This window comes from Tursiops truncatus, chromosome 6, assembly GCF_011762595.2.
Source record: "Tursiops truncatus isolate mTurTru1 chromosome 6, mTurTru1.mat.Y, whole genome shotgun sequence".
NCBI classification, from domain to species: domain Eukaryota; kingdom Metazoa; phylum Chordata; class Mammalia; order Artiodactyla; family Delphinidae; genus Tursiops; species Tursiops truncatus.
The window spans coordinates 23,415,754-23,476,701 of NC_047039.1; the positions used below are offsets into that span (position 1 = coordinate 23,415,754).

At 44.9% G+C, this 60,948-nt stretch overlaps 1 protein-coding gene and 2 long non-coding RNA genes across 3 annotated transcripts in view; 1 reads left to right on the forward strand and 2 right to left on the reverse strand.

The window, feature by feature from the left end:
• Window positions 1-10,238, reverse strand: part of LOC141278861 (uncharacterized) — a 19,125-nt gene extending 8,887 nt beyond the window's left edge. Inside the window, exons 1-2 of the long non-coding RNA XR_012332255.1 lie at window positions 10,084-10,238; window positions 9,080-9,198 (exon numbers count right to left, since the gene is read on the reverse strand). This is a non-coding gene — a long non-coding RNA (uncharacterized lncRNA). The remainder of the gene's footprint in view (window positions 1-9,079; window positions 9,199-10,083) is intronic.
• A 21,278-nt stretch (window positions 10,239-31,516) lies between these two features.
• On the reverse strand, window positions 31,517-38,590 carry NXNL2 (nucleoredoxin like 2). Its single transcript, XM_033857750.1, is given in 3 exon segments — window positions 31,517-32,020; window positions 32,022-32,075; window positions 38,077-38,590. Coding segments are annotated over 3 exon segments (765 nt in total). The 5' UTR covers window positions 38,379-38,590; the 3' UTR covers window positions 31,517-31,611.
• On the forward strand, window positions 38,346-56,223 carry LOC117312564 (uncharacterized). The gene is made up of 2 exons (XR_004526912.1): window positions 38,346-38,433; window positions 55,345-56,223. It is a non-coding gene; the product is annotated as an uncharacterized lncRNA (long non-coding RNA).
• Window positions 56,224-60,948: the final 4,725 nt, after the last annotated feature.

Here is a 60,948-nt window from a genome sequence, read left to right on the forward strand (position 1 = left end):
GGAAACAAGGCATTTGCAAATAAATGGATTAATAGGAGAGTTACCTCATTTAAAATCACCCGCACTCAATATCAAGTAAAAAAAAAAAAAAGAGTGGTACTATTTGCTTTGATTGTCCTTAACCGCACCTGCCCCCCATTTTGGAGCTCATTGATTAGGAACTGAAGACAAGCCCCATCCTGCACAGGCCTCCTCACTTCCGTGCTGTTCCAGTTGATCTGCCCTTCCCTGCAGGGCCTGAAGACAGAAGGTCCTCCAGAAGGGATGGGCAATGGCGGGCCTGGAAGACTAAACTGTCAGATGGTGGAAATCAGTGCATTCAAAGCCCATTGTTGAGAGAGAGGGGGAAGATGGCGGAAGAGTAAGACACGGAGATCACCTTCCTCCCCACAGATACACCAGAAATACATCTACACGTGGAACAACTACAGAACACCTACTGAACGCTGGCAGAAGACCTCAGACCTCCCAAAAGGCAAGAAACTCCCCACGCACCTGGATAGGGGAAAAGAAAAAAGAATAAACAGAGACAAAAGAATAGGGATGGGACCTGCACCAGGGGGAGGGAGCTGTGAAGGAGGAAAGGTTTCCACACATTAGGAAGCCCCTTCGCGGGCAGAGACTGTGGGTGGAGGAGCGGGAAAGCTTCGGCGCCACGGAGGAAAGCACAACAGGGGTGCGAAGGGCAAAGCAGAGAGATTCCCGCACAGAAGATCGGTGCCGACCAGCACTCACCAGCCCGAGAGGCTTGTCTGCTCACCCGCCAGGACAGGTGGGGGCTGGGAGCTGAGGCTTGGGCTTAGGTCGGAGCGAAGGGAGAGGACTGGGGTTGGCGGCGTGAACACAGCCTGCAGGGGGTTAGTGCACCACGGCTAGCCGGAAGGGCGTCCGGAGAAAAGTCTGGACCTGCCGAAGAGGCAAGAGACTTTTTCTTCCCTCTTTGTTTCCTGGTGCGCGAGGAGAGGGGATTAAAAGCGCTGCTTATTGAGTTACAGAGACGGGCGCGAGCCGAGGCTATCAGCGCAGACCCCAGAGATGGGCATGAGACGCTAAGGCTGCTGCTGCCGCCACCAAGAAACCTGTGTGCGAGCACAGTTCACTATCCACACCTCCCTTCCAGGGAGCCTGTGCAGCCCGCCACTGCCAGGGTCCCGGGATCCAGGGACAACTTCTCCGGGAGAACGCACGGCGCGCCTCAGGCTAGTGCAACGTCACGCTGGCCTCTGCTGCCGCAGGCTGGCCCCACATCCGCACCCCTACCTCCCCACGGCCTGAGTGAGCCAGAGGCCCCAAGTCAGCTGCTCCTTTAACCCCGTCCTGTCTGAGCGAAGAACAGACGCCCTCCAGCGACCTACATGCAGAGGCGGGGCCAATCCAAAGCTGAGCCCTGGGAGCTGTGCAACAAAGAAGAGAAAGGGAAATCTCTCCCAGCAGCCTCAGGAGCAGCAGATTAAAGCTCCACAATCAACTTGATGTACCCTGCATCTGTGGAATACCTGAATAGACAACGAATCAACCCAAATTGAGGAGGTGGACTTTGAGAGCAAGATTTATTATTTTTTCCCCTTTTCCTCTTTTTGTGAGTGTGTATGTGTATGCTTCTGTGTGAGATTTTGTCTGTATAGCTTTGCTTTCACCATTTCTCCTAGGGTTCTATCTGTCCATTTTTGCTGTTTTTTTTTTTCTTTCTTTTAACACATTTTTTTTCTTAATAATTATTTTTTATTTTAATAACGTTATTTTATTTTATCTTACTTTATTTTATTTTATCCTCTTTCTTTCTTCCTTCCTTTCTTTCTACTTTTTCTCCCTTTTAATTCTGAGCCATGTGGATGAAAGGCTCTTGGTGCTGCAGCCAGGAGTCAGTGCTGTGCCACTGACGTGGGAGAGCCAACTTCAGGACAATGGTCCACAAGACACCTCCCAGCTTCACATAATATCAAACAGTGAAAATCTCCCAGAGATTTCCATCTCAACACCAGCACCCAGCTTCACTCAATGACCAGCAAGCGACAGTGCTGGACACCCTGTGCCAAACAACTAGCAAGACAGGAACACAACCACACCCATTAGCAGAGAGGCTGTCTAAAATCATAATAAGTCCACAGACACCCCGAAACATCACCAGACATGGACCTGCCCACCAAAAAGACAAGATCCAGCCTCATCCACCAGAACACAGGCACTAGTCCCCTCAACCAGGAAGCCTACACAATCCACTGAACCAACTTTAGCCACTGGGGACTGACACCAAAAAAACAGGAACTACGAACCTGCAGCCTGCAAAAAGGAGACTCCAAACACAGTAAGATAAGCAAAATGAGAAGACAGAAAAACACACAGCAGGTGAAGGAGCAAGATAAAAACCCACCAGACCTAACAAAAGAGGAAATAGGCAGTCCACCTGAAAAAGAATTCAGAAAAATGATAGTAATGTTGATCCAAAATCTTGGAAATAGAACACAGAAAATGCAAGAAACATTTAACAAGGACCAAGAAGAACTAAAGATGAAACAAGCAACAATGAACAACACAATAAATGAAATTAAAAATACTCTAGATGGGGTCAATAGCAGAATAACTGAGGCAGGAGAACGGATAAGTGACCTGGAAGATAAAATAGTGGAAATAACTATTGCAGAGCAGAGTAAAGAAAAAAGAATGAACAGAACTGAGGACAGTCTCAGAGACCTCTGGGACAACATTAAACGCACCAACATTTGAATTATAGGGGTTCCAGAAGAAGAAGAGAAAAAGAAAGAGACTGAGAAAATATTTAAAGAGATTATAGTTGAAAACTTCCCTAATATGGGAAAGGAAATAGTTAATCAAGGCCAGGAAGCACAGAGAGTCCCATACAGGATAAATCCAAGGAGAAATACGCCAAGACACATATTAATCAAACTGTCAAAAATTAAATACAAAGAAAGCATATTAAAAGCAGCAAGGGAAAAACAATAAATAACACACAAGGGAATCCCCATAAAGTTAACAGCTGATCTTTCAGCAGAAACTCTGCAAGCCAGAAGGGACTGGCAGGGCATATTTAAAGTGATGAAGGAGGAAAACCTACAACCAAGATTACTCTACCCAGCAAGGATCTCATTCAGATATGATGGAGAAATTAAGACCTTTACAGACAAGCAAAAGCTGATAGAGTTCAGCACCACCAAACCAGCTTTACAACAAATGGTAAAGGAACTTCTCTAGGCAAGAAACACAAGAAAAGGAAAAGACCTACAATAACAAACCCAAAACAATTAAGAAAACGGGAATAGGAACATACATATTGATAATTACCTTAAATGTAAATGGCTTAAATGCTCCCACCAAAAGACACAGACTGGCTGAATGGATACAAAAACAAGACCCATATATATGCTGTCTACAAGAGACCCACTTCAGACCTAGAGACACATACAGACTGAAAGTAAGGGGATGGAAAAAGATATTCCATGCAAATGGAAACCAAAAGAAAGCTGGAGTAGCAATTCTCATATCAGACAAAATAGACTTTAAAATAAAGATTATTACAAGAGACAAAGAAGGACACTCCATAATGATCAAGGGATCGATCCAAGAAGATATAACAATTGTAAATATTTATGCACCCAACATAGGAGCATCTCAATACATAAGGCAAATACTAACAGCCATAAAAGGGGAAATTGACAGTAACATATTCATAGTAGGGGGCTTTAACGCCCCACTTTCACCAATGGACAGATCATCCAAAATGAAAATAAATAAGGAAACACAAGCTTTAAATGATACATTGAACAGGATGGACTTAATTGATATTTATAGGACATTCCACCCAAAAACAACAGAATACACATTTTTCTCAAGTGCTCATAGAACATTCTCCAGGATAGATCATATCTTGGGTCATAAATCAAGCCTTGGTAAATTTAAGAAAATTGAAATGGTATCAACTATCTTCTCCGACCACAATGCTATGAGAATAGATATCAATTACAGGAAAAGATCTGTAAAAAATACAAACACATGGAGGCTAAACAATACACTACTTAATAACGAAGTGATCACTGAAGAAATGAAAGAGGAAATCAGAAAGTACCGAGAAACAAATGACAATGGAAACACGACGACTCAAACCTATGGGATGCAGCAAAAGCAGTTCTAAGAGGGAAGTTTATAGCAATACAATCCTACCTTAAGAAACAGGAAACATCTCGAATAAACAACCTAACCTTCCACCTAAAGCAAGTAGAGAGAGAAGGACAAAAGCCCCAAAGTTAGCAGAAGGAAAGAAATCATAAAAATCAGATCAGAAATAAATGAAAAAGAAATGAAGGAAATGATAGCAAAGATCAATAAAACTAAAAGCTTGTTCTTTGAGAAGATAAACAAAATTGATAAACCATTAGCCAGACTCATCAAGAAAAAAAGGGAGAAGACTCAAATCAATAGAATTAGAAATGAAAAAGGAGAAGTAACAACTGACACTGCAGAAATACAAAAGATCATGAGAGATTACTACAAGCAACTCTATGCCAATAAAATGGACAACCTGGAAGAAACGGACAAATTCTCAGAAATGCAAAACCTGCAAAGACTGAATCAGGAAGAAATAGAAAACATGTACAGACCAATCACAAGCACTGAAATTGAAACTGTCATTAAAAATCTTCCGACAAACAAAAGCCCAGGACCACTTGGCTTCAGAGGAGAATTCTATCAAACATTTAGAGAAGAGCTAACGCCTATCCTTTGCAAACTCTTCCAAAATATAGCAGAGGAAGGAACACTCCCAAACTCATTCTACGAGGCCACCATCACTCTGACACCAAAACCAGACAAGGATGTCACAAAGAAAGAAAACTCCAGGCCAATATCACTGATGAACATGGATGCAAAAATCCTCAACAAAATGCTAGCAAACAGAATCCAACAGCACATTAAAAGGATAATACACCATGATCAAGTGAGGTTTATTCCAGGAATGCAAGGGTTCTTCAATATACGCAAATCAGTCAACGTGATACACCATATTAACAAATTGAAGGAGAAAAACCATATGATCATCTCAATAGATACAGAGAAAGCTTTTGACAAAATTCAACACCCATTTATGATAAAAACCCTGCAGAAAGTAGGCATAAAGGGAACTTTCCTCAACATAAAAATGGCCATATATGACAGACCCACAGCCAACATCGTCCTCAATGGTGAAAGGACGATGTTTCAATGGTGAAAGCATTTCCACTAAGATCAGGAACAAGACAAGGTTGCCCACTCTCACCACTCTTATTCAATATAGTTTTGGAAGTTTTAGCCAGAGCAATCAGAGAAGAAAAGGAAATAAAAGGAATCCAAACTGGAAAAGAAGAAGTAAAGCTGTCACTGTTTGCAGATTACATGATACTATACATAGAGAATCCTGAAGCTGCTACCAGAAAACTACTAGAGCTAATCAATGAATTTGGTAAAGTAGCAGGATAGAAAATTAATGCACAGAAATCTCTGGCATTCCTATACACTAATGATGAAAATTCTGAAAGTGAAATCAAGAAAACACTCCCATTTACCATTGCAACAAAAAGAATAAAATATCTAGGAATAAACCTACCTAAGGAGACAAACGACCTGTATGCAGAAAATTATAAGACACTGATGAAAGAAATTAAAGATGATACAAGTAGATGGAGAGATATACCATGTTCTTGGATTGGAAGAATCAACGTTGTGAAAATGACCCAAAGCAATCTACAGATTCAATGCAATCCCTATCAAACTACCACTGGCATTTTTCACAGAACTAGAACAAAAATTTTCACAATTTGTATGGAAACACAAAAGACCCCGAATACCCAAAGCAATCTTGAGAAAGAAAAACAGAGCTGGAGGGATCAGGCTCCCTGACTTCAGACTATACTACAAAGCTACAGTAATCAAGACAATCTGCTACTGGCACAAAAACAGAAAGATAGATCAATGGAACAAGATAGAAAGCCCAGAGATAAACCCACGCACATATGGACACCTTATCTTTGATAAAGGTGGCAGGAATGTACAGTGGAGAAAGGACAGCCTCTTCAATAAGTGGTGCTGGGAAAACTGGACAGGTACATGTAAAAGTATGAGATTAGATCACTCCCTAACACCATACACAAAAATAATCTCAAAATGGATTAAAAACCTAAATGTAAGGCCAGAAACTATCAAACTCTTAGAGGAAAACATAGGCAGAACACTCTATTACATAAATCACAGCGAGATCCTTTTTGACTCACCCCTTAGAGAAATGGAAATAAAAACAAAAATAAACAAATGGGACCTAATGAAACTTCAAAGCTTTTGCACAGCAAAGGAAACCATAAACAAGACCAAAAGACAACCCTCAGAATAGGAGAAAATAGTTGCAAATGAAACAACTGACAAAGGATTAATTTCAAAAATTTACAAGCAGCCCATGCAGCTCAATAACAAAAAAAAAACAACCCAATCCAAAAAAAGGCAGAAGACCTAAATAGACATTTCTCCAAAGAAGATATACAGACTGCCAACAAACATATGAACGAATGCTCAACATCATTAATCATTAGAGAAATGCAAATCTAAACTACAATGAGATATCATCTCACACCAGTCAGAATGGACATCATCAAAAAATCTAGAAATAATAAATGCTGGAGAGGGTGTGGAGAAAAGGGAACACTCTTGCACTGCTGGTGGGAATGTGAATTGGTACAGCCACTATGGAGAACAGTATGGAGGTTCCTTCAAAAATTACAAATAGAACTACCATATGACCCAGCAATCCCACTACTGGGCATATACCCTGAGAAAACCAAAATTCAAAAAGAGTCATGTACCAAAATGTTCATTGCAGCTCTATGTACAATAGCCCGGAGATGGAAACAACCTAAGTGCCCATGATCGGATGAATGGATATAGAAGATGTGGCACATATATACAATGGAATATTACTCAGCCATAAAAAGAAATGAAATTGAGCTATTTGTAATGAGGTGGATAGACCTAGAGTCTGTCATACAGAGTGAAGTAAGTCAGAAAGAGAAAGACAAATACCATATGCTAACACATATATATGGAATTTAAGGAGAAAAAATGTCATGAAGAACCTATGGGTAAGACAGGAATAAAGACACAGACCTACTAGAGAATGGACTTGAGGATATGGGGAGGGGGAAGGGTGAGCTGTGACAGGGCAAGAGAGAGGCATGGACATATATACACTAACAAACATAAGGTAGATAGCTAGTGGGAAGCAGCCGCATGGCACAGGGATATCGGCTCGGTGCTTTGTGACTGCCTGGAGGGGTGGGATAGGGAGGGAGGGAGGGAGGGAGACACAAGAGGGAAGAGATATGGGAACATACGTATATGTGTAACTGATTCACTTTGTTATAAAGCAGAAACTAACACACCATTGTAAAGCAATTATACCCCAATAAAGATGTTAAAAAAAAAAAAGACATTATGGTACTGGCACAAAAACAGAAATATAGATCAATGGAACAGGATAGAAAGCCCAGAGATAAACCCACGCACATATGTTCACCTTATCTGTGATAAAGGAGGCAGGAATGTACAGTGGGGAAAGAACAGCCTCTTCAATAAGTGGTGCTGGGAAAACTGGACAGGTACATGTAAAAGTATGAGATTAGAACACTCCCTAACACCATACACAAAAATAAGCTCAAAATGCATTAAAGATCTAAATGTAAGGCCAGAAACTATCAAACTCTTAGAGGAAAACATAGGCAGAACACTCTATGACATAAACCACAGCAAGATCCTTTTTGACCCACCTCCTAGAGAAATGGAAATAAAAAAAAAATAAACAAATGGGACCTAATGAAACTTCAAAGCTTTTGCACAGCAAAGGAAACCATAAACAAGACCAAAAGACAACCCTCAGAATAGGAGAAAATATTTGCAAATGAAGCAACTGACAAAGGATTAATCTCCAAAATTTATAAGCAGCTCATGCAGCTCAATAACAAAAGAAACAAACAACCCAATCCAAAAATGAGCAGAAGACCTAAACAGACATTTCTCCAAAGAAGATATACAGATTGCCAACAAACACATGAAAGAATGCTCAACATCATTAATCATTAGAGAAATGCAAATCTAAACTACAATGAGATATCATCTCACACCAGTCAGAATGGCCATCATCAAAAAATCTAGAAACAATAAATGCTGGAGAGAGTGTGGAGAAAAGGGAACACTCTTGCACTGCTGGTGGGAATGTGAATTGGTACAGCCACTATGGAGAACTGTATGGAGGTTCCTTAAAAAACTACAAATAGAACTACCATATGACCCAGCAATCCCACTATGGGGCATATACCCTGAGAAAACCATAATTCAAAAAGAATCATGTACCAAAATGTTCATTGCAGCTCTATTTACAATAGCCAGGAGATGGAAACAACCTAAGTGCCCATCATCGGATGAATGGATAAAGAAGATGTGGCACATATATACAATGGACTATTACTCAGCCATAAAAAGAAACGAAATCGAGTTATTTTAGTGAGGTGGATGGACCTAGAGTCTATCATACAGAGTGAAGTAAGTCAGAAAGAGAAAGACAAATACCATATGCTAACACATATATATGGAATTTAAGGAGAAAAAATGTCATGAAGAACCTATGGGTAAGACAGGAATAAAGACACAGACCTACTAGAGAATGGACTTGAGGATATGGGGAGGGTGAAGGGTGAGCTGTGACAAAGTGAGAGAGTGGCATGCACATATATACACTATCAAACATAAAATAAATAGCTAGTGGGAAGCAGCCGCATAGCACAGGGAGATCAGCTTGGTGCTTTGTGACCACCTGGATGGGTGGCAAAGGGAGGGTGGGAGGGAGGGAGATGCAAGAGGGAGGAGATATGGGAACATATGTATATGTATAACTGATTCACTTTGTTATAAAGTAGAAACTAACACACCATTGTAAAGCAATTATACTCCAATAAAGATGTTAAAAAAAAAAAAAAAAGGCCAGTGTTGAGACTCGTACTAATTACAAAGGGGAAGATCACCTCCCTGAGGAGAAACCTGGCAGACCCACCTGAACAGGTGATCCAAGTCGGCACCACCAGTGATGGGACACTGACGTCATGGGGCTCATAATACGATGCACTGAAGGGGATACTGTCGCATATTGTATTCTCGCCAGAAAGACATGACCTAAATTGAATTGTGAGAAAATATCAGGCAAGCCCAAATTGAGCGACATGTGACAAACTCTGGCCGTTACTCTTCAAAAGTCTGAAGGTCGTGAAAGACAATGAAAGGCAGAGGAATATTCCGGACTAAAAAAGATCAAGGACACTTGACAACTAAATGTAACATGTGAGACTGGGCTGGGTCCTGGCCCAGAAAAAGACACCAGCAGAGCCATGGATGAAATTTGAATGAGGTTGATGGACTTGTTCACAGTGCTGCCTCGAGGCAAAGTCCCTGGTTTGACCATCATCACATAACTATGCAAGATGCTAACACTAGGGGAACAGATGGGAAGTCTCTGTGCTATTTTTGCAACTTTAAGTGTCCAAAGTCATTTCAAAATAAAAAGTTTTTAAATTTTTAAAATAAAATCTCTTCAAAATTTAACAAGAAGAAAAAAGAAGAGAGGAGAAGAGGAGGTGGGGAGTAAGAGGGGGAGGAGGGGAGCCATGTTTAGCTGCATTTTATCTACTGAAGAAAAGCGAAGAAAGGCCAGCTGACACCCCAAGGCATCGGAGTGCTGGGCTATGGAAAGGCAGCATCAGTGGGGTGGTAATAGGAAGGGACAGAGACCACCTGTGTGTATCCCCCAGCTTTGCCTTCTGACAGGGACAAATGTGTCACATTTGCCAATATGCCCAAACCTTGATGTTCTAAAAGCACCCCCCACACACACACATACATAGCAAGAAATTCAGTCTTTCGTCCCCACCACGAAATGACTGTCGGGATGACATGGACTTGGATTGCCCACCCACCACCTGCAGGGCCTGGCTCTGTGTAGGCGGGCCCTCTGCCCCGTCTACCACTGTCCTCTGCTGCCCCGACAAGCTGGATGCAACTCACCTCTCTGGAGCTCCTTGAGGAGGTCCCCTTAAAGCCCTGGACTCTAGGCTCCCTCCATGCATTCCAGGTTCTGAGGCTGACCCTCTGGGCTGGCTCCTGGCACTGAAGAAGTCAGGAGATGCACTCTGTGTGTGCCACTCTGACGGTGGAGATGGCTGCCAGCGCAGGGACCGCAAGGGGGCAGTGTGGACACGTCACAGGCCAGCCCTGCAGCATCCTTGGGTCTGCCTCCAGACTTCCACACCTGGAAGCCAGGAGAAAGGAACCGCACTGATGTGCTGGCCAGTGGTGGGACGGCAGGTTATTTTTATTCTCTTTCTGTCCTTTTATATATATATATATACAAATTTATTTATTTACTTTTGGCTGCTTTGGTTCTTTGTTGCTGTGCGCGGCTTTCTCTAGTTGCGGCGGGCAGGGGCTACTCTTCATTGCGGTGCCTGGGCTTCTCATTGTTGCATGCGGGCTTCAGTAGTTGTGGCATACAGGCTTAGTTGTTCTGCGGCATGTGGGATCTCGAACACATGATCCCTGCATTGACAGGTGAATTCTTAACCACTGCACCACCAGGGAAGCCCTCTGTCCTTTTTTGTATCTTCCAAATTTCCTATAATAAATAAATAACTTTCATGACCAAATCATGGTCAATAGAGGTCCATTTCTCTTTTTGCATCATGTGTACCCACATTTTTCAAATTCACACCTTCCTCCTACAAAGACCCTAGGCAGGGCCATGGGCACTCCAGCCACCACCACCCCCAACCCCCCAGCAAGGGGAGCCACACACCGGAGGCGTGCTGTGCCAGGCTCTCCTGGTCCACCGGGGTCTGGGACCCCCTCCCTTAGCCAAGGCGGCTCCGTACCCTGTGTCCAGTTACTTTCATTGTAACTGAATCCATTTCCCCTTATAAATTGAAAACATCTGCCCTTTGCATTCTCAGGACTTTTCTAGGGACTATTCCACCCCTAACTTTCCTTCGGAGCGATCAGTTCCCAAATTCTTAGTTGTTTTAAGTGATGCCTTACAAATCTCCCACCTTCCACCTCAGTTGTGAAGACAAGGCTGAACTCAGAGCCCCATGGGGACTGGATCGGCAGTGGCGGCCATACTGGGGACAGCCCAAGGCTCTGACAGCAGCCACCTATGCAGCAGCCAGCCCTGTACTCAGGGTCACCAGGGTCCCCTCAGGCCCCGCGTTCTCCTCGAGGCCTCACACAAAGAGACTTTCCCAATGTCCTAGTAGAGTGTCTGTGCCCCTGCCTAGGGAAGCACCACAAACACTCCCACACCAGCTGGTGTTGTGGGCTCTCGGGGGTGGGAAGGAGCAAAAGGTTCATCCACCCCACGATGCCCCCCCGGGCTCGCCTGCACACCCCATCCTCGTGCAGGAGATGACAGCTTCACCGCAGGACACAAGGTATGGCCTCAGACCCACGTGGCGCTGAGCAGGCAGCCAGCCCTCTTCCTTATACGCAGGTAGCAGCTGGGTCCCCTGCACTTTCAGAGCCAAAACCACCACATTTCTCCTCAGAAACAACACAGTATTGTCACAGGGACTGTGTTCAGGCTGACTCTTACTTTAAACTATAACTCAGACCTCGAGGATGCAGTAAGCTGTGGAAGTGTAAGGAAAAGCCATTAATAGCAGAAATAAGCATAAAGGAAAAGAACTGGAGAGTCAATTCTTCATCCTAATGCCAAGAATTGTTCAGAAATCCATGCAGTTCAGTCTCTCAGTTTGTCCAGGACTCTGACAGGTACTCCCCCTCGTGGTGCAACATTTATGTGTTTCAACATGTTTCTGCACAATTATCTCCTTCCACTCCTCTCCCCGCCCTCCTCCATCCTCCCCGCCTCCCACCCCCTCCCCCATTTGCTCTCCCTCACCCTCCCTCTGAGACCATCCTTCTCTCCTACTTCCCTCTGTGCCCCCCACCCCAGGTCTCGGGCCCCCAGGCTCCTGCCTGCCTTCCCGCCTTCCTACCCCCCTGCCCCCCACAGCATCTCAGCTGCCCCTGGACTATCAAATGAGGATCACGAGGCCCCTACCTCAGCCTCTGCCCAGGAGGTCTCCACCACAAGCCTGGATGCAGGACACATTTCAGGTGGGAAGATGGGAGACCCCACCTACCGCTAGGTGGAGGGACGGCTGACCCCTCTTTGCTGGAAGTCCTTCCACATGGCCAGGTCAAGAGGAAGCCATTCATGGAGACATTCTGGCAGAGGCATGGCAGGGCAGGGTCCCGAGGAGGCCCACGGCCTCAGGTGCCTGCACCTACACAGCCCCAGAGAGAGCAGAGACCACCTTGCCTCCTGCTGCCCAGGACCTCCAAGCTGCCCGCAGTCCCACAAAGCGCAGAGCTCTGCCTTGTCTCCCATTTCTGGGGGGACCCCTCCCTCGCAAGAAGGTGTGAGTTGAATAGAATCCTTCCAGGGCACCTGGGACTATTCCACGCACTTCAGCCAGGAGCCGCCAAAATGAGAAAGGAGGAGCCAGATGCTGAAGCAGGTGTGAAAGTCGAGAGACCCAGGTTCATCCCAGTCCCACCTGTGGTTCCCACTCAGGAGGGCCCAGTAGGTGGCAACGACATCCCAGGCCAGGGGGCACAGGTGTCGGGTGGTGGTGGCGGGTGGGAGGGCTCACACTTCAACACAGCATCCTCCCTCCCTCACCTGAATCACAAGAATCAAAGGGGAGCTTAACACCAAATCTTTTGGTTATCTTTTTAAGCTTCAAAATGTGGTTTACTTTTTTTTTTAACATCTTTATTAGAGTATAATTGCTTTACAATGGTGCGTTAGTTTCTGCTTTATAACAAAGTGAATCAGTTATACATATGTTCCCATATCTCTTCCCTCTTGCTTCTCCCTCCCTCCCACCCTCCCTATCCCACCCCTCTAGGTGGTCACAAAGCACCGAGCTGATCTCCCTGTGCTATGCGACTGCTTCCCACTAGCTATCTACCTTACATTTGGTAGTGTATATATGTCCATGCCACTCTCTCGCTCTGTCACAGCTTACCCTTCCCCCTCCCCATATCCTCAAGTCTGTTCTCCAGTAGGTCTGTGTCTTTATTCCTGTCTTACCCCTAGGTTCTTCATGACATTTTTTTTTTCTTAAATTCCATATATATGAGTTAGCAAAATGCGGTTTAAAAACCAGTTAAGGAATTCTCCAAGAAAAATATGGTTTAAAATAAGTCATCTGACATGCATCACCCAGAAAGACAATGAAATCTCTGTCCTCAGGCTCTTGCCCTCAGGTGAAGACACCCGTGCTCAAACCACCCAGCCCCTGCCAGGACCTCCACCCAAGTTTGCAGAACACATGGAGCTCCTCCTCCAGCCTTTGCAGGAACTCTTTCAAGTCCAGAAAACACTCCCACCAGTCTGCAACCTCCCTCCATCCAGATCAGCTGAAAACTCTTCTTCTCAGGGCCCTCCCAATGAATAACCATTTAAGGAAGCCAACTCCCCTCAAACCTACCACTCACATTCTATTTCCTTTATTACACTCAACACGGTGGGCAAATGGTGGGCTTACTTATTGCTTATTCTTGTACAATCACTGCCTCTCCCATGAGCTATCAAGTCCTGTAAATTGAGAGCTGTCTCTCTCCCCTCAGATCTCCAGCAGACCAAATGCATGATAATGATTTCTTCTTTTTTTTTAGTTTAGTTTTATTTTTAAAAGCTTTATTAAGATATAATTCACCTACCATGATTCACCCATTTAAGTATACAGATCAATGGTTTTCAGTATATTCACACAGACGTAATTTTAGAAAATTCTGTAACCCCAGAAAGAAACCTTGTATCCAATAGCAGTCACATCCCATCTCCCCACATTCCTTTCCCCTATCCCTGTCTTAATAAACCACCTTATTTCTGTCACTACGGATGTCAAATGTCTGAACATTTTCATATAAATGAAATCAAACAATACATAATCTTTCTGACTGGCTACTTTCACTGAGCATAATGTTTTTAAGGTTCATCCATGTTGTATCATGTGTCAGTACTGCAATAATTTTTATTGTTGAATAATAATCCGATGTACACATATACCACATTTAACTATCCGATCATCAATTAATGGGCATTTGGTTTGCTTCCACTGTCTGGCTCTTTTGAATAATGCTGCTATGAACATTTGTGCACAAGTTTTTCCGTGGACATATGTTTTCACTTCTCATGGGTATATACATACAAGTGGAATTGCTGGACCATATGTAAACCTATGTTAACTTTTTTTTTTAATGTTAACTTTTTAAAGAAACTAAAAAACTGTTGTACAAAGAGCCTGCATCCCCTTATACCCCCAGCAGCACTGTGAAGTTTCCAGTGTCTGCAATCCTCCCCAACTTTGTTATAACCATCTGTCATCTATTACAGCCAGCCTAGTGGCTGTGAAGAGGTGTCTCACGGTAGTTTTGATTTGCTGTTCTCCAATAATGAGTCACGTTATCAACCTTTCATGCACTAATTGACCATTTGTATATCTTCTTTGGAGAAATGTGTCTACAGATCTTTTGCTCTTTTCATTATGGTAAAATACTCCAAACATAAAATGTACCACCTTAACCACTTTTAAGTGTATAGCTCAGCAGTGTTAAGGATATTCACACTGTTGTGCAATAATCTCCAGAACTTTTCATACACATTAAATGACAACTCCCTGTTTCTCCTTTCCCCAGGGCTGGCAGCCTCTACTCCACATTCCATTTCCGGGAGTTTGACCACTTGCTTGTGAGTACACTGAGTAACTACATTTCCCCTGGTAGTATGATCCTAGGTAAACAATTTCCATTTTATTATGGAACTCTTCTGGGCATTGACCTCTCTACAGGAGCATTTCTCAGATATTACCCAAGACATCAAGGGAATTTCAGATTTCAAGATTAAGTCCTTCAGTCATAAGGGCAGTTTCAACTCATGCCTTATAACAAGCTAGTCATTGCCCCTCAGATGGAAATTTTCTAGTCCAAAGTCCCAATAGATGTCACTGGGTGGCACTCATGGGCTTTTATCGTAAGCCCCAGTCTACACCTGATAACAAGGCTACTGACTCTACAGAGAATTTGTTCACATCAGCACTCCAGCCACTATTCTATACTGTTTGAAATTAACAACCTGTGAGGGCTCGAGCATCTTATTTGTTCCCATCAACATGTCCAATCAATACTACCTGAAGTACAGATGTACCTGCCTTCTGTTTTACAGTTCTGGGGGAGAGGAAATATCCATCTCCACCACATATGCAAGTAAAAGAGATGCAGCCACTTCACAAAAAGCCTATGCAGACATGCCCAATTTTGTCCAAATCTTCACCTTAATCCACCAACCCTTGCATTCCTGACTACAGGACTTCACCAACAGGTTTTTGCTTTACAATACCAAATAGGGGAAGTGCCCCCCAGCCAGACATTATGCCTATGGCCAGAAAGCATTTAGGTGAAGGAGACACAACTTCTTCACATTTATGTTTTACATCCCAAATTTCATCCAAACTTCCGCTTTATCAACACTTGTGGTCCTATATTCTCTCTGTGTAATTATAGCACCTGTTGGGACTCCACCAATGGGCTTTGGTACCACGGTCCATGGGCTCCTGTGTCACAGAGTCCCAGAGACTTTCCTGCCCCTGACTGTCTTAATTCATGTGCATTTGGCTTTGGGTCTCCAGCAGGGGACTGAACCAAGAAACCCTGACCTTTTTGTCACTCTTTCTCTTGATTCAATAGGTGGACCATCACCCCATGTGATTGCAGGTATGGTTTCCTGTTGCCATCTTTGACTTGGGCCTTTCCAAATTCCTCCAAGATAGAGTAAATAAAGCAGGTTTGTTGAGGACCCTTTGATGTTGGGGAACCAGCAGGGACTCCTGTTGGTCCAGTCATCCTCTGAGAATGCTGCAGAAGACCTTTGTTTGGACCATTAACAGCTGCTTTATTCATCCCATTTCTTCATAACTTCAGGATTTCCACTCCACGGCACAAGCCCCTTGACCCTCTCTCCCCTCATCTATCCGCCTTCCCTTGGCCATCAGTCTAGCCTTCTTTGTCATGTGTTGCTTCGGCACACATTTTTCCTTTGGAAATGGCTCTGAGACTAGAGGCTGTAATTTGAGTTGCGCCTGCATCTGGATACCCAGCACACCCTCCAGTGGGGGCCCTGAGACACGAGGCTATAGTTCCCTGGCCACAAGCTAAGCTTGGCCTTTCTCCTTCTTTGTAGCTCTCACATAGAATAATAACCAAGGGATTGTATCTTTTGTTCTTTCCATATTATTTTGCATTTCCTTACAGATCCAGCGAGCCAACTGCCCAGAATTTGGATCCATCATCTCTAAATTCCATTAGTCACTTACCTTCAGTAACTGACCTCAGCACAACAGCTGCTCCATACCATGGGTAGAGACCCCATGGCCACTCAGGAGTCAAAGCTTCCTTGCTCCCCGCCCTTTCATCCTTTCTCCCCACAAACCACGTTTTTCAGTGATTTGGGTAATTTCAGTGATTTCAGCTAATTCCACTTTTTCCTGACACTAACTCTTCTGTTGCCACCCCAGCTGGTATACTGCAACTTGATTCTGGCACTAAATACCCAGAGTTAGCACTTACCCCACAAGTTAGAAGGCACAGTCCCCAAAAAGACTTCCCTTGCTTCAGAGGCCAGCTGCACTTTGGAGTTTCCCAAGCCACCCATACTTCAGTCCAACTGACTACCAATCCCACGTCTTGCCAATGACCCCCGCAGGTCTGGTAATTCACTAGAAGCTCACAGAACTCAAAAAAGTGCTATGCTTCTGATTAAGTTTCATTATAAAGGCTACAGATCAGGAACAGCCAAATGAAGAGATGCATGGCGTGAAGTCTGGGAGGGCCCCAAACACAGAGCTTCTGTGTATTCTTCCTGTACACCAAGCTACTTCATTTCCCACCACATCCACATGTTCACCAACCAGGAAGCACCACTGAGCTTTGGTGTCCAGAGTTTTTGTTGAAGTTTTACACCATCAGAATGACCAGTTGAATCTCCAGCTGCTCCTCTCCCCGTGCCCCAGAGATTTGGGAAGTTTGGCTGATATTATGGGGCTCAAAGCCCCAACCCTCTAACCATGTGGTTGGACCCCATCCTGAAACTATCTATGGGTCCATTAGGAGTCACCTCATTAGCATAAATTCATGTGTGGTCCAAGGGCTCATTAACGATAAGACACTCCTATCATTGAGGAATTTCTAAGGGTTTAGAAGCTCTGTGCCAGGAACCCAGGACAAAGACTAGACGTATCCTTTATTAAACAACAGATACTTACCCCTAAACCCAACCAGAGGGTCGCCAGCCACAGAGGCTGTCCAAAAAGGCTGCTGCCTCAGCCCCATGCCCCAAGGGAAACAGCCCTCCACCTGAACCCCTGGCTGGCATTGGTCACACTCCCCTGGCCTTATGCTCACTTTCCTCGTGGTAAGATTCCATTTACCGCCTTGGGGTTGTTTCCTGCATCCAGGTTCTAATCATCATTGGCTCCAAGAAGGAATGGGGTGGTATCTTCTCCCTGTCCTGCCCCTGTCCCCCAGGCCCCACTGTGGATGTCCCAATGACTCCTTTCTCAGGGACCATCTCTGCAGGTCACTTGGATGAGAGAATCTACCCTCACTGGGGGCACACATCACATCCCTCGGTCTCTGGACATCTACTCACTTTTCCATCTGTTCAATGAGCAGAGACCACTTAAGTCTGTAAAGCAGAATCAGACACAGCCACATAGCCAGGATTCCAAGTCGGGTGCTCTGTAACCAAGCTCTCACCACCCATTTAAAACCCCTGCCCAAGTGTCCTGTGATGGGGAAAATATTTCTCTGTGACTAGACATGATCTGGCTGAGGTCTCCGTGGAGACGTGTGTGGGTGCTGTTCAATTCTGCAGGAATCTATGGCCTGCAGCTCTGTGGCTTGCCAGACAGCAGTTTTTTTGGTGGGATGTTCCCACATGCTCAAGGCTAGACTCGGCGGCACCACCAGATGGGACAAAGCCCTTTATGAATATTACAGGACAGGACAGGACTAAACCTGCTGATCTGGCAGTTAGCTGCTGAGTTAATTCGACCCTGGCTTGGAAACAACAGCTCTGCCATGGCAACCTCCACTTCGTGTGGCAGGTCCCACTCACCCGCACTTGCACCCAGGCTACTGAGGCAGCCGACAGCCTCAAACGGTGGGAGGACAGAAAGAGGGTTTCAACCAGCAAGAAAACACTGGTTCCAAGTCTGCTGGCTAGCTCAGCGGCCTCTATGATTCTCCCACCTGCAGGTCTCAGTGCAAGTCTATACTGGAGGCCCTTCCCCACACACTTCCAGTTCCAAAGCTCTCAGCATTTAAAGACATTGAGCCAGCACTGGGTTCCTCTAGTTAAACTTGGCATTCTCTGGAGCTAACAAATGAATAATAGTATTGATCATAATAATAGCCAACACTTACATAATGTTTACTATGTACCAGATGCTGTTTTTAGAAGTTTGTGTGTATTGTTAATCCATTTAATCCCCAACAGCCTTACGAAAGAGGTGTGATAATATCTCCACTTTACAAATGAGGAAGTTGAGGCCTGACAAGGTGAGCAAGGCACCTAAGAGGTTTTATCTAAATAAAGGATTTAACCCCAGCACCATACTCTCTATTCGCCAAAAGAAAAGCACACCTTGAAAAGTACAAAACAAGCAAAACCTAGTCACCCCCTATGAAAAGCTGTCCCGTACATACTGCACTGAAGAGTGGATGACACCCTGGATGGGCACTGAAGTCTGCATCCTGCAGAGTCTGCAGATGCAGGTGGCACGTCGCTGTGCATGGCAAGATCCAGGGGCAAAAAATGAGCAATCTTATATATGAATATCTCTGCAAATAGCCTCAATAAAATATTAACACATTTAATTTGAATGCTCATTAAAATAATAAGAAGCCACGGCCAAGTAGGATTTACCCCTCAGGAATGCAAGGATAATTCAAATTAGGACATCAATTCACACAGTTCACCACATTAGTAAGTCAAAGAAGAAAACCACATAATTATCTGCAGAGAAGCTAAAATGGCATTTTAGAAAATTCAGCATCCATTCCTGATTAAATTTTTAAAACACTTAATAATAAGTGGATATTTTCTTATTATGATAAAAAAGAATCTTAAACCAAAAATAAGTACCAATCTTGATAGTGAAATACCAGAAACATTCTCATTATGTATCCGCTTTTATTAAATGTTGATTTAAGGTGAGAGAGGAACACAAGAGCTGAAAATTGTGAAGAAGAAGACAAAGCCATCATATTGGAAACTGATGCCACCATGTGCTCCGGAAATCCAGACACAACTTAGCAACCATAATAAAAGCCATAAGGTGGCTGGTGACAAATTCACATGCTAGAGGAGCTTCTTTTCTATGTATAGATAAAAACCAGGTTGAGGGAGAAAAAAAAAGGAAGAGATCTCTCTTTACAAAGGCAACAGCCAACAAACACATGTGAAAAGAAACAAGACAGATGCAGGGCTGTGCAGGAAGACTCCAGCAAGAGACAGAAAACAAACGAATAAAAGGCCGAACAGATGTCATAGCTGGATAGCAGCTCAATAATGGAGCAGTGTCAGTTCTCATCACACGTATAAATTAAATGTGGACACACTGGCATCACAGGAAGGGAGGCATTTAATCTTTATTTTTAACATGGACAGTCTTTACTTTTGGTCAAGAGACAGAGATGCTCTTTTCTTTAATAATTAAAGCAGATGAGATGTACAATATATGTTTGACAGGCCACAAACAGGCTGTTTCAGTTAGCATAAAATTCAAGTTAACTCATGTATAAGCCAGAATGACTTCCCCATACCTCAGTATGTGAAAATTTCTTTTTTCAGTGTGCATTGGTGTACAGGGCCGCAAGCAGGCAACAGGTCACCCATCTCTGTATTCTGACCCCAGCCCCACATGTGGGAAACCCTCAGTCTGAGTGTATTTTAATATTGTGTCAATAAGCAAAATTTTCTGTGTGATCTCTTATTATTTGCCCTACTGAGGCAGGAGATAGATAGCCTGTAGACAGAAACTCCAAAATAGCAGGAGGGAAGAGAAGCTGAGCCCTGCCTAGATAAGAGATAAAAGACCACTATTCCTCATTCTCGAAGTCAAGGAGACCTTCCCGACTACACATGCACAGAAAGGCTCCTGGAAGGTCAAAAAGGGAGGGGGTGCCACCCCACAGTAGGTGATGTCAATGTACCCATAGGCCTCTTCACTAGAATCCATCTTGGCTAAGAGATGCGCGCACACACGGAAGGACCCTGAGATAAACCGAATATGGACTAAGAACCAGGCAAAGCAAGATGGTTGGCCAAAGGAAACCTGGAAGAAATGCCCCAAATAAGTGATTCAAACTACCACGGGGGCACGACTCTCTGAGTCCGCCCATGTGTCTATCCACACGTAACCCTTTTCCTCTTAATAAACACTGCACTTGTTTCACTACTTTCCATTTCTTTGTGGAAATTCATTTTCTGCAAAGCCATACAGGCCAAGGCCTTGTCACTGGCCACTGGTCTGGTGGCTAGGATTTAGCACTCTCACTGCCACGGCCTGACTTCAGTCTCTGGCTGGGAACCAAAATCCTGCTTCAAGCCACTGCAGGCCGAGGCCACCTGAGATCCCTACTACAATTTAAACTGCTTTTCTTTTTTTTCTTTCTCTTTTTCTCTCTTTTTTTTTTTTTTTTTCTTTTTATTGAAAGTTAACAGAAATGAACAGCTCGAGGTATTCTCACAAAGTGCCCACACCTGTGTCACCAGCACACCCGGGGCACCCTTGTGGCTTGTTTCATTTCCAACCCCTCCCCCAGGGCAATGGCCATCCTGATTTCTAACTGCACAGATCAATTTCACCTGTTTCAGCACTAGCTCAATGAAAACGTCCCTCTTGGACTCTCTGTGTCTGATTCATTTCACCCCATGCTAATTGTTGAAATTCATCAATATCATTGTGTGCTGCTGCAGGTCCTTACTTTGTAAATATATTGCAAATGATTTACTGATTCTGCCACTGATGGGCCATGAGCTACTTCCAGTTCAGGGCTGTTACCAATAGCACTGCTATGCACATCCTCATTTGTGTTTTCTGGTGACATATGATCTGTTGGGATAGACCTTGGAATCCCCGAGTTATAGGGTATGCAAAATTTCAGCTTTAGCAAAATCAGTCAAACGAGTTTCCACCATGACTGCATTAATCCATGCTCCCACAGTGGTGCTCTCTGCACTTGAAATTTTCCATCTTTGTAACTGAGTCTTCCTGGTGGGTGTTGGTATCAAATCTTAGATTTGTGAGTTTCATTTTTTATCCTTTGGGCAGAGGTCCATGAGCAGTGTCAATATTGGCCAACATGAGGCTCAACTCTTATTTTTATTTGTTCCCATGTTTATGTCCCTTTTGTATCTCCACAGCCCTCCTCCAGCACCAGGAACTCATGCTGTAGGTCTTGTGCATACTTTGGTTTGCATGTGTTCTTGGGCCGTGTGTAGGGTTTTCTCATGTGTATGCATATTTTCAATGACATAAATGACAATATTTCATACCCATTTCATAGCTCACTCTGTGTTTTGCTTTCTTTACTCAGGATGCCACTCTTAATAACCATCCATGCTGCTTGTACTCAGGTCACTGGTGCAAACATGTTGGAAAATGACCATCTGTCTCTCAGGTCAAGGCCAGCCGCCTGCACAAGATGCTGATTCCAGGGCCAGGTGACCTGCAGCAACAATCCCAGGCATTGCTGGCAGTCTTCTACAGCCTGTTTTTGCTCTTCAGTCTTCCAAGATCTGCAGAATCAAGGCATCCTGAATACTTTTCTCTTTTTGCCACGTGGAGCGTGGTTTCCACGTTACGTTATTTGAAACTCTAATCTGAGGCCTCTAGCTACTGCGTGTCCTGCCCTGGCGCCATCTGCCACATTGCACCTCTTCACTCTCCTGGGGGTGGACACACAGCCCACCATGCCCAGCTGGGCTCTTGCAACTCATATCCAGTGACTGAGGGGGTTAGCATCTCCTGAGGGGCCTGTGAGCCTCTTGGCCCCCTCTTCTGTAACACGTCCGTTCATGCCTTTTGCACATTCCCCACTGTCCTTTCTTGTCACTTGCAGGAACTTCACAGAGAGCGGGGAGGAATCTCAAGTTTTCCTGAGATCCTCTGCTTTCAGCCACTGCAAACGTCTTCTCTCTTAATCAATTGTCCATTAGTTCTGTCACAGAAATATTCCATTTTTATGTAAACTAGAGTCATAAGAGCTCTATTTATCACCTGCGCTTTGGGAGTTTTGTCTAAGCAGTTCTTGAGCCAGCTTGAGATTTGTTAACATAGGAAGGAAATCTCATGCTTTCATCCCCGTACTTACCCTCCACGCCCAGCCCTGCTCCTGCACGCCCGAGGGCTCTGCAGTGATCAAGCTTGCCACACCCAAGAGCCTCTGGGTCTTTTCAGCCTACACCCTGGTCACCAGCCCCTTGCAAAGGCAGGAGCCCATGGCAAGTGGAATGTGGATGAGAGTAGGGAAGATTCATCTCCACAGGGAAGATGGGGTGGAGGGACAGGAGGCCAGAGCAGGCAGATAGAGCTGCTATTGTGTCCAAGGTGACAGGCCTTTTCTTAACATCTGCATTGAAGCCAGAATTCACACTACCATGTGAAGATCTGTGTTCAGATTTCCTGATGCTGAAAGAAAGGGAGACTGTGCAGTGATTCCTGAGGAAACTGCAGGCCCCCTTTCTGCTCAGGGTTTCTGCCAGCTCCACCTTCCTCTGGGAACGATGGTCCTTATGCAGGTGCCCCCACCTCCCTCTAAGAGCCTGCAGAAAGGGGAAGGGGCTGTGCCACTCTGGGAGGGCTCACTGGCTTTGCTGGGTCGCCCTGAAAGGTGTCAGACTCCTCAGTCTCTCCTGCCTGCAATCTCAGGACTTGGCTTTGCTGGACGTGGGGAGTGAACCTGGCCAGGAGAGCAGCCCCAAGAGGAAGTGAGCCGTCTGGGAGGCTCCCTGTGGGGAGGATGCACAACCTTTCTACTTACTCCATTTATTTTGCCATTTCAGGGTAGAAGGACTCACATCATCACTGTTGCCCTGTAGTTTGAGTTTAAATGGACCGGGCAGACTTCCCTGGTGGCGCAGTGGTTAAGAATCCGCCTGCCAATGCAGGGGACACGGGTTTGAGCCCTGGTCTGGGAAGATCCCACATGCTGCAGAGCAACTAAGCCCATGCACCACAACTACTGGGCCTGCACTCTAGAGCCTGCGAGCCACAACTACTGAGCCAGCGTGCCACAACTACTGAAGTCCGTGTGCCTAGAGCCCATGCTCCGCAACAAGAGAAGCCACCGCAATGAGAAGCCCGTGCACCACAACAAAGAGTAGCTCCCGCTCACCACAACTAGAGGAAGCCCACGTGCAGCAATGATGACCCAACGCAGCCAAAAATAAATAAATAAAAATAAATAACTGTAACTGGACTGGGCGAGTTGGATGAGGTTACACCTGGCGGGAAGTGCAGAGCATGGAATGTAGATTCTGTCGTAGAGCTGGGGTCAGGAGCAGCTGCGGGCACTGAGGGGGATGAGAGCACATGAGTGAATGTACTTGGGAAAGAGAGCGCCCTTTGCAGTTACTGTCGTGTCGTTGCTGTTGTTGTGGAGGACAAGCAGTGTAAGTTGGCTGGTCGTGGAGGACCAGCCTGCTAGGTGCCGAAGCACTGAGTCTCAGAGGAGCCCCTGTGGCAGCTGTCTCTCTGGGGTCTCAGGAGAGCGGGACATCTTGCGTTAGCCATAATTAGCCTCCAGTCTCCAGAGAGCTGCTATTGCTCCTCGTGGTGTCTACCCACTTGCCATGCTGCCGGCAGGCCGCGAAGTCCACATTCCCGGCCCCAAGCAGAGGCCTCCAGCTCCTTGTCCCACACCCCAGAGGCCACCTTGGGTGGGCAGCACAGGAGAGCAGGTGGACCTGAAGGGAAAGAGGTCCCTGAAGGCTGTCACCCACTCCTTCTCCTCCTCCTCTGTTGTTTCTGGGTTGTCTGAGTTTACTGAGAAATTCAGAGTGCATTAGTTAGAAGCAGATGTCTCTGCTCAGTGCAGAGTAGTTTCAGGAGATTGAGTGTTGGGTGCTGTTATGAGCTGAATTGTATCCCCCCCCCAAATCCATATATAGAATTACCCTCAGTACTGCAGAATGTGACTGTATTTGGAGATAGGGTCTTTATAGAGGCGATTAGGTTAAAACGAGGTAGTTAGGGTGGGTCCTAATCCAATATGACTGGTGTCCCTATAAGAAGAAGAGATTGGGACACAGACACACAGAGGGAAGACCACCTGAGGACACAGGCAGCAGGTGGCTGCCTACAAGCCAAGGAGAGAGGCCTCAGGAGAAACAACCCTGGTCACATCTTGATCTTGGACTTCCAGCCTCCAGAACTGTGAGAAATAAATGTCTATTGCTTAAGCCACTCTGTGTGTGGTGCTTTGTTATGCAGCCCAAGCTGACTGATACAGGTGCCAAGAGGTTGAAAATGGGGACAGGGAGCCCTGTGAGTATGATGTGACCTGACACTTGGGAACAGAGGGCTTGTCTCCTCCCCTTTGGACCTAGGTCCTGGGAAGCCCTGGCAGGGAGAAGGAGGCACAATCATCTGCCCCTTAAACAAGTCCTCAAATGACGTTTGCTAAATGAAGCAAGGGTGAACCAACAGCTGTAGGGCAGTTCCTGAAATGTGAAGGAGAGACCTTTGCTCCAGGGGGTTATCATATCAATAAAATAAAATGAGGTGGTGAACTGACTCCTTGTGTAATTTTCTTCCCCTGGCTCAAAGGTTCTTGAGTGGGGAGGGATACTGTTGAGTTCTTCGTTTGTTGGTTTCCGTCTCATTTGCTCCGGGTGGTTGGGGCTTGGAAGCACATCTGTAATTGCGCAGCCAGTCGGGGTCTGTCTGGGGACAAGGCAGATGCTCTGGGGCTGGGTTACTCCTGCCTGTCTCAGGCTGTTGGTGGGTGCCTCCCCACCTGGACATAGGGAAGGAGGAAAACCATTCCTAACCCACCAATTCGGCAAATTGGGATGAACTCAGACAGCAAAAGTGGTTCGTTTGTGTATGTGAGTGTCTATTTAAACAACTGTACCTTAAGAACATCCTCACAGTGTAAGCACCCCAGAAATCCTGGCACAGCTGGCTGCAGGGCCGGGAACCCCACCACAGAAGCTCTGACGCCCCCCTGGAAGGGGAGCCACAAGTCCGTGGTTTCTTGGGTCTCTCTTGAAACTGGGACCCGGAGGAGGAAAGAAGGGCCTTGTCGGCTGAGGTGTACAAAAGCGCAGCCTTAAAAGATATCTGCCACAATTACAAATGTTGCCTCTCTTCTCCTGCAATCCCAAAGCCTCACAAACCTTTTTCCCACAAAATCTGTTCTGTGGACCCAGAAAATCCCCAGCGCATACCCTTTGTCCTGTCAACCTGAGCCTTCATTTCAGCCAATTGGTTATGTTGATCCTCCCAGGAAAACCTGCTCAATGAGCACCATGTGGGGCGTGATGCTGGCCTTACAAAGGATGCTTGGTGAATCTGTTTGGGAGAAAATGTCATGGAGCAAACCTGCCCCTGGAGGGAAAGAGAGACACGCAGGGCACGGTCCTGGGCGCATCCTCTATCCTTCAGTGAGCGCCGCTATATGTCATCACCTCCAGGGCCCTAAGGACAGAAATGCTGCTGGATGACTTCCTTCAATGCAGAGAGAGATTCTCCCATCCAACTCACAGCAGATGGCCGCCATCCATGTAAAGAAGTAATTACACCCTGGGAATGGCCTCAGACCTGCTCTCTGGAAAAAGGGTACTGAGATCCCGATCATAGGGCCATGTTGTCAGGTAGGCAGCTGCCCTTGCAGGTTCCGCCAACTCCACCCTCCTCTCTCACCTGTGAACCTAAACCCTGCCTGAGGTCCACACTCTGTCGCAGACCATTTTATGAAATGTTTAATGTCTGCCAGCCTAGATGCTTGACGAGCACCAGATACTTGTCTAATGAATGGATGCATGAATGTATTAGTTAATATCCAAAACCTTGTATTAAAACAATGTATTTTCCCCCAAACTGAAGATGATTATTTGTAACAAATAAAATCATCATGATACATACGTAAGGGAAAGAGACTAAAGATAATGACTTTTTCTGTTTCAGAAAAGGAAAGCAAGAAAGTAAAAGGACATAAGAAAAATGATTTACCTTATGCCCTATCACTGAGAATGCTAACCCCCAAATCATAAGGCCTTAATCCAGGGATTTATATTTACCTGGAGTAATAAGAGACGCATTTTCTATAACGTATGGTCTGCCATGTCCCTAGCCAGCCTTCTCACTGTTACTCCACAGCCAGAGAGAGAATGGTTTCTTTATCCTGTAGACTCGCCGCTTCCCGCAGCCACTAAGAGCCCTCCGGGTCAGCCCAGGTCCCCAGTGAGGAGAAGGCAGCAACAGGAGAACAAGGAAAGTGATGCAAATTGAACCAGAGTCACTAAAACATTCTATGAGAGGAGGAACTGAGAGAGAAGGAGAAGGGGTGTGGGGAGCCCGGTGTGTGGGAGTCAACAGGAGATTCTGGAGGGAGCTTTGGGAAGCAGAGGCAAGGTGAGTTTTCGATGTGTAGTTTGGGGCTGGAGAATGGATCTCCTTAATTATTTTTCAATGATGCAAGTAACAAATGGAATTCCTTTTCAATTACTATTGCCTACGAGTAATTGTTCTTTGAAGGAGAGACTGTGCCCATGGAATACTGGATTACAGGTGGCTTTCACGCGGAGTAGAAAGCTACTGTCCAGGATTTCAGGCCTAAGATTCACAACTAGCTCCACCCAGATTAAAATCATCCTTTTAGATCCTAATCAAGGGCACATTTACCACTGCTCCCTATCCATGCTGTAAAGTGGCAGAGTCCAACCAGGCACAAGTGTTCTCATTCTCATACTCCAACGACAAAGGCAGAGAAATATTGTAGAAATAACACTGAACGTGCAATGACAACTGCAGAGACATTGTCAAGATTAGAAATTCACATTTAAAGCAGAAAGCTAGATGTACACATCATTTTGTCAGTTCACTAAATCAAATAAAATTTTTCAAAGGAACCGTCCTTGTGGCATTGCAAACTTAAAATGAACTCTCAGGCAAACAAGCAGTTTGAACATCTGCATGCAATTTCACTCCCTGACAGAGCCATTAAAATGATAGCAAAAGGTTTTTTTTAATTATGGGAAAACAAAAGAGGGAACAATAAGAAATGTTTGGAAGCTCTAAAAGTGAGAGGAGGCAGTGGTGGCTGCCCTTACAGGCCGACACACCCGGAGGATCCTGGCCAGCACTGGGGAAGTGGGAATCAACCGGTTTACAGCCAGAAGTCCTAAAGGCCTGGGACCCAGCAGCTCCAGACGCCCCGTGAGGTAGACACATGGCACCTATGAGGGCCGTGCAGTCTGTTCATGAAGTCATCAGACCCTAGATTCCCTCCCCACCCCGTTGCCCTGGGTGACCCACCTCCTCTCCCAGAGGTGACCAGTGGGTCCTCTTGGTGGGAGAGACACAGCTGAAGGAGTGGTGCCAAAGTGAACTCAGGGAAATCAGGTGAAAATATGTGCTCCCCGCCAGCCCCTAGAGTCCTGGCAGCCAGTCCTCTGCCTGCCAACAGGGGATGGGAGGATGTTTCCTGACCTATGTGACCAGCCCAGGAGGAAAGTCTCACCAACAAAATGGCCCAGCAAGATCACTCTAAAGGGGAACTCAAAGTTACCAAGCCCACTGGCGTTCCACTTAGTTCCCCCAACCCCATCAGTGTCCCACTTAAAAGACAAGAATATACTGCTTCCATGGAAGTAGAACAAAATACTATTAAAGGAGAGAAAGGAAAGGAGGGAAAGACTCAAAACACGTGTGGTGTTGTGCATGGTGTGTAGTGTGTGTGTGGTGTACATGTGGTGTGGTGTTTGTGTGTGTGGTGTGTGTGTGTGCGTGTTCTCTCAGTGGCTGCCCTGCACAAGCACACAATCAGCAACATGTTTTCTCAAGTGAAATTGCTAAGGAGAGACCTCCCGGGGTTTGCACGTGGTTCTTGCACAGAAGTGAGTGGCTGGACATCCTCAGCCTGCAGCGAATACTGCCTACTTATCAGGCAGCCTGGGCATGAGAAAAGATGCTACAATTATGGGCTCAGTGTAATGATTTCAACAAATTTAGTACACAGACACCTTTTATAGCAATGCTTCTCTAAAATCAGTGCACACATGGACACCCGGGAATCCTGATGGAATGCAGGGCTAGGGTGGGGCCACAGCTGTGGCCTGAGTGTGCCCCTAAAATTCACATGTTAAACCCCTAACCTCCAATGTGATGATACTTTGAGGTGGGCCTTTGGGAGGTGATTAGGGTTAGACAAGGTCATGAGGGTGGGCCCCCCAGGTGGGCCCCCCCAATGGGATTAGTGCCTTTATAAAAAGAGACATCAGAGTTCTCTCTCCACGGGAGGACATAGTGAGAAGCCAGCTGTCTGGAAGCAGGAAGACAGCCCCCACCAGCAACCAACCACACAGCACCTTGGGCTCGGACATCAGCCTCCAGAACTATGAGAAATAACTGTCAGTGTATTTTGTTGTGGCAGCCAGAGCTGACCACAACAGCCAGGATGCTGCATTTCTCATTCTCCCCAACCCACACTTATTGTTGTCAACAACCATAGTGCTGCTGGTGGTCCAGGACAATACAAGGGTCTCCAGGTTGTAGGATAAAGATAGGAATCAATGAGTACTCACAGGGAAAGTACTGGTGGGTGACTTTAGTGGGACACATACACGTAGCACAGTATCAACAGTGGCTTTACCTCTGGATGACAGGATATTCCCCTGTTTTTTCCACAGTGAGCATGTTTTGCTATTGTAATACAGTGGCCAAAGGCACTTGTAGAAATAGCAAACAGCTCCATAGTTCTCTGATAGAAAGCTGGATATACTCTGCCTGGAGAAAAATTAACTGTTAGGGATATTATAATAGTAAAAAAAAAAATAATAATATTCTTCTGGTAACAATAATACCGTAAAGGACACATTACACTCCCAGCCTGAACCACACCCTCGGGGAGGAGGCATGTGCCCCACAGGGTTGGTGCAGCTGTGGGGTAGCCTCTGTCTGGGACCCCTCTCTCCCTTCAGGTGCCAAATGACCACACATGCAACCCTGTGCAGCTCCCAAGCCCACAGCAGCACGCTGCTCCAGCCCCCGGGGTCAGCATGCTGCTTGGGCTCCCTCATGGCAGCTAATGGGCATGTTTACCAGGAGGGACATATCTCTACTTTTTAAGAAGTCTGGTTGTGGTTAACACACACACGTGCACACATGGTTTGTGGACTTTACACCTGCAAAAGATGCCCACCCACCCCTAAGAATGTGTGATTAAAAATACCATAATCAGATCTTAAATGTTTTCATCACAGAAAAGCAATGGTAATGATGTGATGTGATGAAGAGGGTAGCTAACACTATGATGCTGGGGAAAATACCATAATTAAGTGAATACACCATCTCTTGTTTTGGGAAGAAAACTGCATTTTTACACTTTATTTCTGGGGCAAATAATGACCAGGTTAGCTCCATCAAATATGTCCTTAGTCAACCCACGGACCCCAATGACGCTGGGTCTCAGTCTCAGTGGAGAGAACTTGACTGATGGGGGGTTGGAGGGAGATCAAAGTGACTGCGCCATGGAGTCCCCAGCCCTGCTCTAATTAAGCCAACAATGTGGTCTCACCCTCAAGGACTCAGCTCTCATGTTCTGGGTTTAGCAGAGCAACCAGAGGCCTTCTTCACTTTTTGCCCAGCACTGTCCCACAGAGGGCCTCGTTAGGGAAACACGGGGATTCCTGCGTCCTACAAGGGACAGCTTTGCTCCAATTCCCCAGCTGAGGGACCCAGCAGGCCAAGTGGGTCAGTAAATGGGTACCAGGCTAAAGGTGGCTGCCTGGTATTTCACGATTCCAATTGTGTGGATCAGAATGCAGCTGGCCGTCTCCAGCAGGCCGGCCAGCAAGAGGAGAGGCTCAGGAGCTCGTAACTGGCACCGCACACAGCCCTCTTGCTATCAGCAAAGATATACACTACTATATATAAAATAGATAACCAACAAGGACCTACTGTACAGCACAGGGAACTCTACTCAATATCTTGTAATAACCTATAATGGAAGAGAATGTTAAAAAAAGGAATATGTATAGTTATATATTGAATATATATGTATAACTGAATCGCTTTGTTGTACACCTGAAACTAACACAACATTGTAAATCAACTACATTTCAATAAAAATTAAAAAGAAAAAAGTTTATGTGTGAACTTTCATTTACCTGGATCAATCAGCATCTTTTAGAAGATGTGGAGGTTTGATCTTGAAGATGTGACTATGCAGCCTTGAAATTTTCTTTTCTTTCTAAGATACTGTGATGCTATTAAAAGCAAGTGTAAGAAAAGAAAACAAAAAGAAGAAAAAAGTCCCAAGAAGACTCATAATTAAAAACTATCAAGAGTCATGTACCAAAATGTTCATTGCAGCTCTATTTACAATAGCCAGGACATGGAAGTAACCTAAGTGTCCATCAAGAGATGAATGGATAAAGAAGATATCCATATATCTTCTTTATATATGTACAATGGAATATTACTCAGCCATAAAAAGGAATGAAACTGAGTTATTTGTAGTGAGGTGGATGGACCTAGAGATTGTTATACAGAGTGAAGTAAGTCAGAAAGAGAAAAACAAATACCATATGCTAACACACATATATGGAATCTAAAAAAAAACAAATGGTCAGAAGAACCTAGGGGCAAGACGGGAATAAAGATGCAGACCTACCAGAGAATGGACTTGAGGACACGAGGAGGGGGAAGGGTAAGCTGGGGCAAAGTGAGAGAGTGGCATGGACATATATACACTACCAAACGTAAAATAGATAGCTAGTGGGAAGCAGCCGCATAGCACAGGGAGATCAGCTCAGTGCTTTGTGACCATCTAGAGGGGTGGGATATGGAGGGTATGAGGGAGGGAGAAGCAAGAGGGAAGAGATATGGGAACATATGTATAACTGATTCACTGTTATAAAGCAGAAACTAACGCACCATTGTAAAGCAATTATACTCTAATAAAGATGTTAAAAAATAAAATAAAATAATAAAAAAATTAAAACTATCCCCTTTGAAAAACTGAACAAAGTGTTTGAGAATGGTATTTCTCGAGTGCTTCACTTTCCTCCTAAGGGCACTTGGTTTGCCAGGAAAAGAAGGAAATCAGAGGGCTCCAGGTGGAAATAGGTTTGTTTATTAAAGCAAATAGATTCTGCAAACTGTAGTAATAAATGTACTTGTGAAAGCATATCATTAAAATAAAGGCATCTCCAGAAAATGTATCAATAAATATGCTATTTCACCTGAAGAGCCTGTATAAATACATGTTTTGCATAGATTTCCAATAGCTCAATGTGAACACACTTAAGCTCATGTGAAGAAAGCTATGATAAGAATAATAAAAATAACTACAAACAAGGCTACAGGGAGGGCATTCCCTGAGCAATATTTTCTTTCCATCACAGCTGAGTGCTTCTGCCTGAAAGAAACCACCAGCGTCGAGAAAGGAAACAGGATGCTCCTCTTCTCTGTCATGTTCACGCTGCAGCACCAGGAGTGACACACACCTGCCCAGGTCCCCGGAGATCCCCCCAGCCCAACCGGAGAAATTCTGGAAGATGTCAGCTGCCTCCACCCAGTTCTGGAAGCAGGCCAGCCCCCGCTCCCGGATCTGCTTCCGCCCTTTGTCAGTGATGACGTCCCCGCGGTTTCACGATCACAAGCCTGGGGATGGCCATGATGTGGTACCTGGTCCTCAGCTCACTGTGGGAGAGAAGAGGGCGACCGAGGGTCAGCGTGGGACAGGACAGGCCGCTGCACGTCTGCAGGGACCAGCGCCTCCCCAGTGCCAGCTGAGCCTGCAAAGCCTTAGAATCCAGCCTGCCCGGTGAGCCCTCCCACTGGGCTGAAGATTCCTTTGGGCTCTTTTCTTCTTGCTGCTAGCTGGGTCCAAGACAGTGCTGTTGCAGAAGAATGTCAGCAGTGATGGGACTGTTCTGCATCTGTGCTGCCCAATGTCACAGCCACAGCCACATGTGACTACGGAGCACTTGGAATCTGGTTGGTGAGCCTGAGGAACTGAATTTTGGGTTTTAGTTAATTTTATTTATTTATTTATTTATTGGCTGCCCTAAGCAGCTTGTGGGATCTTAGTTTCCTGACCAGGGATTGAACCCCGGGCCACGGAAGTGAAAGCACTGAGTCATAACCACTGGACTTCCAGGGAATTCCGTTTTAGTCAGTTTTAAATTTAAGTAGCCACATGTGGCTAGTGGCTACCAAATTGCACAGTGCAATTTTAAACCCACAAATAACCCAATAAATTTGTATCCCTCCTACATCTCAGGAGGTTTAAATACATCAGGTACGTATAATAGCGAAAGTTAAAATTCCATGAGTTCTACAAAGGCTTACTAGACTTTTTGCCTTACAGATTCAAGGACACACTGATTAACATTATGGGTGAAACATTTTACTGTCGCATGTAACCCCTTGAGTGACCATTTCACAAAATTATTTGTATTCATTTAAAGAAAGGAGCTTCTGCCTTCTTAGTTTTGCAAGTCTCCCCATAACCTTCACAGGGATTAGTACCCTCAAGACAGGACAGCTCGGTGAAAATCCCTGTCCTGTTACCACAGCCAGCTTGCCAGGGCCTCACATTAACTGTAGTCTGATTTCCCTCATCTGTCGCCCTCAGGGCTGTAAAACTGAGTGGAAGGAAAAATGCACTTGAGACCCTCCTGTTACTAAATCTCCCCTGTGACGCCTCCATCAGGCCCTTCCTGCTGCTTTCCAGTATCCAAGGCCAAGACAAATCTTAATTCAAGCAGGAAAAAAAACACAGTACCTACACCTAATGGAGAGAAAATATGCCTTGTTTTCAAACATCTATGAAATGGTGACAAAACCAGTCATGTTCTCGGTCATAAAGGGATCTTAATATATTTCAAATAATCGGTGATACACAGACCACTTAATGACATAATGGAATTGGAAACCAATAAGCAATAATTTTTGGAATCAGTTAAAAACTAAATAACCATATATTATATATGAAATCATAATACCCATATACTATGGGTCCCAAGCTATAGATACAATTAGACACAGAGAGTTATGTCTTACACATTCTTATCCAAAATTAAAAGGCCTCTATATAGATGAGTTCTGCATTTCATTCAAGAAGCTAGAAAAACAATGATGAAGCAATTACAAGGAAAGTAGAAAGAAGGGAAAAGAAGATTGAGGACAGAAATCACTGGACAAGGAAATGAATCAACATGGGGTGAGCAACAAACCAAACCTGATTCTTAGACTAAAAAACAGAGCAAAGCTCTACCAAGATTGGAAGGAAAAAGGGACGACACGGGAAATCAGGAACCAGGTGGGGCTTTGAGAAGCGAGAAGGAGGCTTGAAGACAGTTCATTGCTCCAGCTTCTTTTCAAAGAGTCACCCAGTGTGGGTCCTCAAATCCCCACCCTGGCAGCCTCTGCTTGGGGAGAGCTGTAACCTTGGAACCATGTGGGAAAGACACAAAACAACCCTCCTCCCCCGAAGTCATCTCCATCTCCTCTGGGCACTGTGTCCAGAGAGAATAGACCAAGCCTCAGAAAGGAAAGAGCCTTGTTGCTGGGCAGAATGAAGTGATAACTCTGAGAATTTTAACCATTTCGGGGAAATCTGAGAGCTCATTTCCTCCTCGCTCTGTGTGCAGTTGCAGCATTGGCTCCCTCCCTCCACCTAAAGCAGAACATCCTTATCCCTGGCACAACTGCTTCTGGGTTGCCATGGCAACTTCTGTCTCCAGTCTCTTTCCATCTCAGCCACCGGCAGACCATTACAGAACATATCTCTCTACTTGCTCCGAGCATCCATCAAACAAGTGCCCTGCAGGCGCCAAGCACTGAACAATGTCTGGTCTAACATTAGAGACTACAGAGACACGCCCCCACCCCCCCACCCCCCGGACACATACCCTTAGCACAGGGGTGGCACTGGCTCGAGCTATGGAGGGCATAGGACTCTGGGGCCAGACATGCTCCCCGTGTCCCCAGGGGCACAAAGGAGGAGCTACTAGGCAGAGAAGCAGAGGCTCCAGGGTTGGAGGATACAGCATGTGTGTGACCTGTGGAGGTGGAAAAGTGTGTGGAGTACTCTGGAACATCAGTTTTCCAGTCTGGCAGAACACAGGTGGAAAGGGAAGAAAACAAGGTGATCGTGGGTCAAATGCTGGAGGGGAATGTGTGAGACACGGACTGAGTGGGTCTCACATGCCAGGCTCCAAGTGATAGAAATTCCTGCTGGCAAAGTCAGAAGCTGTTACTTGGCTCTTGGGCCCATAACAAAGGGAAGGAAGGCAGGACAGAACCTGGTCTTCGATGCTGTCCCCCCTCTCAGGCCTCTTGCCTACCTGCACACAGGCATCTGGGCGGGACCTGAGAGCCCGCACTTGGCCCGCGCTGCCCCTAGCTGTAGGGACGTCAGTAAACATCTGCCTCTCTAGGCCGGGTCTTGTATGCCGGCTGCACTGGACAGCCAAGATCCACATGACCTTGAGGACAGGTGAGTGGCTCTAGGCATTCTCTTCCTGCAGGTGCATCTGCAGCGGCACCTCCAGCCACGCCTGGGGTAACCCAGGCGGGAGGGGGTGTGTGTGGGTTCTGTGGTGATCTATCTCTTCCTGAGCCTCAGGCTGGTCAGCAGAAATCCAGTGGACAGCAGATGATGTGCTTTGGCCTCTGAGGGAAGACAGCCTGGGGTCCCTCACCATGACTGGTTGGTGATGACGGTTCTGGACCCATCTTCTCACAGCACCAAGCAGATGCCGTGCTCTGCACAAATTAAGAACTTCCAAAAAGGCCTCCTGGAGGCTTCTTGCATTCTTTAGTTCTCCTTGGTGGCAGTTATTTCCATTTTTGCTCATGATCTGATTCCAAAATGCAGGCTGGGATGAACAGAATTTAGGGCCTAGCTCCAAGAATTTCCCACAGAATACCGCATTTCCTAACTTATAAATTGCAATGACAGGATTAACAAAGTTCAGTCTGGAAAGGGGGAGGCACAAGGAGCTAACTTCCCCCCAAAGAACCCCCCCGCTCCAGATTCCTCCAAGTTCAGGCTGGCCAGCCTGAGCTGGCGGAGTGCAGCTGCCTGTGCCCTGAACAGCTCAGCACCTGTAGTGGACTGAATGGGCCTTGACCAGATAAGCCTTCCCTCTGGGAAGCGGAGGGAGCACAGCAACCCCCCGCACCCCACTCCTAGCAAGGTTGTGCTGAGGCTCAGTGTCCCCTGGGAGAGGAAGTCGTAGCCAAAAGGACAGGTTCCAGAGCCAGGAGTACCAGTCCCTGTTCCTCAAAACTGTGAAATGGGCAACAGACACAAAGTCCTGGTACACAACCAGCTGACAACGCTCTGAATTCGTGCATCAGCTCAGTCCTCATCCGTCCTGTGAGGTATCATTATACTCAGAGATTGAATACCTTACCTCCTGTCACCCCACGAATAGGTCCCACAGCTGGGCTCTGCCCAGGGCCTGATCTTATTACTAACACTGTCACTCTGTCAGTTTCAAAACTAAGTATGTTCTTTCAAAACCTGTGTATAACTTGAACGCTAAGCAAATCAAAAACTTTACAACCACCACTAGATGTGAAGGTATATGAATCCTTCTGCCAGTAAATCACGGGCATTTGGATTTATCATCGAAGACTTTCCTAATCCTGCTGTGAGTGAGGCCTCGGGAAGCAGGCACCGCCCCCCCCGCACCGCACCGTCGAGGGCCTGGGCCTCACTTCTTCCTCGGCATCACCAAAAGCATGTGCTGGGGGGAGATGACTCCTCCAGGAAACTTTCCAAAGTTAGCTTCCATTTTTAATTGTCCAGAAGGAAAACCATCTCAGAATAATTAATTTGGTGGGGGGGGGGAGGAAATGCCACAACTGAATATTAATCCCCAGAGAAATGCAACACATGCTGCTATAAAACAAAACCCAGAAATTCACCTCCATATTTGTTAAGGGACGGTGGTGTAATGTACTTTGTGAAGAGCAATAAACCTACATGTGGACTCTTACACCAGAGGAGACCCCCAACATGCCAGACAATTGGTGCCTGTGCTCCATTCCTCTCTGCAAATCCTCCACAAAGTCCTCCCCTCCCCCTCCCCTCCCCTCCCCCTCCCCTCCCCTCCCCTCCCCCTCCCCTCCCCTCCCCCTCCCCTCCCCTCCCCTCCCCCTCCCCTCCCCTCCCCCTCCCCTCCCCCCTCCCCCCTCCCCTCCTCCCCCTCCCCCTCCCTCCGTCCCTCCCTCATCCTTCCTTTTTTTTTTTTTTTTGTGGTATGCGGGCCGCTCACTGTTGTGGCCTCTCCCATTGCAGAGCAAAGGCTCCAGATGCGCAGGCTCAGCGGCCATGGCTCACGGGCCCAGCCGCTCTGCGGCATGTGGGATCTTACCGGACCGGGGCACGAACCCGTGTCCCCTGCATCGGCAGGCGGACTCTCACCCACTGCGCCACCAGGGAAGCCCCTCTTTTTTTTTTTTTTTTAATTTAATTTATTTATTTTTTGCTGCTGGGTCTTCATTGCTGCGTGTGGGCTTTCTCTAGTTGTGGCGAGTGGAAGCTACTCTTTGTTGTGTTGCAGGCTTCTCATTGTGGTGGCTTGTCTTGTTGCAGAGTATGGGCTCTAGGTGTGTGGGCTTCAGTAGTTGTGGTACATGGGCTCAGTAGTTGTGACACACGGGCTTAGATACTCCGCGGCATGTGGGATCTTCCCGGACCAGGGCTCGAACCCGTGTCCCCTGCATTGGCAGGTGGATTCTTAACCACTGCGCCACCAGGGAAGCCCCCACATCGTTCCTTTTCCTCCTCCCCCTCCCAGGTCCTACCACCTCCCCCCCCCCCCCCCCCCCCCCCCCCCCCCCCCCCGCTTCTCCCTCCTCCTCTCCATGGAGCTCATTGACCACACCCAATAGAGCACTAGGGTCAATTTCCAGTTTGCTCACAAACTCTGAAATCCAGCGGAGCTGAGGTTCCCTGCCATGTTACATCTTTTCTAAAGCAAGGGTGGGGCAAGATCCTTTCAGAGAGCAAGGATTTTTGTCACCTCTGACACGTCTCCTCAAGAGTCCAGGAACCTGCTTCTTTCTACAGTTATAGGAGCAGGAGACGTCTTAATGAAATTTCAGTCACTGCCAGTAAAAATGAAACTGCAACGTGGCCTGGCACTAAGTTCCTCCAGCCCTGGAGTCCTCGGCCTCAAGTAGTACGGCCCCCAGTCCCATACTACTGGCCCACAGCAGTCAACCCATGGTCTCCAGTTCTGACCTGAGTGGCCTTTCTGGGTCTCCCTCTTCCGCTCTCCAGATAAGGGGCGGTATCTTCCTGTGCTGTAGGATGGGGCATCCCCGGGCTGTGATTTACCAGAGCAGGCTTCCTGGACAGCAGCATCAGCATCACCAGAACTCCTTATAAATTGAGATTCCCGGAGCCTCAGACCCACTGAGTCAGAGGCTAGAGTAGGCCACTGCCCAGGCTCACCAAGCGCCCATGGTGATGCAGATGCTCCCTGTCAGCCAACCGCTAGAGCCTCCCTGGGAAGCCGAAGCAGAGACTACGATGTAGCTGAGAGAGGCTCGAACGGCGTGGGGATGGGGTTATCAAAGAGCTCCCGATAGCTGGGAGAAGCACAGGGATGAGGGATTGGGATGGGGGTTGGGGGGTGCGCCTAACAGCTCCCAGAACCCCCAATCCGTCCCCACTCACTGCCGGTAGGGGTCGTGGAAGGGCAGCGCCAGCCAGGCGCCGTGCAGCTCCCGCATGAAGTCCAGCATCTCCTGAGCGCTGCCGTCGGCGGACACGAAGACCACCTCGAAGGGCCCGGACGGCCGCGCCTGGTCCACTAGCTCCGCGTAGAAGTCGCAGATCAGCAGCGTGAAATCGCGGCTGGGCGCGCACCGGCCCGTGGCGAAGTACAGAGCCACCACCTTGTTCTGCAGCGCCGCCTCAGCCTCCACCCACGTGCCGTCTTAGGTCACCAGGGGCCGCCCGCCTAGCACGTCCACCATGGCCGGGAGCCTGGATAGCTGCGGCGGGAGGACACCAGCCGGGAGACGCGGGGAGGTGAGTCGGAGCGCACGGACACCTGCGGGAAAACGAGGCGGAGGAGGGGCGGCAGTGAGCGCAGGTGGCTGATCACCTACAGGCGGACGGTCACCTGCGGTCACCGTCCACCTGCAGCCAGCCGAAGGGACCAGCTAGGTCCCTTCGCACAGCCGGGCACCCGGACCTCGGCACGGGCCTGAGCCTCGGCCTCCGGCAGGAGTAAGAGCGTCCGTACTGGGGAGATGGGTGTACACTCACAGACAGCCGCGACCCCAGACGCAGCGGCCGCAGCAGCGGCACACACAGCACCCGCCTCCAGGGAGCCAAGGGGCCCCGCCCCCGACCCTCCTACCCCCGCGTCCCGCCCCAAAGCCCTCCTCTGCAGCCTCCTTCACCTCCCACCCACCTGCGCAGCTCTCGGTCGTGCGCGGCAAGCCTTCTCCGCGCTCCCGGCGACGCACTCTTCTCCCCCCCTCCCATGCCCTCCCCCTCCGCTCCTCCCCTGAGCCCCGCCTGTCGCACCCTCGCCCCAGGTCCCGCTGGCGCTCGCCCCACCCCGCGATCGGTCGCTCCCCGCCTGCCCCAGGGGTCCCGGCGACCCGCGCAGGAGGGTAAGAGCTGTTCCACCTTTAGTGGGTAGGGACCCGGCGTTGGGGACACCCTGTTCTTTCCTGGGGTTTGCCCCGAAGTACTGCGCTCGGACTGGGAGGGTCCCTGCAAGAAACTGGAGGCGGTTCTTAAAGAATGTTTTATTCCGAGAACCAGAGTATTACTGTGCCCGGCACTGGGATTCAACAGCGAGCAAAAAAGTTTCAACTCCCTGCGCGGAATGGGTGAGGCACTCGCGCGGGGCGAGTGAATTCAAGGGAGAATTCAAGGGAGTTAGCGCCAAAAAACTCAGTGACCAAGATAAATAGTATTCTGATGCAATATTTTAAGTTTTCAAAATTAATGCAAAAAAAAAAAGTTAGTGGTGAACAAAACATCAGATATGCGAGTAAGGACAGGATCCCACCCTGCCCTTGGACGCCGACTGCGCTCCTCTCGCCCTGAGTCCCGGCCCGCGCCCAGCCTCGCGGAGTTTATATTCCCGCGGGGACAAGAGAAAAGCAAAGGTGAATGAGGAAAATAGAGCGCGTGCGATGGAGAGAGAAGGGAAGGGAAACGGCGCGAAATGAATGAGCGACGGTGAAGGAGGGGTCGCGGGCAGAAGAGACGCGAGCTCCCTCCCAGCCGCTCGCTGTTCCCGGTTCTCTGCGCTACCCTCCCCCAACCCCGCTTCCCAGTGAAATGGGACGAAAATGCGCAGACACTGTTCGCTACTAGCCAGGGTTAAGGGAAATTCTGTCGGAGGACTGTTGCTGTTCCATGAAGCGCGCTGCCAAAGCCTTGATTCACTGTCCTCTTGGAAGACTCAGGGGAATTTACAGGCGCATCGGAGGAAAAACAAATTTTTTTTTGAGAGGAACTAGGAGAACTATAAATCTTGCATATGGAGGTGCCTGACTTTTCTTAAAACTCAGAACTAAGATGAATGTAGCTAAACTCTAAATATCATGAAAACTATTTTGTGATGTTTGGCGTTTCTTCTTTTATCACCACAGTGAGCAAAGTAGAGAACATTCATTTTAGTAACGGTGCCACCGCCCACCAAGAAATTCCCAATTATTCGTATAAATACTGTGTGCCCTCAGAGTGCTGGGGGAGGGGTGGATGTCCCTTTCTGAGAGAACAGCCCACTCAGGTACCATGGTGAAGTGGGGACAGCCCTCCAGGAAAGAGGGATCCTGGGGAGAACAGTGCACCAGCACCCTTCCTCACCTAGGGACCCTCCTCCTGTGGCTGCTCTGAGTGTGTGTGTGTGTGCGCGTGTGTGTAAGCAGGGGACCCTGCTCTCAAGAGCCTTCCTCATGAGGGACACAGGCACAGCTCAGCTCATCCTCAAGTTCTGCGTCTAATGGGTGTTCTCAACCAGTCTAGGAAGGGACTTCCCAGGACCCTTCCTGAAGCATGATCTTGTGTCATTCGCTACTGACCCCATCCCACTGGCTGGTCTTTAAGGTGGAAGGGGGCTGCAGGTGCCACGAAAGAAAGCCCAGGACCCTCTCCTTGCCTCTTCTGGAATCAAGTCTCCTACACATGTTCCTCCACTGAGCATAGGAGCAACCACAAATGGAGTCCTGGAAACTAGATTAGGTGACTCCTAACCCCAGCTGGGCTGTGCCGCATCAGTTCATACCCAACTTCCTTCCAGGGCATCAAAGAGTGCCTGGATTGCTAGCATCTGCTAATCAGTCTTACGTGTCCTGGATAGTCTCCACGGAGCCAGGCAGCATTCTTACTGCTGATGCTTGAGAGCAGCCCCATGAGGGCTTCCTCACACCTGCCCTCCCTCCCCAGCCCCATCTCCCTGACCCCTGCCACTATAAAAATAGTTTGCTACTTACATACTCTACCCTATCATCCATTTCCCACCTGAATTTAAGGGCAATCTTTTCTGCATTTTCTCCTGTCTGATAGCTTCGGTTCTGTTAAAGACACTCCTTGACCGAACTTTAGACAGGCTCCTCTGAACCCTCTTCTCTACTAGGCCTCTTCCTTCTGATAGGGATAGAGTAGGATAATTAAATAGCTAGTTTAAAAATCCCACTGAGGGATTATAGATAGAGAGGGAAATTTAGGGGGCTTTGGGAGAACATTGTAAATTAATGATCACTCAAGAAAGCAATCAGAAAATCGTGAAACAAAGCAGGCTTGCTTAATAATGAAACTAACAACAAAACTATACATCAGGTCAATGAGGCCTGCATCCTGCTGGTTGAGGTTAGTAAATTAAGACCCCTAGGACATGATCCTCTGTGTGCACTAAAATGTAGGGCAAACGTGACATACCAAAGTAGAAGACCCTCATTATACTGAAACCCGAGATGATTTACCATATTTTAGCATATGTTACCACCCTTCTGCTGATTCGAATAGCACCGCGACAGTCCTGGTTTGACTATGTAGAGACCAAAAAACTACCCCGCCCAATGTAGAGGAGGAGCTGATTATGGAAGTCTGAGGTATACTCAAGAAAGAGAAATAACATGGTCTTCTCCCCCTCCCTACTTTTCCTTTGATTATAAACGTATAGCCCGCTAAGTTCTCCGGGCAGAGCCCTCTTGCCTGCCCGCTTGTATCCTTCACAAGCGTCCTATACAAATAAGTCACTTCTTATCTATCACTTTGCCTCTCACTGAATTCTTTCCATGCTAACACATAAACTGAGCTCCACCGAGCCCTGAGACGTGTTCTGTGGTTTCACTCGGGGCCCATCCTCAGCCTGCCTCAGCAGTCTTAGCAAAGAATCCTGCTAAGTCATCCCTCACCCATGAACTGACCACTCTAGCCTGCCTTCAGCAAGACTCCTAAGTAGGTTTACCAAGAATACCTCACCTTTGATGTCTCCTCTCAGTAATTTTCCATTCGATGATGCCTCAACCCCCCTTTCTTGGCCATAAATCCCCACTTGTCCTTGCCTTTGGAATTGAGTTTAACTCTTTCCCCTATTGCAGTAGTATTGAATAAAATCTTAGTTGCCTTTAACTAGTGTCTGGCTCTATTTCTTTTGGAACAGTTATCAACCGCTGTGACATCTCGGTTTGCTTATAACCATGATATCGACTGAAAGGCAGAACGTTTCCGGAGCTAACTACTGGTTGGCTGAGTACATGGGGTCTTCAAAGTCTCTCTGGGGAGAAACTCTACAGTAAAATCATGACTCTACATTTCTGTGTTCAGCATGCATGCTCCCCCCACTTCTGAATGAGACTATTTCTATTACGGAAATTCCTTTTCTAAGCAGGAATATTTGAGAAGTTCCCATCAGTGCACCTCTGCTCAGTCCTGCCTTTTGTTGACACACTGGATTGCTTCTCCACGCCAAAAGAGGAGCATGTGCAAAACATGGGACCCTAGGCTACTTGACATAAAGTTGACTGTTTCTTTTCACTGACAAAATGTATAAACAACGATTCATTTCTGTCTACTAACAGTTATGAATATACAAATAGAACTATGGAAACATTTTCTGCTCTGATCAGCATAGCAAACAAATTAGACATCTCAGTGTGCAAATATTACATTTTAAATTCCCTGGCTTTAAATATTCATGCTTATGTTATTTATTTTCCTGTATTTAAATATGTGTTATTAGGGATTGGTATCATGAGGTTTTCATGACTCGTTTTCAAAAGAGAGGTTGGCCCATTGCAGGGAAGGGACATTGAAGTGATAAACAGAAGCCTGGGTTTGTCAGTGATGAGCCGTGGGGCCATGGGCAAGTCATCCTCAGTGGGCACTGGCTTCTCAGAGAGGACTTAACATTTAGCAGTCAAAACAGGCCTAGTGTTGGACTGAGGAAGTGCTCCTTGGTCCCACCAGCTTCTTACCAGTGATGCTTTTAGATAATTCTAGAAGCAGTTGGATTGCTCCACCAGATGGCTTGGAACAGAAAAGTGCAGGTGTGAGAGAAGATGGCAGCATGTCTCACTCAGCTTGGGCTGCCGTAACAAAGAATCACAAGCTGGGTGGCTCAAGCAACAGAAAGTTACTTTCCTACAGTTCTGGAGGCTGGAAGTCCAAGTTCAAGGTTCTGGTGCTAGCTCCCTTCCTGGCTTTTAGACCACCTTTTCACTGTGTCCACACATGGCAGAGAGACAGAGAGAGAGATCTTCCTTGTCTTATAAGGCCATGGTCCTATTGGCTTAAGGCCCCACCCTTATGACCTTGTGTGGTGTTGTGATTTATAATAAAAAATATTTATTTGGTGTTTGTCTGCCATTCCTGGCACAGAGATCCTAAAACTCTTGGGATTTCCTAAGTGATGAGAGCGATAAAGGTATCTTTTTTATGTTAATGAGGTGACTTTTAGAATACACCTAATGGTGGGGGCTGGTTACCAGAGGAACTAACCAGGTGCTTAGAGGGTTAGAACTTTCAATCCCACCCCCTGATCTCCAGGGAAGAGAGAAGGACTGGAAGTTGGATCAATCACCAACCAACTGCCAAAGGTTTAATCATTCTCTCAGCAGGCTGAGAGTGTGACCAACTAGTATAGTATTACTCTGGGTTCCCACTGTTGATGTAGCCAGGCTGAAGAATCACATATTCAATGTTTCTGCTAGTTGAGTTGTCAGGACAGAGTGTCATGTAGTCACTGTTACCAGCAGTTGCATTGTCATCATAGACATGGGATGTCAGATCATTGAGTTCTTCAAGTTGTCTAATCCTGACAGATATCATTCGATGTGTGAGCGGCTGCCGAAAGGTATTTAAAACCCTTAAGGGAATACAACACATTAGAGAGGTTAATATGATGCCTATAAGGAGAATGATAACCAAGGATTGAAAAATTCCCCTGAGCAGAGATTCCCGGAAGCCAAGATTTAACCAACTGAATAACTTAAATAGGTTATAATCAAATTCAGGTTTTACTATTCTAAGTCAATCTACATTATTTTTTTTAGTAATTTACATAGACACAACATGATGTATTAGCAAACACATATCCTCGTGATTACTTAGGACAGGATGAACATGAGGATGTGTTATTTCAGGAGGCAGAGTTAGGTGAGCTTCCATCTAAATTAGGCCTCTATATGATGTGGGCAAACAGATAATTTAATGAGGCATTTCTATGGAAACAAAGGAAAAATAAAAGTTAATAGTTCAAGCAAATTATAAATTGTTTCCAATTTTGGAGAGAAGCCAGCTGAGAAATTTTCTAGATTTGAGTCTGAAGCATCTTTAGATGATGGAATGAGGCTGGCAGTTTCAATCTGATGGATTTTCCTGGTTTGCAGTTTGACAATCTTTGATCATGTCCTCAGAGGTTCTATACAGCAACAGGCATGAACGTTGTCCACATATAATCTGTTGTGGTGAGTTCTCTGAGTTCTATAAGTAGTGATGAAATAAAATTCATATTCTATAGCAAGATGAGCAAAAATTTAAACATAAAATTTTTCTTTGCCCATTTGGGCTCCTCCCTCCCGTTTATTGTGTACTGTGCGTCTGCATTAATGAGAACTCCTTAGGAAATAATCTTCCTTCTTAATCCTGTAAGGGGCCCTGATGACCCATTACACATAGATCTGGATTGCATAAACTGTCAATAATATGTCATTTAACATACAGCCCTCTGTCTCAAAAACTTAAATAACTATGCTTTGACCTCTAACAGGTAGGTCGAACAGTTCTCGAAGCTTTCTGGGAGGTTGTTCCCAGGTTATAATGCTCAATTTGGCTCAAATAAAATTTTGTGGTAGGACATGTGGACTGGCGTCTCCTCTCTGCTTTTGACCTTTCCCTTCTCCTGGTTGGTGGTAGCTTGTTAGTTCCGAGTTCCTTACCATGTTGTAAGGTAACTCATGTTGGTGGTTACTAGCTTGCCTGGCCAGAGTGGGCAGTTTCAGTCAGTGTTTCCCCTAACAGCACTGGCTTCTCAGTACTCCTCAAGTGTTCTGATGAGTTCTCCTGTTATTGGATCTCATTGTTTGATTGACGGTCCTGGAAATTTTATTCCAGCGGTTTTACTTAAGACTTGAAGTCATAATGGGCACCAGTGCATTTCCTAGGCAGGGATCTAAAGGCATCTGGGCAGGACATCCAGGGAAACATAAATGGCTGGGGTTCTGTTAAATTTGTTTTAAACAAGTTGATATATGGTCTGAATAAAACTTTTGCTAGTTAAATGAGAGACTGAATTATTCAACTCCAAAGAACAAGGAGACTGACTACTACAACCATTGTGGGGGGCTGGGGGGAGCAGAAGGAGAGCGTGAGGGCTGAGACAGAGACCGATAACTTAGTGTTGCAGGAAGGGGGACCCTTTCCAGGGCCTGAGACTGGGCTCTTGTCTGACACTTGGAAATGAATTGTCCAAGGAGACACACATGCTGACAAAGCAAGAGACTTCATTGGGAAGAGGCACTTGGGTGGAGAGCATAAGCGTAAGGGAACCCAGGAGGACTGCTCTGCCACGTGGCTCGCAGTCTCAGGGTTTATGGTAATCGGGTTAGTTTCTGGGTTGTCTCTGGCCAATCATTCTGACTCAGGGTCCTTTCTTGTGGCGCGTGCAACCTCTTAGCCAAGGTGGATTACAGCGAGGAGGATTCTGGGAGGTTGGTAGGACATGTGGACTGGTGTCTCCTCTCTCCTTTCGACCTTTCCCATATTCTTCCAGTTGGTGGTGGCTTGTTAGTTCTGTGTTCCTTACCAGGATCACCTGTCGTAAAATAACTCATGCAAATTGTTACTGTCTTTGCCTGGCCAGGATGGGCGGTTTCAGTCATTGTTTCCCCTAACATTAGCACTTCGGCAGTTTTAGACTGTCGCAGGGGGAAACCGAGACCTATAAGAGAGTTGAATTGACACAAGGGTAACCCCTTGGGGAGCTAGACTCAGAAGCAGCACACATTTCATTCACCACACTGTCCTCAGAAAGTTGTTCAGATCATATCTCATATCTGAATTAGCCTACCAAGTTAATAATGGGAAATTTTACCTCGAAGGCCAAACAGCTCCCAGGCAGACAGCCACCTATGGGAATACCAGCTGGGTTTATGTATGCTTGCAAGTACTTGATTAGGAATTAAAGGAAATCAGGCCCTGAAATGGCTAAAATTGGGTTCCTTTGGCACTCCAAAACATTTTTTGCACAGTTAAACCTGGCAGTCTTCTGGATCTCTGTCTGTAGGGTCTACTAGAAACAATAGCGGTAAGTTTTTCTCTTTTCTAAAATTAGGTTAGCAGGGAAAAATAGTTGTAGAGCTAGTTCCTTGGATCCTTTGAATTGGAAAGTCTTATAAATTGTTAAAATTTTATAGAGATCTTATTTCAAACTATTGTACCTATTTTATTCAATAATTAGTATGCAGAAGTCCCAAAAGCCTTCAAAATTCCAAAATAGCCTCATTGAAAGATTTGTTGTAGAAGGCTAACTAAAGGTTAATGATATAAAAGGTACCTAAAACTTCAACTACTGCTCCCCTTTACCCTCATTTATTGAGTACTTATTCTAGTAATCCTGTCTGAATTGCCTTTCCACTCTAAAGACACTATTAAGTGGTTACCTTTAGAAATGGGACCACCTGAGGCTGTAGGCAAGCCTCTTCAGCTCAAAGGCCCAACCAAGGGCCATAGTTAAAGAATCTCTTGAACCCAGGAAGGATCCTCAAAAGTGCTTCTAAATGGGTTACCAAGATGGGAGGAGGCCACCAGTCTGACTAAACCGACCAAAGCTGATATTCAGAGCGTAACAGGAATTTTTTTCTTTTTCTTTGGGTGTGTGTGGGGGGGGGGGGGCTGCTCCCCTAAGCTAAATGAAAGAAAGTAAAACATTCCAACATAGGTGAATGGGTGTGCCAGTCCTTTGATATCATTGAGATGGCCACCCAATTCTTTGAGGAATTAAAAACAACCATCCTTGTTTTACAATTTAGTTTTTAAAGGACCAGCGATGTGACTCCAGAAACAATCCAAAGCCCACCAACCCTTTTGCCAATCTCCAAACCTCACCTATTTATTTTAAAAGGCTTGTAAGTCTTGAGAAAAATTTTGTGGCCTTAAGGGAACAAATTCCTCCTAGGAGGAACTTGCCTTTCTTCTCCTATGCCTTTGAGATGCAAATGTTGTACCTGGTCTTCTCCAGGTATTCTTATCTCTAACATCTTTTTATTTTATTTTATTATTTTTTAACATCTTTATTGGAGTATAATTGCTCTACAATGGTGTGTTAGTTTCTACTTTATAACAAAGTGAATCAGCTATACATGTACATATATCCCCATATCTCCTCCCTATTGCATCTCCCTCCCACCCTCCCTATCCCACCCCTCTAGGTGGTCACAAAGCCCCAAGCCGATCTCCCTGTGCTATGCAGCTGCTCCCACTAGCTATCTATTTTACATTTGGTATTATATATAAGTCCATGCCACTCTCTCACTTCATCCCAGCTTACCCTTCCCCTTCCCTCTACCATCTTTTTAAAAGTGCAATTTCAGGAAGGTAAAAGCAAAGGGGGGGTAGGTAATTTACAACTTGACTTGTCAAGGACAAATAGAAATCTTAAGTGTCTTTATAAACATTAGTAAAAAGGGTGGACTTCCCTGGTCGTGCAGTGGTTAGGAGTCTGCCCGCCGATGCAGGGGACACGGATTCTAGCCTTGGTCCAGGAGGATCCCACATGCTGCAGAGCAACTAAGCCTGTGCGCCACAACTACTGAGCCTGCTCTCTAGAGCCCGCAACCCACAACTACTGAAGCCCACATGCCTAGAGCCAGTTCTCCGCAACAGGAGAGGCCACCACAATGAGAAGCCCGTGCACTGCAACGAGGTGTAACCCCTGCTAGCTGAAACTGTAGGGAGCCCGCATGCAGCAGCGGGGACCCAACACAGCCAAAAATAAATTTAAAAAAAAAGGATTTAGCCACCTAATCAGATAACCTTGATTTGTTCCATTTGCCAGAAACACAATTTGAATCCAACCTCTTTTGTAACTGATGGGTATTATGTTAAAATTATTTTAACTGATTCATAGCTGAAATTTTGGAATGGGAACTATGGGGTCTCTGCATTTGTGTGTTTGTATGTATCTATATATGTGTGTTGTAAATGTGTGGTATTGCCAAAATTAATTTGTAAAAGAGCTCTAGTTAATTGGCTTAAGGTGCTCTTATGAAACCGTGCACCTCAGATTGGGACTTGAACCCACGTGCCAGGACTGGAACCCGGCCAAAACCCAGTCTTCCAACTGAGTTCACACACCTGGTTTCAGGACTTAATGAAGCTCAGGTTCTTGATGTCTCATCACAGAAAGAATTCAGTGAGAGACAAAGTGATAGGTAAGAAGTGGATTTATCTAGAGAGAAACACACTCCACAGACAGAGCATGGGTCATCTCAGAAGGTGAGAAAGGCACCAGGGTATGGGGTTGTCAGTTTTTATACGAGTGGGTAATTTCATAGGCTAATGAGTGGCAGGAGTATGCCAGCTACTTTAGGAAGGAGCAGGGATTTCCAGGAATTGGGCCACCGCCCACTTTTTGATCCTTATGGTAGGTCTTGGAAATGTCATGGTGCCTGTGGGTGTGTCATTTAGCTTGTGAGGGTATCCTGAGGCTCAAGGTCTAGTGGAAGTCAACTTGTCTGCCATCTTGGACCCATTTGGTTCTAATCAGTTTATGTCATATCCTCTGGTTATGTCATTCTTTCAAATGTTGTGCCCTGCCTCCTTCCCTCCTGTTTCATTTATATAAGTACTCAGAAATATAAAGGAAACTGTCCAGAATGAATTTCAGGTTCATATAATCTGGGAAATATTCAGCATTGAATTAATATCTGGTATTAAAGTTAGTTTAAGATTGTTGTTTTAATTAATGCAGACATGTCTTTAGAGCCATCAACATTAAGCATAATACTTTTATTATACTTAGGTTTATTAGAAATCAAATAAGATCTTATTATTCCTGTTATAAAGTTTGTCAGCAAGGAAAATAACTTGATATGATGAAACTTTTAAGTAAATAAAATAGAGGTAAATGAGAAGAGCTTTTTGGCAAACTCTTTAGGAATAATTATGTTTTGGGAATGTCCATCTAAAATAGTATCTGCAGATTTTGGTAACCTGAAACTTTGGAGTTGTGCTAAGTTAAGTTAAGCTTTCTGAGAGGCTGTTCCTGGGTTATAATCCTCAATTTGGCTCAAATAATATTTTCCATTTTTTTTCTTAGATTGACTAATTTTTTCATTGACAGTAGAAAACAAAACCTCAAAGACAATTAACTGGACTAGAATAATGGGTACACTATAGTTTTCTACTGAAAATTTTTTATAGGCATCCCATTTTAATCGAAGATAATTACAGTGAAACTAATTTATAAAATAAATAAGTCTAGTCTTATTAAAGTTGGATTATTAACATAAATGTATTAAGAATAGTAATTATATGCATAGTTTTAAATATGACATTTCGGGGCTACAGCTTTCATAATATCCAAAGGGCTTTATTGGCTCCATAGAGTCAACCTTAAAAAGTTCTTTAAAACTGTCTGGTAATAAGGGAAGAAATGGAATATTTCCTGCCATATTAGTAAACAAAGGATGTCACGGTCATCAGCAATTGCAGCCCTCCAACGGGAACCCTGAGGAAACTCAGGATATGAAAACACAGGATACTGGCCCCAGATAGCTGAGGTGAATATCAAAGGAATGATTTCAGTGAGCCCAGATTCTTGCATCTTCCCATACATAGAAAAGCGCTAAATTCCTTAACTTAGGATATGTGGTTTTCTTTAATTTACAATAATCTTTTGATGTTCCCCACGACCTGCCCTTTGTTGCAAAACTTCTAAATAACCTGGCTCCCACCCTTACTCCTCGGACCAGTGCTCTCAGGGTTACTTGAGAGACTGCCCCCTGGGCTTAAGTCCTAAACATTTCTGCCAAATAAAACATAACTCAACTTTTAGGTTGTGAATAATTTTTTGGTTGTGAATAATTTTTTAAGTCCACAAAGGAATCTCATATTAGACCTTTAAAGTCTCTTTAGGTTAAGAAGCTAAGTCAAGGACTTGTCTAATTGTGTCCTATTACAAGGAGAACAGATTTTTATTGTTTATATAAATACTTGTGTTGCCATGAAAAATGAGAATATTTAACAAGAGCTTCTGAATTCTGGAGGGATCAGATAGGGAGAAAAAGATAAATGTTTCAACTTTGTTTACAAAAGTATACTTTATTAAATCGCTGTAAGTTATAGGTAGCTTAAGAGACAGGAGAAGAGGTCCTTTAAATCTGGAAAAAAAAACATGAAAGAACCAGCAACGTTTAAATTAAATCATAAAAGTGATAATCATCTTCATGAGTTCATTCAGTCTCCTGTTAATTCTTGTTTTGCTTCATCTTGGGTTAGCAGCTTCATCAATCAACCAGTTTTCATTAGAGTTTTATAAAGTCTTACCCAGTTCAGTGTTACGATCTTAAAGTTATCAGAAACGTATACTTTAGAGTACTTGTTTAGGACTCGGCGCTTTCACTGCCTGGGCCCGGGGTTCAATCCCTGGTCGAGGAATTAAGATTCTGAAAGCCACCCAGCGTTGCCAAAAACAAGACGGGGGTGGATTCCCTGGTGGTCCAGTCGTTAGAGTACTTGTCAGGGTCCTTTCCATGAATCTCTTTGAAGATGAAGCATTTTTGCCTATAGTTGACTGTAAGTGCATTCAGAGAAGAATAGAGAATAAAAAACAACTGTGAGTGACGAAAGACTTAAAAACAGCCATGGTTAAAATTCACCAAAAAATTGATGCAATTGAGAGGCAAATTGTTTTTTGGTTTTTTTTTGCGGTACACGGGCCTCTCACTGCCGTGGCCTCTCCCGTTGTGGAGCACAGGCTCTGGACGCGCAGGGCCAGCGGCCATGGCTCACGGGCCCAGCCGCTCCACGGCCTGTGGGATCCTCCCGGACCAGGGCACGAACCCGTGTCCCCTGCATCAGCAGGCGGACCCTCAACCACTGCGCCACCAGGGAAGCCCACAAATTGTTATTTTTGTGATGTATAATACTATAAAATAATAACGGAAATTATGACTGATAACATTACAGCAGGACATAGATTTTTAGGAATTTCATATAATTTCTGAATTACTTATATTAATAATATACAACCATGTAAATAAATATAAGAAAGTTAAACATTAGTTTTTATTTATGTTTCCCATGTAACTTAACATATCAAATAAGCCTAATAAATTAACATTTCTCTGTTATAAGGAGAGAGAGCAACTCTTTTGAAGTCTTCCAGGCACCCTCTGGAAAATTCCTAAGTTAGTTTGAGGTCAAAAAGACTTCAGTCAGAATTTGATTTTGGGAAGTGTGTCAAAAATGTCAAAATGGGACTTCCCTGGTGGCACAGTGGTTAAGAATCCACCTGCCAATGCAGGGGACACGGGTTCAAGCCCTGGTCTGCGAGGATCCCACATGCCGCGGAGCAACTAAGCCTGTGCGCCACAACTACTGAGCCTGCATTCTAGAGCCCGTGAGCCACAACTACTGAGCCTGCATGCCACAACTACTGAGCCCACGTGCCACAACTACTGAAGCCCGAGTGCCTAGAGCCTGTGCTCTGCAACAAGAGAAGCCGCCACAATGAGAAGCCCAAGCACGGCAACGAAGAGCAGCTCCCTCTCGCCACAACTAGAGAAAGCCTGTGCACAGCAACGAAGACCCAATGCAGCCAAAAATAAAAATAAATAAATAAGTAAATAAATTTTAAAAATAAAATAAAATAACTTTAAAAAAAAAGGTCAAAATGTTTAAGACACTTGATCAAATAGGATCACAGGTCACTGTGAAACAACACTTATTCATTCAACTAAGGTGACAAAAGATTTCAAAGGCAAATACAGAAAGTTATATACAACTGACCCTTGAACAACATAGAAACACAACCCTCCATGCAGTGAAAAATCCACATGTAACTTTACAGTTGGCCCTCCAAATCTGAGGTTCTGTATCCTTGGATCCAACCAACCTGGAATTGTGTAGTACCTATCTACTGAAAAAAATGTGAGTATAAGTGGACCCATGCAGTTCAAATCCATGTCGTTCAAAGGTCAACTGTAGTTGTAAAATACCCTAGCTTTTTTAACAGAGAAGACTCAGTTTTCTTAAGTAATCAGACTTGATAAAGACAACATGAAGCACAGGAAATTATTTTCATAAACAACAGAATCTTTGTTTTCTAGGCAGACTACTTGAAAAGTAAAGAAAAACCTTTCAGAGTCTTACCAAGAGCAGACTAAGAGTCTAATAAAACTTTGTCCTTTTAGCAGATGAAAGAACATTGTTTTAGTTTTACATAAGTACACTATTTATTAAAGGTTAGTTTTAAAAAACCTTATAATATATCTATTCAATTTTAGCCAGATTTGTCCTCACACATAAAATTTATTTTCCATAAACCTCCTGAAATGTTCTATATCCATTTAGGTTTTGTCTTATTTTTTTTTTCTTTTCTTATTCTGGAACAACCAGTCATTTTTTTTTAGACAACATTGCTCTCTTTTCCCTTAAAATCTTATATTCCTTGTATACTCTTCATATAAAAATATATCCCATTTTCTTCCCATATGTTGTATGCAGAGTTGTTTCCCTTTGCTAAGTTTAACTATTACTAATCTTTACTTCCCAGTGAAAACTAGGAAGCAGGCAGTTGTGAACTGTTTATCACATATTAACATTCTGTAGTAAATTAGCAAATATATAAATACAATCATTCCTCCATGTCTTGGGGGATTGGTTCCAGGACCCCCGTGGATACCAAAATCAGCAGATGCTCAAGTCCCTTATATAAAATGATGTATATTTGCATGTAACCTACACACATTCTCCTGTATACCTTAAATCATCTCTAGACTACCTATGATACCTAATACAATGTAAATGCCATGTAAATTGTTGCCAACATGTGGTAAAATCAAGTTTTGCTTTTTGGAAATTTCTGGAATTTTTTTCTGAATATTTTCAATCCACAGTTAGTTGAATCCATGGATGCAGAACCCAAGGATACATGGTGCCAACTGTACATAAATAATTTATAGTTTTTAGAAACATGTTTTTCATAGCATACTTTTTTTAATGCGGCAAATGACATATTTATTAACAGACCCAGATATCCATTGTCTCTCTATAAAAATTAAAAAGCCAAAAGTAGATAAACTTATCTTTATGTTTAGTGATCAATATCTCAGTATACTATCTTATTTGGATATGACCTAGATATTCAAAGCATATCCATTATTTAGTTAAACTTAGTATAAACTTTTTCTTAACAGTTATGCTTAGATTAGACATCAAACAGCTAACCATCATCTTAAGTTATTTTTCTGGCTGACAATTTTGTAATATAGAGATAGCATGAGGTAATTTGACTAGTAAACCCAGGAAGAAAAAGTTGTATGTTTATGCTATACTTAATGCTGACAATTCTGAAAACATGACTGTTTTATTAAACTAACAAACTTAAACTAGTTTTTATTTATCCAAGATTATCCCAGATCATGTGAACTTAAAAAATATTTGAGTTAGATTCTATATTTCTGTTTTTTACGAATACTTTATACAAGCACTTAGTCTTCTTTTAGCCAATTAAATAGAACGCTTTTAAAATTATCACATATACATAATATAGATACTTACATAGGTAAACATATTGACAGACACAAGCCGAGACCTTTTAGCTTTCATTTAAAAATTTTAGGGACTTCCCTGGTTGTCTAGTGGGTAATACTCCCCGCTCCCAATGCAGGGGGCCCAGGTCGATCCCTGGTCAGGGAACTAGATCCTGCAAGCATGCCGCCACGAAGATCCTGCGTGCCGCAGCTAAGACCCAGCATAGCCAAAATAAATATTAATAAAAAGTAAAAATTTTAGCCATGTCACAGGTACAATAATACAAAACCCAAAAGAAGAGCTGGATCCAAATTGTGTTCCTGGCTGCTGGACTAAGCTAAGGTTACCTGCTCAGATGACCAAAGTTTTTTGCTAAAGATTGTTGTTTGCATGCTGTAAGGATTCTTTTAGAAAAGTTAGTTTTGGAATCATTTTGTGTTTTAGAAACTTCTGCATACCAATCAAAGAATGCATTCTATTGTCTCTGAGAAGTTTGAGATCCTCTTTTCAGGTAGACTTGTCTAAGTTGAAGTTTCCCTAAAGTAGCCATTACAATTCCAAATTATCCAAAAGTTCACTCATTTTCCAAAAAGGCACAAGTTCCTGGTCCATAGTGGGTATACATATAGGAAATAGGAATTTTTGAGGACAGTGGAGCAAGAGTTTTAGACCAGGTAGAACCCATCTTTGCCTTTGGATTCCCTAAAACAAATAATCTACAGGGAGCCCTGTAATCCTACTGCTCCCTAAAACCCAGGGAATCACAGGTTTCTACCCTTACAGACAAAAGGGTGACTTACCAAGAAGCTTCAACAAACAAAATACAGGTATGCACAGTAAAGTCAGAGAGTTCAAAACGTAAAGAGCATGGAGCTGGGATCCAAGAGAAACCCTTACCCTCTGAAACCGTAGTGGAATACTTGCATGCCTCTTCCTAGCTTTAAGTAGTTTACAGCAATCTTTGGTGCCCCTTGGCTTGTAGACGCATCTCTCCAGCCCTCCATCTTCACATGGCCGTTTTGTGACACCAGTCACATTGGATCATGAGCCCATCCTACTGCAGTACGTCTTCATTTAACTTAACTAATCATATCTGCAATGACCCTACTTCCAAATAAGGTCACATTCTGAGGTTCTGAGAATTAGGACATCAACATATCTTTGTTGGGGGGACATAATTCAGCCCATATCACAAGTCTAGAGGAAGAACAGTTACTTCAAGGAGGAGGATTGGAAGACTCTGTAGGAGGATGGGCCCAAGAAAGAGGTGGTAGATGGTGGGCCCAAGCAGGTTGGGGAGAGGGAATAGCAAGCATCTCAATTTGGCTTCAGTGGACATTTGTCAGGAGGGTGGATGGAGAGGATGATGGAAGGTGGATTGTGCCAGCTCACGCAGGGCACTGGATGCCCGGGATGCTTAATGATGATGGTGTTTTATTCAGTGCTGTATGCCAGGCACTGTGTTACCTATTTAATGTTGACAGGCATTACCTATTTTATGTTAACTTATTAAATCCTCCAAAAAGTCCCATAAAGTATTGTAGAAACAAAATAATATATGTAGTTCCTCTCTTTGAAACAAGAAAGTGTGAAATCAGAAATGTGGACTTTTATTTTATTAAAACGAGAAACAGTGAAGCCCAAAAGTACTTTACTTGTTCAGGCACTGAGGCTTCCCATCGCTAACCCCATTCTTTCTGCTGCCACCCCCCACAGAAGCATGACAACCCGAACGCTTCCTTTCTGAGCCTCCTGCAGTCCTGGCCAGTGGCACTTAAGGCTCTTCCTGGAATCTTCCTCTCTGTGATACAAAAGGAATAAGAAGAACCCCCTGTCTGGTGCTTACCTACCTCCAGAAGGCTTGCAGACAGCTTATAAGAAAAATAAACCCCTATCTCAGCAGTTTTCAACGTACGTTCTCCAGAACCCTGTGTGACCCAAGACCCTTTCAGATGGCTTGCAGGGTGGAAACCGTTTTCACAATAACACTAAAATGGTATTTGCCTTCACTATATTGACATTTGCCCAAATGGTACAAAAGCAACAGTGGGTAAAATCGCTGGTACAACCTAAATCAAGCCAGTGGCACCAAATTGTACTTAGTAGTAACCATATTCCTCACTTACATGCATTCACACAGTTTAAAAAAAAGTGTTTCACTTAAGAATATTCATGATGGTGCTGTAAGAGTTATTAATTTATTAAATCTCAAACTCTGAGTACAAGTCTTTTGCATTCTGTACGACAAAATGGGAAGTTTGCATAAAGCACTTCTGCTGCATACCAAAATACTATGGTTTTCTTCAGGAAAAACACTGTGCGATTGTTTGGCTAGCAAGCCAAACTAGCCATTTTTTCATGGAACATCATTTCTTCCGGAAAGAACAATTGGCAGATGAACTGAATATTTAGACTTGAGCATTTGGCAGACATTTTCTCAGAAATGAATAAATGGAGCCTATCGATTCAAGAAAAACATTACTTGTTGCCTGTGATAACATTCAATCTTTCAAGCAAAAATTAAAATTTTGAAAAGCTTATACTCAGAGCCATGAGCTCAACAGGTTTTCAGTCATTAAAACACTTGAGAGCTTGGTGGTGATATTAACAAATGTGATTTGTTTCATGTTGTATAATAACTAGGTCAAAATTTGGAAGTTCTGCTTAACTCAGTGAACCAATATTTTCCAGTGGTCAATGCATAGTCATATAAATCCATGCACAGATTTTCCATGCACAGATCTGTTCAAAGTACAAGATGCTCTAATTGACTGTAGTGTAACAGAGGATAAAAACTCCATTGATAAGACTTCATATTGCACATTGCAGCTAACCTTTAAGAAGCTACCACTTATCAAGTGTTGGTGTAGTATCAAAGAAGAATATCCGCAACTATCTGAAGGCTCTAAAAATTCTCTTCCCTTTTCAAACTACAGATCTACATGAGGTTGTATTTTCTTCATATACTTCAACCAAAACAACCTATCACAGCAGATTGAATGTCAGAGTAGATATCAGAATCCAGCTATTTTTTATTAAGCCAGACATTAAAGAGATTTACAGAAAGACACACAGTGATGCTCTTCTCCAAACAAAATAATTACTGGTAAAACATCATTTTTGTAAAAAGATGTGAGTTAACATGTAATGGATTTATTAGTGTTATTTTAATTGAATTAATACGTAAAAAAATTTAAGTTATTATTTTAAATTTCTAATAAATAGTAATACTTCCAACCCACATGAATGAAAGATCTTTGTCATCCTCAATAGTTTATAAGAGTATAAAGGGTCCTAAGAACAGAAGTCTGAGAACATTGCTCTTGTTCAAGGTCACTGCTGGCAGGAGGTATCTGTTATGCACCACAGAAGCATTCATGTTTGTAAGTGTTGGAAATACCTTCTCTTCTGCTAATCAGAGAAGCTAAAGAATACAGATTTTTGATGATCCAGGGCTAATCTTGATGAAGTAAGCAATTCTAATCAAATTGAAGAAATAGAAAGAAGACTTAGTTTAACTATACTCTCTTGTTCCAAGGACACATTTTTCTGCTGTGATGACTTTCCCCTTCATCTGTAAAGAGATCCACGTGTTTCTGCTATTTCCACCTGTACACAAACCTTTAATGTCTGTGTGGTTGTCTAGGAATTGTGAACTGTATTTTATAGAATTATGTTAAGTTACAAAATACAACTGGTATAGACGATATTGATTGCTTTAAAACCACTTCTTAATTGCTTCAGATATCATTACACTGAGGCTGGACTTTCTGGGCTCCTGACACCATTTCCCAGGCCCCATGGGCCTGACCTCAGCACCCATCTGCTAGCAGCACTTGTGCCTCCCCTCTGCTCCCAGGCGGGCCTTCATGTCCACTCCAGGCCATGCTGCCCATTGAGAGCACTTTCCTCACTTCCAACGTGCTCGATGATTCTTGGTCTTTCTATTTCAAGATAACTGTAATCTAAATAGGATTTGGAGATGGCTCAATAAAGAGAAAAAACAGGAAGAAAAGCTGTGACTCCCCAGAAGCATGGGTGCCTCATGCTCAGTGGCCAAGCAGAACTGAGGGTCCTCACACTGATTCACAGCACAGAGGGGAACCCAATGAACCAGAAGTCTCCCCACAGCCTCAGGGAACCCCCAACAGTGAGGGCCCCTTCCCCTGGGGACTCAGGCTTGGATAAGCCAATGCACCCAGTTGGGTTTCTCCACTCACATTTTCCCTTTCCGATTTCATGTTATCTTTTTTTAACTTGTCTATTTCTATTAGTTGGTTTAAATCCCTTCTGGAGCAAGGAGGGAGGGAGATGACTGGTCTGTGAGCTTGCTGGTGACTTAATAAAGAGCCGGCAGATACACACTACTGTATATAAAATAGGTAAACAACAAGGACCTACTGTATGGCACAGGGAACTATATTCAATATCTTGTAATAACCTACAAAGGAGAAGAATCTGAAAAAGAATATATATATATATATAACTGAATCATTTTTGCTGTACACTTGAAACATTGTAAATCAACTATACTCAGTTTGGGCAGGGATGGAGAGATGTATATCCAGCTCTCACTTTTAGCGTTCACTAAGAATCCCCACTTCACCAACCTCTCAGGTCTCTGCTGAGGGCTCTTTCAGACAGACATTGGGAGAGCAGTTGGCCTGACTAGGGTGAGTAAGAACAGGAAGCTTGAATACAACAACTACAATGTTTGCTCTCACTCAGTCCTCACATCCACCTGTTGACGAGGCTCTGTGTCCGTCCAAACTCGGAGGCCTCAAGGAGCTAGCATTTGAACGAGAAAACCATAAAACTCTTAGTCCTGCTTATCTTTTTCTTTTTTTTTTCTTTTTTTTTTTGCGGTACGCGGGCCTCTCACTGTTGTGGCCTCTCCCGTTGCGGAGCACAGGCTCCAGACGCGCAGGCTCAGCGGCCATGGCACACGGGCCCAGCCTCTCCGAGGCATGCGGGATCTTCCCGGACCGGAGCACGAACCCGTGTCCCCTGCATCAGCAGGCAGACTCTCAACCACTGCGCCACCAGGGAAGCCCCCTGCTCATCTTTTTATCAACATCCAACACTAAGCAATCATACCCAGAAGCCAATGACATCCACCATTAAGGAAAATTGTCTTCAAGTCTTAACTAACAAAGTCAAAGACAAAGGCAAATGTTTTTTGTAAAATCTTCTCAGCCCAACCTCTGACATGTAAGGACAACAGCGTCTGGCAGCTACCGATAGCTTCTGGTATTCTTTCTGGCCCCTCCATGGATTTTTTCTTATCTCATCCAAGTGTTTCTTTAAGCTCTTACTGTAAAGAAGAAAAGGGATTTGGAAAACCACACAAGACAAATGTGCAGCTTAAGATAAACACCCCCACAGAGGCCACAACACAGCTTCGTGGCAGCCCAGGGATGCCCACCAGGCCTCTCTCCCTTTCCAGGAAGGAGACAGAAGTGTCCTTGTGTCCTGCTGGCTCAGGGACTGCTTGCAAGGGGAGGGGGTGCTCCTTCTATGCCCCCTGGGCCCTCCAGCGTGCTTGTCCTTCTTCCCACTGGCCACACCGAGAAGGGAGGATGCCATCCACTGTTAGAACAAACATGATTTGGGGGCTCAGTGCAGCCGTGCAGCCAGCGCCATCCTGACACATTTGCAGAGGGTGGATCTCGGGGTCTGGTGAGAAAAAGGAGTCCAATGGCTCTTGGAGGCAGCGGGATGGCCTCAGACCAGCTTTAGAATAATGGACATTGGTAGGGCAATGGCTACACAACTAAAAATATGAGTTTCCCAACTTGCTGCCTTTAACTCGTGCAGGAATGAGAGTTACTAACCTAGTGCAGTAACCATACTCTGACAATAGTTGCCTGTAGGCTGTCTCCAGGCCGACCTGGGTCTCTGCCAGGGCTCCCACCAGCTGGGTCCAGGACCCAAAGTTAGGAGACGCCTCATTTTCTTCATCTTCTAAGCCTCAAGGTAAGTTTTTCTGGAAGACACTTGACCAGCTGTTCTTAATTGATAAGGGGCTTAAGCTGCCCATATGTTGTTGATGCGGGGATACTATCTGACACATTTTTATCCCAAATTACAGCTCTTGTAAACTACACTCCTTTTTTTCAAAAAAGAGAAATCACATGCATCTGCCTTTTGGTTTACTGGCATGATGAGCCTTGCACTTGCTACAAGTGCTGGCTTAAGACAGTGTCATAGTTAGACAGTGAACGCTGCAAAGGCAGCTGCCCCTGCTGGGGGCCATGGCCTCTGTGGGGACATTTCTCTAGCTGAGCCACCTTTACAACCCTGCCTATTTCAAAGTCATATCCAAACACAGTCAACAAGGTTGCCGGAGAGCAGCTCGGAGATGACATCACCCCTAATTAGCAGCTGAGAGAGGAGGTCATGAAAAACAGGACGATGCACGATGCAGGTACAGGGAAAAAAAGATGGTTGAAATAATTTCTATCCTATTAAATTGTTGAGGCTGAAGTCCAATTGGTCTATTTTGTCATTTAGGATCTCTGTTGCCTTATTTTCTGTTTGGAAAATCTGTTCATTGATGTCAGTGGGGTGTTAAAGTCTCCTACTATTATGGTATTCCTGTCAGTTTCTCCCTTTATATCTGTTAGTATTCATTTCATTTATTTAGGTGCTCCAGTATTGGGTGCATATATGTTAATGAGTATAATATCCTCTTCTTATATTGATCCCTTTATCATTATATAATGTCCTTCTTTGTCTTTATGGACTTTGTTTTAAAGTCTATTTTGTCTGATATGAGTATTGCTACCCCAGCTTTCTTGTCATTTCTATTTGCATGGAATATCTTTTTCCATCGCCTTTCAATCTGTGCATGTCTTTCACCCTGAAGTGAGTCTCTTGTAGGCAACATATTGTAGGTTTTTGTTTTCTTTAATCCAGTCTGCCATTCTGTTTTTTTATTAGGGCATTTAGTCCATTGACATTTAAAGTAATTTTTTTTTTAAGTAAAAACAAGGTTTATTTCAGTATACACAATGAATCATCAAGGAAGGGCAACTGAGCTTCAGCGTCATTAGAAATAAAAAGCTGGTAGAATAAACTGCGTTTTTGTTTTTGTTTTTTTTTACATCTTTATTGGAGTATAATTGCTTTACAATGGTGCTCCCACCAAAAGACACAGATTGGCTGAACAGATACAAAAACAAGACCCATATATATGCTGTCTACAAGAGACCCACCTCAGACCTAGAGACACATACAGACTGAAAGTAAGCAGATGGAAAAAGATATTCCATGCAAATGGAAACCAAAAGAAAGCTGGAGTAGCAATTCTCATATCAG